Source organism: Glycine max, chromosome 19 (genome assembly GCF_000004515.6).
Source record: "Glycine max cultivar Williams 82 chromosome 19, Glycine_max_v4.0, whole genome shotgun sequence".
In the NCBI taxonomy this organism is placed as follows: domain Eukaryota; kingdom Viridiplantae; phylum Streptophyta; class Magnoliopsida; order Fabales; family Fabaceae; genus Glycine; species Glycine max.
Genome location: NC_038255.2, coordinates 30,282,888 through 30,341,266, shown reverse-complemented (window position 1 = coordinate 30,341,266; position 58,379 = coordinate 30,282,888). Strand labels below are relative to the sequence as shown.

The window sequence follows — 58,379 nt, the reverse complement described above, 5'->3', positions numbered from 1 at the left end:
GGGGCTAAAAAGCCAAAGGAAAAGAACTACATCGAGATCAAATAAGGAGTAGCAACTCCCACCGGATCAACCTAGAGCAAAGTGTCCAAAACATTAGGACTATGCTCAAAAATTACAAAATTTTCCCCCATGTCACAAGCCATGCTAGCCAAAGCATCAACATAACAATTGGCTTCCCTATAAATACCAACAATATGAGCTTGCCAATCCATATTAATAAGAGAACGAATGGAAGGAACGGAACTTGAACCAGAGGCACATCCCTCTATAGAAGAAGATATACTTTTGCAAACTGCATGTGAATCAACCTGAACTTCCACAACCCATAAACCACTTTGCCTCGCCAACCTCAGCCCCCAAAACAACCCCCATAACTCAGTTATGAAAGATGGACACTTACCAAGCTTCTTCACATAACTAACAATCTAGTTACCATCTTGAGTCCCAAGAAGACCACCACACCCCCCAAGCTTATCCAACCCTCTAACTAAACCATCAGTGTTCAACATGAGACAACTTTTATCTGAAGGAATACAACGAATAAGCACTTCATTTTTCCTTCTAATATAGCAATCGGAACATGACCTTCATGAGATTAGTATTCCTTGATGTCATTACAAATATATATATATATATATATATATTATTGTCTTGGCACAAAAATATGCTTTTGGTCTTTGAAATTTGGGTTTCTTTTGATTTTGGTCATTCAAATTTAAATTTATTTCTTTAAGTCTTCAATTATCAAAAATACTCCTTTTAATCCCTCATATAGTCAAAAATCACCACAAACTATGCATCTAAACCACAAAACATAAGTCAAAACGGACTAAAAAGAGTATTTTTAAAATAGAGGGACTAAAAAAATTAAATTTAAAGGACCAAAATCAAAAGTGACTCAAATTTGAGGAACCAAAAATATATTTAAGCTTATTTTATTGACAATCTATTGGAATAAATTTTTGGATAAATGATCATTTTGGTCCCTGAATGTATAAGTCAATGACAATTTAGTCCTTGAAAAGAACGAAAATTCTAATTTGAGATCATTTTATCATTAAGTTGTAATGTTGAATAAGTAATTTGTCATTGAGATAAAATGTTCAAAGATCAATTTGACATTAAATTGTACACATGACATAATTGTCATACTTTTTACATATTCATGGATTATATTAGATTTTTATTTTTTATTTTTCAAGGATTAAATTTTCGTTGGTATACACTTTCAGGAACCAAAATGCTTATTTATCCTAAAATTTTATTGTTGAAGAAAATAAGAAGATTAAATGCATTTAATTTTCATATAAGTTAAAATTGATTTTTGTACCTTAGTTTTGAAGTAGTTTATGTCAAAAAAAAATGTTGGAGTATTTAATTAAATAAAAAACATATAAAATCCAAATGCATAAATTAATTTTAGGTTAATTATGAGAAATTTAATTTATTTTACCTTCTCTTAAAATACTAATGAAAATATTTATACAAATAGGATCATTATCCTAGCCCCACTAAACACAGTGTGGCACATGCATTGTCCAACACAACATTCACAATATCACCTCATCCAGCTTAGCAAATTCACATTATTATTTCTTGTTTACAACTACCTTTAAAATTTCATTTATATGATTTTGTTGTTGTAGATAACTATTGAACTGGGTTTGGCAACAAGGCAGGGGCGGTTTTTCCTTTCTTACCCATGACTCCATTAGTTATCACCGAGACACTAACTTTGACCCCCATCCTCGTCGACATTAGAAAATGGATACGCAACCCTTGCCTTGGTGGAGGTCGAGTTTCCTCACCCTATCTATATCCTTATCCCTATTCTCATCCTTAACCCTATGTTTTATACAGTATGTTTTTCCAATCACAAATGCACACGACTTGCTCAGAAAATTAAAGAAGTGAAGACATGAATTAAAAGTTTGGACATAAAATCAAAGTATAAATGAGAAGATGATTAGGATGAATGTCACAATATACAACCAAACACGACAAAATGCTTATTATATAGGGTTAGTTTGTTTAAATTTTTTTAAAAAGTAATTTTAAAATAAGTGTTTTAAAAAAAAAACACTTTTTAAATAAGCAGATAGGATTTGCTTTTCAAAATAACTAGAAAATAATTTTTTTTAAGTAGAAATAATTTAGACAAACACACTAAAAAAACAAAAAATTTCTTATTTTTTATTTAAATAAGTATTTTTTTTTTCAAAAAATAAGTTTAACAATCTCACCTATAATTAGACACAATACAATGCTTATTATATTACTTGTTTATGGTGTAAATTCGTTTGGATGTTCGACTTGAAATTTTATTAATTTTCTATTCTTGATTTTAATCAAATACACACAACTTATTTTATTTAGTGAGACATAATCACAATTATGATTTTTTTGTTAATTTAACAGTGTAACAACTTTTAATTAGAATAATATGAGATTAATTCAATAATATCTTATTCTAATTAGAATACAGTTTTGTGCCATTGAGTTACTTAGAAGAGTTATTTGAATAAAAATTAATTTTCTATTTAATCAATAAGTATAAAAACTTACATTTACATCATTGAACATCAATTCGAGACAAAATTTACTTGAACAAATAATCAATCCATTTAGAATGCTATGCATAAAATCAAATATCTTCTAAGATATAGATATGGTCAATTATAAGTTCGAAAAAGAAAACCTTTGAATGTAATCACAATTAGAAGACTATGTGATGTTCTTTAGAAGCAAAAATGCAATCAAGTGTTCAATAAAAAAACCAAGTAGGAAAATAAAACGAAATGCATAGTTAAAATGAAATGAAATGTAAATGAAATGCAAAATAAACAAAATATAAAATGCGAAAAAATCAAACAGTAAGGATTCAAAGAAGAAACAAGGATTGGAAAAAGTTGAGTTTGGAGAAGGTAGAAGAAGAGAATTGCAGTAAAGTAAATTGATCAATGAAGAAAATGAAAAAATATAAATTGCATTAAACATGGGTTTGAACATACACATTGTCCTTAGTTATTTCCTAGTACAACATGTTGGTGTATACAGACTTAGCAATCTTCATAACCAAGAAAAAATTACCAGTGTTGTGCCTATTTATAGGTTTATCGATGTAACAAACAATTTACAAGAAAATACACATGTAGAACTTTTCGAATAAACTATATAGGATGTTGCCATTTGTCTTGTTCGTCACTTTTGTCAGAAAATCGTTGATAACTTTCTTTAAATGCATGTTTGGAAGCCACATGTCCTCATAATGAGTTCACTATCACCTTTAAACACTTTATATCTTCAAAGAATGTTCCTCACAAGTCAAATCCATCTTCAAACAACAATACTTACAAATTCTTTTAAGTTCTTTATCTCCAAATCTCTTATTCAATTTTGACACTTCGACTATGCATTTGAAGAGAATAATACACTTCTAATAAACTTATTTCTTGTGTGAATTAATTCCTCATTCGAACATGCTTTCGAGTGACTTCCAAATCCCTCCAAACAACATTCACACTTGATCTTAACATCAATATTCAATCACCCAATCATAGTATAAATAATCACTTTCAATTTAATTATAATCACATCTCTCATAAAACCACTAATTGAAAAGCCATTTTTCATTCTTATGAATTATGCCTCACAGATTGAATGATATTTGAAGTCATAATCATAAGCATTTCTAGACTCAAAAAGATTTACTCACACCCTTAACATTATCTACTTCCCTTTTGTCAACGCTTTCACCAATACACAACAAGATAAGAGGTTAAATATATTATTAGACACAACCAAACAAAAGTCTCCCACAAAAGCAAACAAATGATAAATGAGAAGGTGATTGAAACGATGAGAAGTAAAAAGCGCTGCCTTGCATTCATAGTACCAAAAGTCAGAATATTAAAGCAAATGCAAGGGATGAGGGAAAGAAAGAGGAATCATTATGAAGGGAGATGTGAATTCATTGATTTGTCAGAAAATGGAAGGTAGAGAGGTGCGTGATTCACTAATTTGTGAAAGTGAAGTAAAATTCATACACATGTTGGGTAGGGCTTATTCAAATATCATAACATTTTTTTAATTATTGTGAGAGTAGTTTTGTAATTTTCTAGTTGGCAAGGTGAGTTTTGGGAGTTTTGGGTGGATATCAACATGCCTTATCCCTTCTTTGACCTTGAGAGTTAACGAAAACCTGACCTTAATCCTAACCCTAGTCAAAGTGATCATTTTTCATCAAAGTCAATATGGATTCAGGCAAATATCCACAAGTACAAGTTTGCTTGTCGTGCCTATATTGGACCCACTACATGATCAAAGTATCAAAAGAGTAAGTATCAATAAGCCATTATTTGTATAAAAAATGAAACTATTTAATATATTATAGTTCTTGAAGTTTAATAAATGATGCTTTGGTTTTAACCAATAACCTATTGAATCCAAACCTTTGTTTTTAATAATGACAAACCTTTAGGAAACAAATTCAAGTCTATTATTAGGTGCACATTAGAAAGGCGCACACCATTAGAAGGGTGTACATCATTAGAAAGTACACATTAGGAGACTACATTAGACATAGACCACAATAAGAGATATGTCATCTAATATTTAGTTTTAGAAGAATATCTTGTTGAAGACATTAGAAAGGGTCCATCAAACGATGATCAACATGGTTCACATGAACAACATAATTGCCATAACTAGTTGTCCTTATCAGTAACCCCACAAGACCTAATTGCAAACAATGGGCCCCATTTACAACATCTATATTTACTTTATTCAAGAAATGAAGTAGTCTTAATTGTGCAAGAAGCCAAGCAAAGAGAAAACTACAAGAAGTTGTCCAATGAAAGAATCTCACTATTTTTCCTGAAAGTCTAAGCAAAAATCTAAGAAGAGAGTGTGATTTTTGCATAACTCAAAGCTCTCTATATGAGTATCCACTTCCATTCATGTAAAGGAAAATATCACAAGAAGAGGGGGTTGAATTGTAATTTTAAGAATTTTCTAAACCTTTTTTGTAAACACAAAGTTATTTTCTGAAAATGACTTTGAAAATAGATAACAAAATTTTGTAATAACAGACTTAAACGATAGAAACATATTTTGTAAAACATATCGTATTTTTCATTAAAAACCAAATTCAAAACCCTAGATTAGTTTAAAACATAAAGAGAACAAAAGAACCAACAAACATGGAGATTTGTATTGGTTTGCCTCAACTACCGAAACTACGTCTAGTTCTTGGTAAACCACCAAGTTTCACTAACTTTACAAAGTTAAAAGTATTTGTCACTATCACTTCTAGCTCTACAAACCAAGCTTTACACCAAGCTTTCAGAAACCCTTAGTATTCTATGTCCTACCAAGTCATTGTTGGCTCTAACACAAATCAAAAGATTTGTAGTTAATGGGCACACTGACTAGTTCTTAATTGTCTTACAGTCGGATTTACAAGCTAAGCGTTTAGTCTTTTCTCTCAGGATACTCAAAGTGTTAAGAGCTTTTAAAATTTACAAGAATATACAAAAAAAAAAAACTTTTTACAGAAAGAATTTGAGTGATAGTGCGTAGGTTTGTATCTTGGTTCTTCAAAACTTATGGTATTTATAGGCCTTCTTCAACATGTGTCCATTGTCTCTAAATGGATAGATTTCTTCGCTTGAGCATGTGTTTGAAGATTGTGGTCGTTGGAGTATTTAATGTTTGCATTAAATGCATGTCCTTCTTCATGCTAGAAAACCACTCTTGTTGGCTTTCATGTAGAACACTTTAGCAGGAAACCACTTCCTTTGCACTAGAGGAGGTCTGTCCTAGCAAAGTGCATCTTTTGATGCTTTTGATAAGTCCAAGAAGTTTGGACTTCATTTATTCTTCATGGGATTCGATAGAGATAGATCCTAGGAGAATTTGTTATAAGACAGTTTTTGCAAAAACAAATCTCAAACACAAAACATTAAATGAATTCTCAAATGCATTCGTTAATGTTGTATCAAATCATGAGATACATTTGTTTTTGTTTGAAACCTTAGAAGCAGAGTATGATTCATAGTTTGATATTGCATAAGTTGTAGCTTTTAACCTTTGTATTTATTTGCATCCTATCAAAATAATTAAGGGTCTTGATTCGTCTTAAGACACAAATGTCTTTTGACTTAACAATTCATATATCAAGAGTGCTTGGGAAAGTTAAACATGTGTCCTTACTATGTAGAAACCCATCTCTAGTGAGTTTGTAAGGAAACAATGATTTGTGTTGTGTTCACAAATATTTCTTTTTATTTTGTATTTTGTGAAACCTCTTAAGCCCAAGTGGCTAATGCTTGATTAAGGTAACACTCTTTTGTGTATTTTATCTCTAGTTTATTCTGTTCAAGAGTTGTGTTAACTGTTTTACTGAGGTTAGTTTTAAGTAGATATCTTTTAATTTGACTCTTGTAAAGAAAATAATACTATGGAAGATAAAGTATGCTAATAATCATTAAATATAAAATCAATAGTTGACATGGAAATTAATTTAAAGTTTTTATTATATAGAGAAAGAAGTACTAGCAACACATTTTTTAAGCATAGTCTTTTATTGAAAATCACAAATGTTATGGGTCTCACTTCTTATTTAATGAGTTTTATTTGTGATTTTTTAGGTCCCTCAAAAACCACCACAAATAAAGAAGGGAAAAAAATACAAATGATTATACAAAACAACTATTCAAAAGTTATATCAAAATGCTAAGGAAAATATTATTTTCAAAAAATTTAAAATAATTTTTAATTTGTTGTATCCATAGACCCAAACCAATCTAACTTGTTATTGATTGAGTTGGTTTGATTCAAATTTTATACAAAAATTATACAAATTCAACTCAATCCTACCCAAAATACTTTGATTAGTTAGGGTTACGGGTTTGATGAAACTTAATAAGCATTAAGAGATTCATATTTCTCATTGCTTGGATGAATATACTCTCCTAATAACAATTTCATTTATGCATGCAAATAAATGTCATTTAGGTTCTTGAAAGTGTAATTTGTTTTTCACTTTAGTTCTTTCATTAAAAAACTTTAGTTAAAGTTAATGCTTGTGGCTATGTGACACACTATTTATCTATGTGACAGTTGATGATACACCTTGATGATATATTGTAATTCGATGCACAACTATCTTTTAGGATAAATACTATAAAAGTCAATAACTTAATTTATTATACATGATAACTTATATATGAATAATAGTAAAGTTTATAACTTCTTTTCTCTTATCCATGAAATTGTAAATATTTAATACATGATAAAAAAAAAAGAGGACACCTTGTAGTAGGAAAATATTAAATACTTTTAAATTTTTAAAATATCAATAAGTTAAGAGTAAATTACACTCACATCCGTTTATTTTTCTCAAATTGCACTTGATATTCCTCCTTTTTTTTTTTACATTACTTTTACCCTCCTTCTCTTAACGTGGTTAACTAACATCAATTGAAATATGTAAGCAAACAAAATTGCCCTAACATCTTTGTTACACTCGCGCACCTCTTGTGTTTTTCTCAAATTGCACCTGATACCTCTCCCTTTTTTTACATTACTTTTACCCCCCCCCCCTTTTGTTAATGTCGTTAACTAAAATCAATTAAAATATGTCAGCAGACGAAATTGCTTTAACATCTTTGTTAAATACTCAACAATAAATTAACAATTGACCCTATGAATGAACATTTCTTAAGGCAATAACAATTTTTCCTTAAATATTTGACTCTTACTTCATTGTTGCTAACAATTGAAGAAAATGCAACTCTTGATTGAGATATTATACCAAACACCTAGTCATCAAAAGTAAATATTTCAAAAAAAAGGAATTAAAAACACAAATACAGAAGCAAAACACTAAAATTTGAAGCAAATGATCATATTCAATCAATAGGCATTGCTAGAAACATGTCCAACAAAAATGTAACAACCAAATGACCCAACACGCACAAAAAAGTTGAACTAAAAAAAAAGAAGGAATGATGATTATACATGCGTACCAATAAGGTGGGTTCACGTTCAATTAGAGAATAAAGAAAAAGAAAGAAAAATGTTAAAATATTTTAAGGCTGAAAATTTTGTCATGTTTTTTATGGAGTTAAGAGGAAGAAGAGAATAATATTTTATATATAAATTTTCATTAAAAATCATGTGACCATGATGTATTTATTTTAGTTAAATTATCAAATAATATTTAGGAGGGAAAGAATCTGAATGCAATATGAACTAAATAATTAAAGAATTTTTTATAGGGTAAAAAAAGGTGAAGTATTACATACAATTTGAAAAAAAGATAGGAAGTAGAAGTCTGATTTACTCATAATTTTAAAAAAAAACTAATACATCAATACGCATCAAACAAAAGTAACACCACAACCAATCTTTTTCAATGAACAGACTGCCAATATATCAACCAAAGACTTTTGGAAGAGATATTGTATGTATATATCGAATACTATAAGATAGTCACTGTTCATGATTGTTGTTTTGTGAGATCCAATGAGAACATGTGAAGCGCATGGCTGCAAAATGACGAAATTTATAGAATGGTACCGCACCAATGAGTTAATTAATTGGCAGCCCTGGGTAGGTGGGAAGCTACGGGACCAACTGGTCTCATGATTGCTACCACCGGTGGCTTTCAGAGTTGGTGAATTCAGTTCTTCAGATTTCACACAAAGGTCCTACGAGAGTACATATTCGTCTATTTTATGGTAAATAACTAATGGTTATGCTGTTTATGGTTTTTTTTAATTCTTTTATAATTTTTATAATAAATAATTATTTTTTTAATTAATGTCATAAGGATACTAATCAACCAGACTTTTATTTTATTATTATAATTTGTTATTTTTTTAAAAAACTAAATAAATGCATTATTTTTTATTTTTTATTTAAATGAATTACAAAAATTTGTCTTTATTTTATTATTATAGTCTGTTCTCTTATTATTTATTTTATTATTATGATTATTATTAAATATGGGTTATATAACTACATATAGTCAAAATTAAAATTTATTTAGTAATTATATGATTACTTAAAAATTATAAATATTTTTATTTTAATTTTCATCATTCAAATAACATTTATTTTAATTAGTAATCCCTTCAGGTGTGTACAAAATCCAGTGTTAATTCTCCCACGACAACTTCCAACCTCGCCAAATTAATTTTTTAAGTAGCCACCTGTATTCTTCTTTTGATGTTTGACTCCTATTGTTTATTTTGATCGATTTGAAAAGTTTTTATTTATAAGGTGAAAACTTTCTTCTTCGTCGTCTAGATATGAAAACTTTATATTGGTACATTTAAATTAAAAAATTAATTTGAATTATATTTAATGAGGGTATTTATTAATTCAATTACTTTTTAAATAGTTTTTAAGGTATAACCACAAATTAAAGATAGTCAAGGATCGGAGTTTACTTAATCAACAAACAAAAGGGGAAAAAAAATCTGAATTAATGACTTCGACCATTAGTTTTGTGAATTCAAAAATATCCATTTGGGTACAGAGTATGGATATGAAACCTAAAAAGTAAAAACACTCTACTTAAACTGAACTTTTATTTTTATAACTCTTTATTGTGGTTGTCTTGAATAATTTTAGATAGTAATTTTTGTTTTGTAATTTTATTATTTTAACTTTTGAAATAATTATTGCAACACTTTATTTTATATAGTTTCCTATTTTTTTATTTTCTTCCATTTTTTATTATTTTCATTTATGGTTTCCTATTTTTTTCTATTTGTTTTTTACACTGGCCCCACAGTGCCACAAATGCCCGACCTTACACACTCATTCTCCCACCTGCACGTATTAAGGAATTAATAATATAATTTTTGTATTAAAAATTATGTAACTAATCCATTGAAAATTAAGATGAAAGTGTATTGGTAACAATTTTTTCAATAATTTTGTTTATTTTTAATTCTTTAATCAGTGACTTTTAGCCTTTGCTAGAAGAGAAATTGAGAAGCAAAAAATATGGATAACGAAGCATTTTGTTTGATCAGAGAGAAAGTGAAAGAAAAAAAAAATAGAAAAAAATTGACTTATAAAAATAAGTTTAATTTTTTCTTCCTTCTATTTTTTTTTCAATTCAAATTTTAAACTTTTCTTTCTGCTCTTATTTTCATTTCTTCCAACCAAACAGACCATTAACCTTTATTAGATAAAGAAGATATTAAATAATTTTTAGATGTTTAAAACATTAAATATTTTATTCTAACTTATCCATGGCATCTTGTGAAACATATTTCTAAATTCTCTTAATTTTTTTTATTCATTAGAAACAAAAACAAATATCAAGTAATCTACAGTAACGCATACATTCTGCTCAACTAACTAAGATATACCATTTGTTATCAAATCCTTTTGATTTATATAGTAAGTATATATTATTTTTTTATGTTTGTAAAATATTAAATACAGTTATTTTTTTTCATTTAAAACTTTCTTTTATAAAATATTAAGATGCATGTGTAGAGAATTTTTAGAAGGATATAATGTTACTCTCTTAGAAATCCTTCGACTTATGACACACGAAGAAAGAATTGAATCATTTTATCTTTTTAAGATACTAAATACATTTACTTAATATTTTAAATTGTAAATCAAACTTAAACATTTAAATAATTTTTAACATTTTTTAGTTGTAATTTTGAAATTTACTTTAACAATAATTACTTGTATTAATTAATGTATATTCATTCTATATTTGTGATGACTCATAGGATTCAAACAATAATATAAGATCCAGTTATGTTCACATGTAAAGTAATGATTTATTTAACGGCAGAATTCATCTTCGATGTTTTTTAATATGCAAAATTTCATTAAGGTAGCACCAACCATGTATTGCAAGCAGATTATTAGTCTCTGACCAAGTAGTGAGACACTCATTATCTTTAAAAAAAATTCTCTATTTGTAATAAATATATATAATAAAATATACTTTTAATTAAAATGATGTACTTTTAATTTCTATTTATTTTATAATTTAAAAAATACAAAACAAATCAAAATGTTAAAAGTATAAAATAATGTGTTGACCATGACTTGAAGACTTGAATAATTGTTTATTGGTTTTGATGATGTATTTGTATTGTGAAAAACCTTGTATAGTGAGAACAATAGTCATAGGTTGCTTGATTTTCCATCTTTTGCATGATTATGTGTGGTGGATGCATATTAGGTAGAATGCCTTACTTAAATAACTCACTTAAGAATCATTTGGCAGATTGGCAGAACTGAAGCAGTAATTAACTTGGGTTTAAAACTGGACGAAAATATGTTTGAAAAATCTTAAACTTTTCAAACAAAAATAAATAATTGATTACTAGATCAGATTAATCGATTATCTGGTCATTCTATTTTTCAAAATTTGTGAAGGTTCACAAATAATCGATTTGGTCAACGATAAAACTCCTATTTTTGCTGATAATCAATTATCTTTTTCTTACTTGTGCCAAGATGATACAATAATCAAAATAATCGATTATCATTAAAATAATCAATTATCTTTGTTTCAACTCTATAAAAACAAAGTTGCAAAGGTGTTTTCTTAAGACTTATATTTCAAAATTTCTAAGAGTTTTTTGGAGAGTGTTTTGAGTTGTTTTCATTGATCAACATGAAGATCCATTCTGAGCAACAAGATTTAAAAAACTTGAAGAAATTAATGAATCTTGCAATGGTACATGAGGAGTCTTCAATATACAAATAGGATAAGAGCTTAAAATTTCATATTTATCACTCTCAGGTTACTTGTTTTCTTATCTTTTTCATTTTTTGGTGTGTACCTTTGAGAGGGTGTCTTAGAGCATTAGATGTAGTAGGGTTCTACATAGTGTAAATTCTTGTATGTTTCAAGAATTGTAAGAATGTGTGTTTGCATTTTGCTTGTAAAGTTTATTTGTAACCATTGGTTTATGATTGACATAAATCTAAACTCAAGTTGTTTGGATAGATTGGATGTAAATCATAGGTTGTGATTGAACTAATATAAAATCACTTAGAGTGTGTTTGGATGAAGGAATTAAAATGGGAAAAGTAATTATCTAGAGGATTTAAAATTCCCCTCGCCTAAATAATCTATTTGGATGCTCATTTAGAAGAAATTTAAAAATTTGACATTTTAAAATGGAATTTGTTTTACCTATAAACTTAGAATTTTAAATTCTTTCAAAAACGAAGGAATTCTAAAATTCCTAGTGGCTTTCACAAAGGCAGACGCTTGCTCGCTTGTTCTCAGAGTCGCATTGTTCGCACACTCTCACATGCCCTCAATGTTGCATAGTTTCCTTGCTCTCATTGATCCTCGCTCTCTGCCTCTCCTCCATTACCGCGGTAGATCTATTCGATGATTGTGACTTCTCAAATCTAATCAACATCATCGTGATTGCTGGGCAATGTTGTCTTTGTTGTCGATCAAGCAATGACGGTGACTTCTCATATCTATTCTCTCTACGACAACACAGGCGTCATTGTTGTTAATTGCTACTACTGTTTGTTACGTGGGGGCTTGGCTAGGCTAAGACGTGGAGGGTGTGAGAGCAATCTGGTTTGTAAGATTTGGTTCGTTGGTTTCTGAAGTCCAACGACAGGGCAATGGGCTGGTGGTGGAGACGATGGCCCAAGGAATAGAGGAATAATTTGGGAAGTAAAGATAAAGATAAAGAAAAGAAAAAAATATATAAAAATTTCCAACCATTCATTTTTTAATAAGCTCATCTAATTGTTTACAAAATCATCTTGTTATCCAAACAATAAATTTTAAAATAAAAGAATTTTAAATGAAGTAATTAAAATTTCTAGAATTTAAAATTCTCTAAAATTTCAAAATCTAACTCTTATGTAATTTTTTCCCATATCTTGTCTTGCTATTTTCTTTTATAGGTTCTTCCTATATCTTTAATAGAATTACCTAGAAGAAATCTAAAATTGAATTAAGGGATAGAAAGCCAATTAGAAAGAAGAGCATCTCATAACAATTCACTTGATCGCTAATTGTGTTAATTTGGATGTTTTTTTAAAAGAAGTTTTTAAAAGAAAAAAAAAGTTTTCAAGAACAAGAGGTTTTATTAAAAAGTATTGTGATTCCAATCCACCCCTCTCATGAAACTAAGCCATTGTATTCAACAATGAGTATTTGTTAAAATGTATTATTAATTAGGTGAGCAAAAGTTTAATTCAATAAATAATTTTCATTAACACTTGTAATAATAATAATAATAATAATAATAATAATAATAATAATAATAATAATAATAATAATAATAAGAGGACAAGTAACAAAAATATAAATTATTTAAAATAATAATTACTTATATGTTGATGTATATTTTTATTATTTTATTTACGATAAATATAAGAATCAAAATATATTTTATCTTAGTTTATTAAGAATTAAAAAATTTAATTGTTATTTTTTATTCAAATTTAGAAGAAAAATATAAAAGTAAATTTATAAAAGTCAAAAGAATAAATAATAATAATATTTTCTATATTTAGTATTAATACGTGTAATAAAATATCTATTCATTTTCCAATTTACTAAAATTAATATATTTTTAATGCTATTTTTTTAAAAAATATTTCACATAATTATACAAATTAGTCTTTTAGTTTGTGCACTGCACATACAAAATGTTAATTTTATATAATTTAAAATAATCACAAATATTTTTAATATATAAACTATATTTTGAATTTACGATGAATAGTTTCAACTGTCAAAGTTATTTTTAACTATTAATAGTTTTTTAAAAAAAGTTATTAAAATTTTATTAAGGAAAAAAATAGAGGTAAAAGATGGTAGATTGAAAAAGATAAATGATTGAATATAGATAAAAATAAATTAAAGATTGAAAATTTGAAGTGGTTGAGATAAAAAAAAAAAAAAATTAGATGACTATGGAGATGATGTTGAAATACATATTCGAATGATAAAAAAATATTGAAAATATCTAATTGAAATAGTGAAGAGAATGGCATAAAAATTTCACTCTTCTAGTTGTATATTTTAATTTAAATTATGAAAATAAATTTGAAAGATCAAGATAACAATAATTCATAAAAATAAAAGATATTAATATAGACAATAAAATTAAAACATATTAAGTAATTAATTAAAATTAGAATTTATAAAATCATGTGAGACCTGTAAAAAAGAAGTTTAATATTTATAAAAATACTGTTATATTTTTCCTTTCTTCATAGTTAAAACTTAAAAAGCTAAGATAATTCGACCGCTAAAACAAATTAAAGAATTGTAACTTAAATTAAAATTAGAACACTAAAATACTACTACTTTTCTTTATACTCCATAAAAGAAGTGTTTGAACCGTTCATGCGTCGCTTAATCTACTGAAAAATTCACTTCACTTTAGTTTACCGTTGGTACTTAGTCTTAACTCTTAACTGTCAAAAAGATGCATTAGTTTCAGACTTTCAGTGAGAAAAATAACACTGCAAAAGTCAAAAGCAGAAGTTTAACTTCTTTCTGCAATCCATTCGTAAGACACTTTTTAATGTCTTTATCCGCACAATCCAAATTTGGGCCCTGAACAGAAATAACATAAAGCAGAGGGGGGAAAGCAGAAATAAGCAAAGGACTGAATGTGCGTCAGCAATGAGGGCCATCTGACCTATGCGCTTACATTGACAACAAATGACTAAGGAGGTAGTGCGTGAAGAAAACACCAACTGTTTTGAGTTTTCCAACCTTAAAAAGACTCTCTCTTCTCTCTCTCTCTTTCTCTCCCTGAAGCAAAACAACATTAGCATCAAAACCAGGTACAGTTTCAGCTAACTCTGCTTCACTTGGTAATTGGTACTACTCTTCATCTTGATCCTTGCATGTGTTGTGAAACACCCTTTTGTTTCGTGATTGTTATTTTTTATCCATGTGCATGCAAATTCTCTTTTTGACCCTTCACTCTCTCTCTCTCTCTCTCTCTCTCTCTCTTTTTGCTTTCTAGGTTGATTCTAAATTCTAATACTCCACTTTCACTTTGGCAAACTTGTGAAAGAATTTTTTTTTTTTTTTAATTCTTCTGGGAACTAGTTGTTGTTTTTTTCCCTACTGGGTGAATTTCAGAAAAAGATAGTTTCATGGGGCTGTTTCTTTTGTTTTGGTTTGTAATTGTCTAATTGAGATTTGGACTGTGCACACAATTCCAAAAGGGTACTTATTTGGAAAGTTTTGATGTGTTACTGTAAGGATTGATGATTGTTTGTCTGATTGCTCAATTGGGTGTTTCTGTGTTGTGGTAAATCAGTGTCATCCCTGTTGCTTTCTAATTCTTGGCACTTGTCATCGTTCTATTTACTTTTATCAATTGAATCATTTTTGGATATTAGCTTATAATTTGATACTAGATAAAATGTAGATCATACCAATTAACAATATATTGCAGAGTGGTTCTAGTAATCCGGTGCTGCTAGAGGATGGGAACTAGTGAATGGCATATCGAGCGAAGATCTAGCTTCGGCACTGAATCCCCCTTAGCAAGAGAGGCAGGAAATGTGCCTGAAACTGGGTCACTCTCTATTGTTGTGCTTGGCGCTTCTGGGGATCTTGCTAAGAAGAAGACATTTCCTGCACTTTTCCATCTATACCGGCAGGTAAAGAAGAATCTTGGTGGATCATGTTGATTAGTGTGTAATGTAGAACTGTTGTAAAAGTGAGAAATATTAATGCAGAATTGCTGATGATCATGCAACTAACGATGGACTACGGGACCCATAATTTTTCTTTGATCAAGCACTAGTTCAATTTGCTTTCTTTTTTATGAAAAAATTCTATTGATTTGTTCTACATGCTAATTTGATATCTAATGTCTATTCCTCTTTTTTGTTTTTTGTGGAAATTTACTGGATTTTCTAGTAGTTGTTCGTTTCCCTTAAAGCAACATTTTCCAACATTTGGCATCTCTATTTTCAGGGATTCTTACCAGCAGATGAAGTTCACATTTTTGGCTATGCAAGGACAAAAATATCTGATGATGAATTGAGAAACCGGTTGCGTGGGTGAGACTTTTTGTCATAAACTAAAATCTATATCTTTTTTCTCAAGATTTCTGAAATAAGTAAATAAATTTTACAAATATCACTTACAGCCTGTTACTGCAAAATTGTTGATCTTGGTTTGATGTTAACTGGATTGTGTTTGCAATTACAGTTGTGTTCTCTAAATAGTAAATTATATGAATAACTAATGTGGCATATTTGATGGTTCTTTATTTTCTTTCAGCCAAAGAATATTATTGTGATTTTTTTTTTCGTGAACAGCATGTCATGAATTTTAGTCATCTGCTTCTTTCACAAAATTGTTTTATTGTATACTTCATCCTAACGTATAAGTTCATCTGTTTTATTGATACATGTTTGAACAGTTTGTAAACCTAACATATATGAGCTGATGTGCAGCTATCTTGTTCCAAACAAAGGTGCTTCTCCCCAACTGTTGGAGGATGTAGAGAAGTTTTTACAGCTGGTTAGCACTGGATTTCTTGCACTGTTTTGTCAATACTCTGTAATGGTCTCACTACATAATACTCTGTTGGTTGATCTAAAATGATCATTCTTTGTTTCCCTTTTTCTTCCTTTTAGATCAAATATGTAAGTGGCTCTTATGATTCTGAGGATGGATTTCGCTTGTTGGATAAAGAGATTTCAGAGCATGAATATTTGAAAAAGAGTGTTGAGGGTTTATCTCGGAGGCTTTTCTATCTTGCTCTTCCACCTTCAGTATATCCATCTGTTTGCAAGATGATCAAGACTTGTTGCATGAATAAATGTAAGATGCTATAATATATGGTTTTGATATTTACCTTTTTGATTGCAAATGTTTTAAAAGGACCAGTAGCTTTTTGTTGAGGGAGGGTGGGGGATACAAACAGCAATTCACTGAACCAGCTCAACAATTGTTGAGAGTAATGCTTTGTAAGACATTAGTCTAGGCTGCACGACAGAATCCACTTTAAGCTCTTCTTTTTAACTTTTATTTAAATGTAGGTTACTTGTTTACTTTCTGATAATACTGGTGCTAAATTGAGGTTATTGCTTAGACATATAGCTGCTTCCAGTTGTTGGTATGGGATTTTGGCTTCACAAAGATAGTTACAGGTGGCTGTTATATCTATGGTGTTTAAAATAAGAAGTTAAATAATTATGAAATAAACTTGAACTTTCTGTTCGGCTAGCATTTGCAAAGCAGATCTCTGGCTTCATGTCTCTCTGCCATCTCATTTCTTTTGTGACAAGAACAGTTGTCTTTACATTTTCTTTTACATTTTATGGTTCCTGTTTATTATCCAGAAATCTAGTACTGATTGTATTGATATGACTGCATCTGCTTCCTTTTCTTAGCTGATCTTGGTGGATGGACACGTGTTGTTGTCGAGAAGCCTTTTGGTAAGGATCTAGAATCTGCAGAGGAACTCAGTACTGAGATTGGAAAGTTGTTTGAGGAACCACAGATTTATCGTATTGATCACTACTTGGGAAAGGAACTAGTGCAGAACTTGGTAATAAATGATTATACAATGGCTTCTTGTTTGTTTCATGAATTTTGCCTAATGATTAATCCCTTTACATTTAACTTATATTGGCAGTTGGTACTTCGCTTTGCAAATCGGTTTTTCTTGCCACTTTGGAACCGCGACAACATTGACAATGTACAGGTGAGAATTTTTAATTGTCAAAGTTAAAACTTTGGGTTAAGAGTTACTTAAACTTCATTTATTTAAATGAAGTAAGGGAAGGCACTGTTGGTTGAGCTTTGGCAAAATTCATAGTTTGTCCTATCATATCTATCAACTCGTTTTTTTTTCATTCTTTATTTTTACAAGCATCTCAATTTTTTTCTTAACAATATTTTGTTGCCTTATCTAATTCAACTACTGCATTACCGTATTTGATATGGCACACTTTTAAACTTGAGTTTTGCTGTCAATTCTCTGACAGATAGTTTTCAGAGAGGATTTTGGAACTGATGGCCGTGGTGGATATTTTGACCAATATGGGTATGTGTAGAAATTTGTTTTAGCGAAGTTCTCAGATGATTAGTGATTGCCAATAGTAGGTTCTAAAATGAAATGATGTTGAGAAAAACAAGTTTTTGAACACCAATTTTACGGTTGTTACTGATATTGAAAAGAAACTTCTAACTTTGTTCCCAAGTATCTTTCGTCATTGAAAAATTAGTGTTTTTTAATAATTCTTTTTAATAGAAGTAATCATCATCTATTGCAACAAAGACACCTAAATCATTAATTTACTTTTTTTCTTTATTTTGCAGAATTATTCGAGATATTATTCAAAACCATTTGCTGCAGGTAGGCCCTGATTTTCTGATGAAATAATTTCATATACTGACATTGTAATTATTTTGTTTTGTGAAGTAGGAACTTCTGTGAAACAATGAGATGCAACAATACTTGAATTCACGTTTCTCAATATTTGAAATCTTATTAAGGGTGTGCATAATAGAACTAAAAAATTTAGCATAGAAGCTTCTGTGCTAAAATGTTGAAATTAAGCATTGTAATAGCAATATCTTTAAATAAAACATTAACTGTTGAAGGGGCATTAGAGGAAACTATTAGAATTTCAAAAATAAATAAGGATAAACTAAAGGAAATTATTCAAACTAGTAATTCAATGATTTGAGTTTGGAAAGCTTTTTTGCTGAATGCATTCCATGTGCTGAATAATGAATATTTTAGAACTTTATGAATTAAAACTTTTTTTTATTATGTATTAAACAAACACCAAATGCTTAATGTTATCCATTAAATGGTTCATTAGACATTATCAGCCTAATATATGTCAAATTTGTTAATTATTTTTCTACCAACTCAGGTTCTTTGCTTGGTTGCTATGGAAAAACCAGTTTCTCTCAGGCCTGAGCACATTCGGGATGAGAAAGTGAAGGTGTGCCTCTTTCCATTCAATTTTCATTGGAATTATTACTCTCTTCTTTCATTTTATTCTGCCTACTTTTTTCTGACACAAACTAATCAATATCAGTACCAATTCCTTGCTGTCTTTTTTAACTTAATTATGAAAATTTCACATTTATGGTTACCTAGTTTTTGAGATGAGTCACAGCATGCCTCTATATATCATATGATAACACTTTATGGTTGCTATATGAAAAATGCAGGTTCTTGAATCAGTGCTCCCTATTAGAGATGATGAGGTTGTTCTTGGACAATACGAAGGCTATAAAGATGACCCAACAGTACCTGACAAGTCAAACACCCCAACATTTGCAACTGTTATTCTGCGAATACACAATGAAAGATGGGAAGGTCAGATGAAATGTTAAGCATTTCCTTCCTAAAAGAAATGAATACTGGAGCTTCCTTTAATTTCTTTGGTGCAAAAAATTAGGAAAATAAAGTAGTTCATATTCATTCTGGTGCCTAATAGAATTTTTTTTTTGGTATCAGGTGTTCCGTTCATACTAAAAGCAGGGAAGGCACTAAATTCTAGAAAGGCAGAGATCAGGGTTCAATTCAAGGATGTCCCTGGTGATATTTTCAAGTGTATGTCATTGTAACTTTTGATATACTGGTGTTCTCTCTTTAACATGCTTTTGTTTGTCATGCATCTCTTGTTGTCTGATGTCTATATCAATCTTGAAAGTGAAAGTGGAGTCAGATATAGTAAAGAATAGAATTACTTTGAAAGGTAAAATGATAGGTACTCTTCTATAACTAGAGTCTATGTGATGAGAAATAAAGGGAAAGGTTGTGGATATGTGAACAAAGTGGTGTGGTAAAAGACAGTATGCATAGGAGATTTTCTTGTCACTCCCTAGACAAAAATTAGCAGGGTAGAGGAAGTGAGGATGGCATTTTGTTAGAGTAAAAAGGGGATAGGAAAATGCTAGCCAGTGCCCTTAGGATACTTGTTAAGGAATCAAAAGTGGGAAGTTTTTTTATTGGAGAGCACTCTCCTGCAATTTTCAATGCAACTTTAACGTAATCTTAAATAAGCTTTCTATTTATTGATTCCTTATTCCAATGGGATAAATGTGAGGAGAAAGTAGGGGAGAGGGATAAGCATGAACTATGAATTGAGTAAGGTTTTGTGGCCTTTGGGGTGAGAGTCATTCACACCCTCAAAACCTGCTCTATCATTTTCACTTGTTTTAATTCTACTTTGAGGAAGGAAGAGGTAAAGGATACAGTCGTAGACACAAGAGTCTTCTAGAATTGATACCATTTTATCAGTAAGAGAATAATCTCTAGAGTTTTTCAATAAAATACCGTCTGCGTTTGTTGGCTCCTATCCTAAGATTTTATTGTGATATGGCCTAGGGGGATATGTTTTGCATTTTGGTGTCTTGTCTATTGTCTTGATTAAAAAATATTATTTCATGTTTCTTCTGTTTGAAGAACATAGCAAACATTTGCTGTTGATTAGTATTGCAATTTGCAAGAGTTACTTCATCTCTATGTATTCCACAATCACAAACTGTGACACCTATTCTTTATTTATTGGTGCAGTATGAATACCAACAATTAACATCAATATTAGCTATAGCCTTTTTTCTTTGTTGTCATCAAAATATCAGTTTAGCATAAAAGTAACTCTTAATTTTAACATTTTTAGGTAAAAAGCAGGGGAGAAATGAGTTTGTTATCCGCCTACAACCTTTAGAAGCTATGTACATGAAGCTTACGGTGAGGCAATCATTCTAATGTCCTATAATAAGATTTATTATGCCACTTGTTTGACCTGATTACATCTTACAGTTCTCTTTTATCTGTTACATTCATTTATTGAGTATCTGAAGTAGCAATGCAAGGACATTGCTGTTTGCATACTGAATTTATATTTCCCAATACAGTTTCATTTTCCTGAAATGTAAATGGAAAATTTGCTAGTTCATTTGGGGTTAACATCTGAAAACATTTAACCTCTATCTTAAGCTTGCTCGTAGTGATGATTAAACAAAATCTATTTGCAAAACTACTGAGGAAGTTCAACCATATACTAATCTTCTGTCAAACAATATGTGAAAGAAATACTTGATCATGATCGTTATAAATACGAACTGTTTGTTCTATTAATTAATAATTTATTTTTAAATGGGTTTGAAAATGGTTATATATTAGATTTTACATATGGTACTTTAGACTTGAATTTCTGTAAATTATGTGCGACAGGTTTACAGGTGTTCATAGGTCTAGGTCTACCCGTGACCCAACCTGACCCAAACCAACCCAATTATATTAGGTTGAGTTTTTAAATTGTTTGGGTCGAACCCAACCCAACCCAATTAAAATTCAATCATAAATTGGTTGGATAACAGGTTCTATTTTTTTAACTCGACCCAACCCAACCCATATCATATAATTAAATTTATTATTATATAAATTAATTATTAAATACAAAACACATTAATTTTTAACTCACATATTTTATTAAATTATTAAAGTAAACCATCCATGATTTTTTCTTCTTTAAGTTGTTCTTTTAATCTTTGATTTTGTTTATATTTTCTCATGCTAATATTTATTTCTATCCAAAATAAAAACATTGTATTGGCATTAAAATCATTAATTCTATTAGTCAAATATTGTGACAATTTGGTCTCTTTTGAGTACATTTAATTATTATATACTTATAAAACTTTAGAAAAACAAATTATTGTTATAAAAATATTTATTTTTTACAAAAAATAAAAAACATTTTTCAAATATTCATACTTGATTAACCCAACCTGACCTAATTCGTTTATGACTAGGTTGATTTGGGTTGGTCTGTTAAAAAAATTGCACAAACCCGATCCAATCCAACCCGTAAAATTTTAATTTGGTTGGGTAACGAGTATAGCCAAACCCAACACAACCCGACCCATGAACACCCCTATACAGGTTTGTATAAAGTATGGCTAGTCAAAGCTATCTGCATAAAATGCTAAAATGAATTCAGTGATATTTCTAAGAGTTGACTGACAAGTTCAATGCCTTATCATGCAGGTCAAGCAACCTGGACTGGAGATGTCAACAGTTCAAAGTGAGCTAGACTTGTCATATGGACAACGGTATCAAGGAGTAACCATTCCTGAGGCTTATGAACGCCTAATTCTTGACACGTATGTTCCCTTTTCGTAGTTCATAGATATGGCTTGTCAATGGTTTCTAGGGTTAATACAGATGTATAAGAATTGTTTACAAAGGACCTGTATTCATGATTGACTCTATAAGTGGCATGCTCTAGACTAAATTATATAATACTTGCATATTTATAGTTTTGAATTACTACATGTCATGTATAGGGTCATCAGTTCATAGAAACATAAATTGATATGCTAGCACAAGCTGAAGTACATAGAAGAATTGGAATTACATGCATTACTTAGCATTATCCATCAGTTCTGTTGTCAGACAAATTGATTTGCATGAAATAACAATGGATATTGGAATTGTTTTGCAGAATTAAAGGTGATCAGCAGCATTTTGTTCGCAGAGATGAGTTGAAGGTAAGATCATTACATGCTTGATAGAGTATTGCAAGAGCGTGTCACTTCACAAACTTAATGACTCCATTTTTTGTTTCTTATCAGGCATCCTGGCAGATCTTCACCCCACTTTTGCACAGAATTGATGAAGGGGAATTCAAGCCACTCCCCTACAAACCAGGAAGCAGAGGTCCTGCAGAAGCAGATCAGTTACTTGAAAAAGCAGGCTATGTTCAAACACACGGCTACATATGGATCCCTCCTACCTTGTAGAGTAATCTAATGTAATAACATGAGGAATCTTTAGTTGCTAATGAATACACAATAAGCTTGAGAGGCTTCCCTTGGAACCACTCCTCATGAATGTGTAATCAAGCATTTGAACTATGAGAGTGTTTGACACGGTTTGTGTAACTGATTTGCCTTTAAATGCAAAATAAATGGAAAATGAAGTCTATTTACCGGCATCTGTTTTGCATCATTTGTTAATTTGACTCTGATGTGTCCATGACAAACTGGACCAATATTATGCTAGTTTAATGACCAGGCAAAAGAATTAGCAACTAACGTAATTGTCTTCTTAATTACTGAAGCATAAAATACTTACATTTTGATAACACACTCCAATTAAGTTCATATCCTAAGCGCTCTTGGAGTATAACTTTCATAGGAAGCCCACCATTCAGCTCCATAGTTAATTTTTTATTATCATCAAATGAAAGTCACAAGCAATCATATAATTCCTTAAAATATCATATTAGAAATAAAGATAGTTTATGTACATAGAACTCTTGTATTTCTTGTTCTAATTGGTAATGGAACACCTAACAGTCAACTTTTTTTTACAAAGGAAAAATCATGCATGAACTTTTCTTGCACATCATTATAGCATCCTACTAATGCAACTAATGAGTCCTATATATTGTCATTATTTTTAATCAAACTCCATGTCTGGATTATCATAGAAAAATTATTTTTAATTGCCTCCTTATTAGTTCTGTCGATAGCTCCATAGATGTATCTCAAATCTGTTTTTTCTTATTATCCACGAGGCCAAGCCCCGAACAAATGGCTCTAGTGACATAAGAACCATAACCACTACACTACTTTTTTCCTCATTTGCTTGAAACTAAATTTGCTGATAAGAGAATAGGCCATAGTGGATTTTTTTTTTTTTTTGTAAATGGATTTCAGGTTACATATAAGGTGTATAATCAAATTTTCAGCATGTGTGATTGTTTGAGTAAGCTTATAAAGAAGTATTTCTAGCAAAATAAAATAAGGAAAAAAATGAAATGAACTTATCAATAAGCTCAAATTATTATATGCATAGGTTAATTTATAGAAGTTCTCTCATCTTTTAGAGAAACTATAAGAGAAAACTTCTAAAAATTAGCTTATGCATGAGCTAATTTTAGCTTATGGAGAAACTTATTTCATTTTTTCTTCTCTTAGAAGAGCTTATGTAGATGAAGTGATTTTGAAAGGAGAGAGATTTTGATGAAGAGAAGAATTTCTAGGGGAGGAGAATCAAACATATTATCATTATATATTTAAAAGGATTTACTATCTTTTTAGTCCTTAAGTTTTTTAAATTTTATGTTTTTAATTCCTGAATTTTTTATCGACTTTTGATCCTTTAAATTTTATTTCGTTCTAACTTTTAGTTCCTTAACTTTTTTTTCCATCCTTATTTTTAGTCCTTAAAAGGATTAAAAGTAAGGATGAAAAAAAATTAAAAGACTAAAAGTAAGAATGGAAAAAAGTCAAGGGACTAAAAACAAGCTTAAAAAGTTTAGAGAATAAAAATAGAAATTTTAAAAAGTTTAGGGACTAAAAAAATAGTTTACCTTATTTAAAATGTAAAATAAAAACGGTTCAATTATTAGAAGAGTCAAAATTTAGTCTAGATAGATTAGCTCGTTCCTCTTCATCCAAAATTAGCTTAGTGTTTCATGCCTTACACCGGCATTGAATTCATATTTTATAATTTATAAGAGTAATTTTTTATATTATTTTTAATTTTTAATATATTAGTAATTATTTAATTTAAATTTTAATAAATTTATGTTAATAAATATGTCAATAAGTATTTGAATATATTTTATATACATGTTCCAGAAAAATACTATTATGGAGGTGTTGTTCTAGGTAGGATCTTCCTTCGCTTTGGTGATGTCCTACATGTTTTCTTTTGACTTTCTTTTAATAAAAGTTGATCTAGTTGTTTAATTACAATAGAATTATTCATTCTATTTAATTTACCCTTTTAAACTTTAAAGGAAATCTAAAAATATTTTAACTGTAAAAAAATGTTATTAAAAACATCATCTAATTTTAGTTGGAATTGAAGGAAAAAATAAATTATATTATGTTAATTATTTGAATTGCTAGTTGATGATTTGATTAGCTACATATTAAATTATTTTCAAATTTTAATTCCAAAGAAATTTGCATTATGACATCTTTCCTTATTTCCAAAAATATATTAAGTCATTTACCTACATACACTTCGTTCTAGTGAGATGTATTATATTAGAATTTTAAAAAATTATTTTAGCATTAAAAAGCCTTGTGTATTTCAAAGATTTTAAAGATTATGTAGGAATATTAAGGCTGATCAGATTTTTTTACAAGACTTTTATGATAGTTTAGATTTTAGTGGATTTATATCATAAGAATTTAAAAGATTTGAAAGGATTTTATAGATTTATTAGATTGGAAAGGATTCTATGAATTTTTAAAAACACATTTAAAATCACAAGAGTTAGTGAAAAAAAATAAGAAATGATGAAATTTGGATAAAAAAGTAAAACCAAAATAATTTTTTTAATCTTTTAATAGTTATATTGATTATAATTTATGTCTTCATATACTAATATTTCTTGCAGTAGCATCTTCTTATTCTCACTTTGAAATTTGAACAATAGATTTAAAATTATAGGTTGGTTTTTTGATTTTTTTAATTACTAGAACTATTTCATGATAAATCTAATGACATGTTTAAATGGGATGCAATAGTAGGTATATACTACAAGGGAGTAGTGAAGGTGAAAAATTAATAAGAGGGTTAGTGAGTTATGTGAAAGATGAAATTAAGGACGACAACCACGAAAACATTGCATCGAACATGTGATGAGCATAGTCAATATAAGGAAAGTATGATTAGTCTTATCTCATAAAATAAGCATTAATTTAATTTAGAAAACAAAATAAAAAATACAAAGGAGGGGAGTATATTTGACATTTTGTTATTCTGAAAGAATAAGAGAAATATATATGATACATAGATCTTGAAGAATATTAAAGAGAGAAAAGGATAAGTGTGATGAGAAAAAAGAAAGTTTGGTAACCAATAGAAAAAGAAAGAAAAAAGTCTAGTAAAATCTCAAGAGTTTGGATGAGATTGTTTGATAGATGTTTTATACTAAAAAGTATGATGGAATTCATCAAAATCTTTCTTAAAAAATAATTCATCAAAATTTGTATATTTTTAAATATCAAAAGACTTTTTATAAGTTATAAAATATTCTAATTGAATATCATTGAGTTTTGTTACCTTTCTTAAAAAATCTTAAAAGTCTTAATTGAATCTTACAAAAGTTATTTATATTATTTAAGAAATCCTGATTGAATACCATAAGACTTTCTTATATAAAAAAAAAACTTTTAAAATCCTAATCCAATACTGTAACACCTTATTTTTCGTAAAATAAATTAAAAAGAATTTTATTTAAAAATAAATAGAATTTTAAGGAAATAATTAGGTTTTTATAATTAAATAAATAAGAATAAATATTATTATTAATTAAAATAATGGTTTTAAGGTAAATAAAATAAATATATGTTCTTAGAAAATAAAAAAATATTTTATTTATTCATTTGATAGGGAGTAAAATAAAGTTCATTTTCATAAAATAATAAAATAAAGAAAAATAGAGTAAATAAATAGGCTGAGAGTATCCTAATTATAAATAGAAATATATTAGATTAGTTTTTACGGTCTCTCGTTCTCTCAGTTCCCTTATTCCTCTCTCAAAATCCCTTTTTTTCTTTCATACACTAAAATCTATTTCGGTAAAATTATGATTTTAGACTCGTTAACCGTTGGATCATTATGAAATTTAAATACCAGGTTTAGAACTCATTTTTGCACAACCTCACCGTTGGAATTTGCAAAATAATGTCTATGGAGAGAGAAATGTTCCTCACACACAGATAGTGAAATTGAGGCTCCAATCCCTTTTTCTTCTCTCTAATGCTTGGAAACCCTAACAAAGCAATCAGAGGAAAAAGTTGAGAAATCTTAGGGAACCGCTAGAGACATCACTATCAATGTCGAACTACACACGTGAGCCCACTTAGAAGTATGGGATGAGTTTACCGCAATTGAGGTTAAAATGAACAAGTACAGGGATCCTTAGAGAATCAAATTGAGGTTTATTTTGGGATGTTTACTGTATTGTAATTCTTCCTTTACGATTATAATTATGATATTATTGTGCTTGACAGACCATTAATGCCCTGATGCTAATTGGTTGATAAAATTAACTGTTCTTGGTGTTTTTTGTATTTTTGAACCTACGATTTTGATTCTTTTAATTTTGATATGATTATGTGAAATTGTTTAAGGGCTTTTACTCCCCATGTTGTGAGAAGCATTTTTGTATAATTCGTTTGTGTTTTGGACAAGATTTACTAGATTAGCATGATAAATTGTTATATTGGGATAATGAAATTGTGATTGAGATTAAGTGTATGTGATAAATTGAGTATGTGTTGAATTGTAAGATATATGTGCATTGAGATGTTGTATGCATTGAGTTATGAGCTATGAACCATACAATCACACAACTGTAAGACCATTTAAGGACAACAACTTAATGCACGATGAGTATTGTGATGGGATCCACTGTGGGAACCTAATGAGTTTAATCACTTTGAGGCGTAACAATTAAAATTATTTTGAGAATAATTGAGAAATTGTGTGTTTTGTATAGTTCATAGATGGAGTTTGTGTGCTAAAATGTTTTCTGGGTTGGACCTGAATCAGGAGGGAGAGACCTTGACGGACTCTTTGGAGTCTAGGCCTTGGGGGTAAATATACCCAATTTGAGTGCTCCTTTAAGTTTGTGCCGATCCCACATGGTTGGAGCATTATCGCAAAACAGCGTGACTCTAGCTGGTCTCCCTATGATTTTACCTAGTGAGAGTGACCTGACTTACCAGTGTGTGGTCTGTCTTGTCATGTACTTTTGGGCGCCCGACGAAATTTTTTACTAACATGGTACCACATTGCATATATGATTGAGTCTTAGTATATTTGTTGCATAACGCTTGTGTATTGATCGATATTGATTGGTTGAGTGATATTGTGTTTTGATCCTTGAGTATGTGAATGATGTGAAAATGTGTGAGACATGTAGTGTTGAGAATTGGTGTTACGCAATAAGTGATGGAATGACGTGAGCTGTGTTGAAGTAAGCTGTATTTAATTTATATGATATGTATATCCATGTTGTCTTGTTTCTCTCTATTAGTTAGGAATGTGATAACTCACTCCTTGTGTGCTGGTTGCGTTTGGATCTTGTGATGATCTCACATTTTGTGTTCGTTCGAGCAAATTGCTAAATGGATGACTATGGAGAACCTCATGCTAAAGGATGCTGGAACACAATGCTATGATAGGATGTGACATTGAGGCATGAATTTTTGTATTAATTGCATGAAATCCTGGACATGTAGTTTTTATCATTTTATTTCACATGTTAAGTCTTTAGTTCATTCTGTAGAGTTTTGGACGATCTTGTTTTGAGTCGGAAATGTTTTCATACCCTTAATTGATAAGTTTTTAATTTGGTGATAAATGGGAGTGTGAACATTTTACCCACATGAGCTTATTTATGTTTATTATAAAAAATCATTTTATATAATTTTATATTTCCATATTTTTATTATATAAACATGTATATCAGGATAGAGGATGTCACAAATACAATTTCCCTTAATTTTATTATGGTTAATTAATCTATTTTAAATTAATTTAGTTCCAAAAATAATTTTTTTATTAAATATTTTTTATGAATAAATGTCATAAGAAGTGAACCTTTATTAAAATAAATAAATAAATATTATTTTTGTGATTAAATTTCAATCAAATATTCACAAAGAAATATATTTTCATTAATGATAAAATTGTATAATTTTTATTTACAAGGTCTAAATTTTAGTATGATAAAAAAATGATATTAAATAATTTTGTATAATTATTTTATAATTATCATTACGAAGGATACAATAATTTTTCATATTATTATCGCGCTAAAATATACACCAAATAAAACTTATATATCCATGTCTCTTAAAAAATCTTATATTAGAAACATGCATACATTTTTCTCGATCACAGCAGAAAATTGGATTTGATTTGTTCTGATTGAGAGCAATTAATTGAGAACAAAACTTAAGATTTAATTGCTATTCGTCGTCTAGCATTAGAATTTTATCCAAGAATTTTAATGCTCTTTTTAAAAAAATAAAAAACTCAAAGTATTCTTTAGTTGAGTGTTGATAAATAATACCTTAAAGTATTAACGTTTATTTAAGAGACTAATCTCATTTAACATATTTGTTCATATACACATATTTGATAATTAAACCTTGTGTAACTTTATGTTAGCCGAGATCCGTCTCTTAAAAAACACTTCAATGCAAAACTTTAATGCTTTTTTAATAGGCTTACAAAAGCATCACAATAGAGAAAATAATTCCAACTATATTGACATCATTGACTTATCATTTGCTTGCAGCACACCATAATTTTTTTTATAAAAAAAAAACAATACAAGTCTTGGGGATATTTATCTAAACATGGGCAAATCATAAAAGCAAAAAGTGAACCAAATTAGAAATAGGAATCCCCCTACTCACAACATGCTCTCTAAAACTTGACTCCAAACGGGAAATAAAAACAAAACGAGTATTTCTATCATCATCAAGAAAGATCCCAACATCCTTACACTCCACCTCACACGACTCACACACCGTAGGGCAATACACAATCTTATACGCACTCTCAAACCTCTCTATCTTAAACCAGTTGTCAATAGTTCCAGCACCCGGGTTCCCTTGAACCCCACCAGTGGTCACAAACCTCTGTCCCGTGGCAGCATCAACTTGACCAAACCTCCACATAGTCACAGAAGAACAACAATTCGTTGGGAAAGTGTGAATCTGTTAGAACAAAGGAGAAAATGGATGAAAGTTCGAAAAAAAAGACTTTAAGTCCCACATCGCTCAGGATAAACACTTGAATAGTGTTTCACTCCCTATATATAGAGAACTCATTTCTTCATTTTTTTTTCTTGTCCTAATTGAGAAGCATTTCCTCAACTTTTCTTTCTCCCTTCAACATTTCAGTCGATGCATTTCCGGCAAACTTCTTCCTCTTTCTTTCTGTCGCTCTAATATTTCGGTTGGTTATAATAGTGACTTTTCAAGTCATATTTTCGGTTGGCTATAATAGTGACTTTTTAAGTCATATTTTCGGTTGGCTATAAGAGTGACTTTTCATGTCATATTTTCGGTTGGCTATATTAGAGTGACTTTTCAAGTCATTTTTTGGTTGGCTGTTAGAATGACTTTTCAAGTCATATTTTCGGATAACTTTAGAGTGACTTTTCAAGTCATACAAGAGGGTGTAATTCTATAAAGGTTCCCTCAGTGCAATGGGAATCTTATATAGTGATCTGGGTTGTTTTATCTTGGGGACTTCGTGATTGATAGTCTACTTGCACAATTTTTGGCAGTGCTACGAAACGTCTTAAAGAAAGCGACATTGTCCGCGACTCAGCTAGTAATTTTCTCGGTTTGCCATAAATTATTGCTACAACAATTTTAAGACGATTTTGGTTCTGCTATGGCTACCGTAGATATTACTGGCTCGAACAACAATGACCTCAACAAGCATTTTAGGTTTGAAGGGTATCATTTCAAACATTGGCAACAAAAGATGATGTTTTCTTTAACTATGAGAAAAGTTGTCTATGTTTTGAACACTGATATTCCAGTGATACCTGAAGATGCTGAGAAGGAAGTGAAAGATAAAATGACTATGGAATTAGCTCTCTGGAATGAAAATGATTACCTATGCAAGATTTTCATTTTGAATAGGTTAGCTGATGATCTCTATGATTATTATAGCCCATATAAGTCTGCCAAATTAGTTTGGCTGGCTCTGGAAAAGAAGTATGATACTGAGGAAGTTGGGACTAAAAAGTATGATGTTAGCCGCTACCTCAAGTATCAAATGAATGATGATAAATCAGTAGAGTCTCAATCCCATGAGATACAGAAAATTGCTCGAGAGTCATACATAGCTGTGATAACTGAGATCAATATGATTGGAGGATCAGATGGATGGTGGGTAGACACTGGCGCCTCCCGCCATGTCTGCTATGATCGTGCTATGTTTAAAACATACACGAATGTTGAAAATAAGAAAGTGTTGTTGGGTGATTCCCACACCACTACTGTTGCTGGAACTGGAGATGTTGAATTGAAGCTTACCTCTGGAAAGACTTTGATCCTCAAAGATGTGATGCATACTCCAGAGATGAGAAAGAATTTGGTTTCTGGTTTTCTTTTAAACAAGGCTGGGTTTACTCAGATCATAGGTGTAGATTTATTTACTTTGACCAAGAATGATGGCATGTTTAAATTGAATCTTGATATTAATAAAGTTTCCCCTTCTGCTTACATGTTGTGTGGTTTTAATATCTGGCATTCTAGACTTTGTCATATAAATAGTCGTTGCAATCTAACATGAGTAACTTAGGTTTTATTCCAAAGCTATCTTCAAATCACTTTGAAAAATGTGTTTTTTGCAGTCAATCTAAAATAACTAAGAAATCACATAAATCAGTAGTTAAAGAATCTGAGCCATTGGATTTAATACATTCTTATATATGTGAATTTGATGGAACGTTGACCAGAAATGGAAAACGATATTTTATCACTTTTATTGATGACTGCTCTGATTATACATATGTATATCTTATGAAAAATAAAAGTAAAGCGCTTGACATGTTTAAGTTATATGTAACAGAAATTGAAAATCAATTCAATAAGAAAATTAAGAAACTTCGAAGTGATAGAGGCACATAGTATGATTCCAGTTTGTTTAATGAGTTTTATAATTTGCATGGAATCATACATGAGATAACTGCTCCATATTCACCTGAAATGAATGGTAAAGCTGAAAGAAAGAACAGAACTTTTACAGAATTAGTTGTAGCTACTATGTTGAGTTCTAGTGCAACATCTTTTTGGTGGGGCGAAGTTTTATTAATTGTTTGTTATGTGCTAAATAGAATCCCCAAATCAAAAAGCAAGACATCTCCCTATGAGATATTAAAGAAAAGACAACCTAATTTGTCCTATTTGAGAACTTGGGGATGTTTGGCCTATGTAAGGATCCCAGACCCCAAGAGGGTTAAACTTGCAAGTAGAGCCTATGAATGTGTGTTCATTGGTTATGCTATTAATAACAAAGCGTATAAGTTTTATGACCTAAACACAAAAGTGATCATAGAGTCAAATGATGCTAATTTTTATGAAAATAAATTTCCTTTTAAATTAAGGAATAGTGGGGGTACTTCATCTAGTCATCTTCGTGCTATTAGTAGTGAAAATCTTGCACAACCAGAACCAGATATAGAGCCTCGAAGAGGTAAGAGAGGAAGAATAGCTAAAGATTATGGGCCCGATTATATGGCCTATACATTAGAGGAGGATCCATCAAACCTCTAAGAAGCTTTGTCTTCTTTGGATGCTGACTTGTGGCAAGAAGCCATTAATGATGAGATGGATTCTTTAGAATCTAACAAGACCTGGCATTTAGTAGACTTGCCTCCTGGTTGCAAACCAATTGGTTGTAAATGGATCTTGAAAAAAAAAACTAAAACCTGATGGTACTGTGGATAAATACAAGGCTCACCTTGTAGCCAAGGGTTTTAGGCAAAGAGAGAATGTGGATTTCTTCGACACCTTTTCACCAGTCACTAGAATAACATCTATTTGGGTGCTAATATCTCTTGCTGCTATTCACATTCTAGTGGTACACCAAATGGATGTTAAAACTGCTTTTATAAATGGTGAATTGGAAGAGGAAATCTATATGGAGCAACCTGAAGGGTTTGTGATTCATGGACAAAAAGATAAAGTCTGCAAGTTAGATAAATCTTTGTATGGTCTAAAACAAGCAACTAAGCAGTGGCATGAAAAGTTTGATAACTTAATAGTGTCGAATGGGTTTAAGGTGAATGAAAGTGACAAATGCATTTACTACAAATCTGTAAATAATATTTGCACTATCATATGTGTATATGTCGATGACCTTCTCATATTTGGTTCAAATATTCATGTAGTGAACGATGTGAAATCATTGTTGTGTAATAACTTTGATATGAAAGACCTCGGAGAAGCAAGTGTAATCCTTGGTATTAAGATTACTAGGTCAAAAGAGGGAATTTCTCTGGATCAATCTCACTACATTGAGAAGATCTTAAAGAAATATGACTACTTTGACTGTAAACCTGCTAGTACACCATATGATCCAAGTGTAAAACTGTTTAAGAACACTGGTGAAGGTATATGACAAATTGAGTACGCAAGTATCATTGGCAGCCTTAGGTATGCCACTGATTGTACTAGACCCGACATAGCCTATGTTGTGGGATTATTATGCAGGTTTACCAGTAAACCTAGTATGGAGCACTGGCACGCTATTGAAAGAGTAATGAGGTACCTTAAAAGAACCATAAACCTTGGATTACATTATAAAAGGTTTTCCGCTGTACTTGAAGGATACATCGATGCAGATTGAAATACTCTTTCAGATGATTCTAAAGCAACCAACGACTATATATTTAGCATAACTGGTGGGGTTGTTTCTTGGAAGTCAAAGAAACAGACTATCTTAGCTCAGTCCACTATGGAATCTGAGATGATAGCACTAGCAACTGCTAGTGAGTAAGCAAGTTGGCTGAGAAGCTTACTTGCAGAGATTCCTTTATGGGAAAGACCGATACCAACTGTGTTGATCCATTGCGATAGTACCGCGACTATTGCAAAAATTGAGAACCGTTATTACAATGGTAAGAAACGATAGATACGTCGTAAGTACAACACTGTTAGAGAATTACTCAACAAGAGCTATTAGAGTGGATCACGTACGCACTGATGATAATTTAGCAGATCCTTTGACGAAAGGATTAGCTAGAGAGAAAGTCCATAACACTTCTAAAAGAATGGGACTATTGCCCTTACTGCGATGATCATTCATGATGGTAACCCGACCTAAATGACTGGAGATCCCAAGAACTAGGTTCAATGGGTAATAACAAGTTATGAAGTGATATGAGACGAACATGCTGTTATAAGTGAAAGCAGCATGATTCCTGAAGTAACAAGAGGATGAGTTATGGAAAAAATTCGTAATTCTTAATGAGATCTATACTCTATGTTGAGTGGAGTACCTAGGCTACAGGAGTACTCTTGATAGACTCACCTATGTGAGTGTTGAAGTGAGGGCCGCTTCATATGAAATTTTGGGCAAAAATTTCTAGAGCGTTCACTATACCGGGATAGACGTGCATGGCCTTTAACGCACGGGCTTTATAGAATACACCTATGAAAAGGTTGTGTGTGATTTGATGTCGAAGATGGAGTTCAAGACTTCGGGTCACTCTAGTAAAATCTGAATCTTACTCACTATGCAAAGGTTCAAGTTGTATGACACCTTTGTTTATGCACAATTTTATGAAATCCTCGAAAATCTTCTTTTCAAATTTCAAGTGGGGGATTGTTAGAACAAAGGAGAAAATAGATGAAAGTTTGAAAAAAAAAGGCTTCAAGTCCCACATCGCTCAGGATAAACACTTGAATAGTGTTTCACTCCCTATATATAGAGAGCCCCTTTCTTCATTTTTTCTTGTCCCAGTTGAGAAGCATTTCCTCAACTTTTCTTTCTCCCTCCCATATTTCAGCCGATGCATTTCCGGCAAACTTCTCCCTCTTTCTTTCTGTCGCTCTAATATTTCGGTTGATTATAATAGTGACTTTTCAAGTCATATTTTTGGTTGGTTATAATAGTGACTTTTTAAGTCATATTTTCGGTTGGCTATAAGAGTGACTTTTCAAGTCATATGTTCGGTTGGCTATATTAGAGTGACTTTTCAAGTCATATTTTTCGGTTGGCTGTTAGAGTGACTTTTCAAGTCATATTTTCAGATGGCTTTAGAGTGACTTTTCAAGTCATACAAGAGGGTGTAATTCTAGAAAGGTTCCCTCAATGTAGTGGGAATCTTATACAGTGATCTGGGCTGTTTTATCCTAGGGGTTGATAGTCTACTTGCACAATTTTTGGCAGTGCCACGAAACGTCTTAAAGAAAGCAACATTGTCCACGACTCAGCCAATAATTTTTTCGGTTTGCCATAAATTATTGTTACAACAGAATCACGTTCAGGTCAGTGGAGACTCTAATGACACCCTTTTTCGTGTTTGCCAGCACAAACGCGAACTTCATGGCCTCGTCTTCCTCCACTATTTCAAGAGGACAAGTCTTGTTTTCTGTCATGCTAACACGATAATAAAACAACTAAAGCACGATCATATTTATCATTAGTTTCCAAAAAATCAAATAAAAAAATCACATATATTAGGTCCCTCAATAAAAAAATATTTATCAATAGTTTTTAAGAAACAAATAAAAAATCACATATATTACCATATATGTTGACAAAAAGGTTGATGTATAGTTTTTTTTATTTGAAATAGAAAAACTTCTTTCAAAATTTACTTTAGATTTCACTGGTGTCTATTACCTGTACTCAGAAGCGCGATCCCACATCGGGTGCCGCATTAGATGGATGATGGGAGAATGAAGTAGCTCGGACCGTTGTGAACCAAGTTGTTCGATGTGTCACGCACCTCTTCTGGTTGCTCTGCAGCGTGAAGAGGTTTTGTGGGGAAAGTGACCAGAAGGAAGAGGAGTGTACGTGCAAGCAGTTTCAATTTATAATTAGATAAGTGCCATTTTTTTGTGCATGTATAAATTGATGATAATTAATACGTAAAAGAATAAAAATTTTAATTTAATCTCTTGATGCGTAAAAAATCGTGACATTTATAATCTATTGTTGAGGATCAAAAGAAGATTTCTTCCTATCAATTTCTTTTATGCTCTTGTGGGAGACTTAATTCAGGATTTTTTTATTATTAAAAATTTAGATGTCATGTGTTGATACGTTGGTGCGTAAGTGGATGTACGCATTTTTTTTTTGGTTATTTTTCTTGTACTATTTAAATTTCTTCTACATCTATTATTAAAGTGAAAATTTAAAATTGTCCTTTAAGTTAAAACTCAAATACACCCATCCCTCCACACACCATTCACTGTTGGCCTCCTTTCCCTCCCTTCAATGTTGTGTTGTGAGTCTCTCTCCTTTGTTGATAGATCTTCACCATTCTGTGGTTTCTCAATTCATAGTTCATCGCAACAAATCATCTTCTTTCCCATCTCGCTTCCTGTTGTCACCATGAGTACATTGTCTCCTGTGTTTGTCTTTGTTTTTGTTTTACTGCATTAAACATATACATATTGACAATCCGATCCGTATGGTACATGCGAAATGGGAATCCATATGACCATACAGATTGACAATCCGTGTGACCCACACACATTGTCAATCCATATAGTACATAAGAATTGTCAATTCGTATATTTGTTAATTTTAAATATTTTATTTATTTAATAAATTTAATAATTTTTTTTGTTTAAAATTCAATGTATAAATTTTATTTTTATTTAACTATTTTATAAATAACTATTTTAATACTTTTGTATATTTAAAATAGTTATTTATAAAATAATTAAATAGTCATTTATTAAAAATTAAAAATAAAATTGTACTTTGATTTTGATCATATATTTTAGTTTGTTAGAAATAGTGATTTGAAGTATAAAAATTTTAAAAATGAATTTCTACATTGATTTATGAATATATATATATATATATATATATATATATAAAAGTATCAAAATAGTTATTTATAAAATAATTAAATACTTATTTATGAATTATTAAATAGAAATTTATAAAATATTGAAAATCAAATTGTAGTTTGATTTTGATGATATATTTTAGTTTGCTAGATTGGTCATTTAAAGTTAATTTTAATTTTATTTATTACATTTGTTAAAACATACTACATTTAATAATACAACAGGGTTTTAGAAGATTTATTCGTTACTTTTTTAGTTAGTTTTTGAGTAATAGAATGAAAACATTTTTGTTATGAAATATGAAACTCAACTATTATTTGAATGACATGAATTGTTATTACTGTTTAAATTTGTAGATTATGATTAGAACTAGAGGATTGCGTCGAGTTTTAGGTAAAGTTATAAGAAGAGTCTTAGGTAGACAAGTTAGTGGTAATGAGGGAGAAACCCTTCAACGTCGACGACCGACAACATCAACACGTAGATAACGAGTAGTTGTAGCTGTTGCAAAACATGTTGAGAATGTGGATAATGCTGCTGACGAGCCTCATGAGGAGCCTCATGATCCAATTACGGAGGATGTAGAGTGGTGATTCACAGGGTTTTCTAGGCAGGCCCTAAATCAGTGTTGACTGATTATGCTTATCACATGGCATCCAAAGTGTGGGCAGGAGAGGTAGTTATTTGTTTAATTAAAGCCTTCCATAGCTTTGATGCTGATGTAGAGCAGGTTGTTGACTTATTAGTTGAGTTGCTTGAAGTTAGTAGGCAAGACGCAAAAGATGAGACTGAGCAATGTAGAGGGCCATATGTTTGCCTAGCCTGGTTGCAAGACATTTATCGTAGCAAATGTGACACAAGACAATGGATAATAGTAGCTCAAGCATATGTGCTGCATCTTGTAGGTTGCACACTATTTGCTAACAAGAGTGCCACACATATCAGTGTGGTATTCTGGGACGCATTTTGTGACCTTAATCAATCTGAAGGGTTTTCATGGGGAGCGATTGCACTAGTCCATATGTATGACAATCTAATGTTGTGTCCAAGCATGCCACAAAACATCTTGCAGGATATATCACTCTCTTGCAGGTAATTATATTGATTTTTATCATTGTTATTTGTTTTAAACTTTATATGTACTATTGATTAGAATTGTTATTGGTATTTTTTAATGTGTGTAGTCTTGGATCTACGGGTATTTCCCTATAGTTGCAAATATTATTGCTAATGAGGATTACCATGAGAGGAAATCACGTGCTTGTCGCTGGAAGTGTGGGAAGGCATTACCAGTGATGACCAATCGTAAGCACTTGGATAGGCTGACGCCAGATGCTTTTTGCTGGATACCTTATGTTGATCACCATGCTTTCAAAGAATTTGAGCTCATTTCACTATTTTCTGGACATATCAAATGGGGTTCATCTATTGTTTGACACCAACCAGAGAGGGTATTACGATAGTTTGGTTATGTTCAATCCATTCCTGCACTCCATACTGCTCCATCTCTATCCACAGAGGAGATTGACGATAGATGACTTCAGTTTTCTCAATACCTTGCACCGATTGGAGAGTTTTGTAGTTTTCCTGGTCAGTGTGCAGCATGCTACATTGAGTGGTTTTATAGGATGTCTCACCCATTCATGAGTCTGCCACAACTTGGGGAGCCTCCTAGACATCCACCCATGGTGCATGATAATATATATATTATACCAAATCCACTTGTGTTGCCCGTTCAAACAACAGCTATGCCACAACTGCCTGCACCTACAGCTGTTGATGCAAACATGCCTCGACATGCAGTGGTATAATATATTTACAATTCAACTAATATATTTTTTTCTTACATGCTTCCAATATTTATTATTGACGTTGTTGTCAATGTCGTAGGTTGCTTACCAAAAGATAGTAGAAAGCTTGGAATACATGATAAATATGAGGATGGTCACTACTGAAACTGATGCATACACTCTGACTAAGCACTGTTTAAGATTAGCCACAAGTGTCACTGAGCAAGGAAATGTTTATGTTCACTCAAGACGAAGGAGGGATACACAGGACAAAGATGGTGGTGGACGATGATGATGATAGTTGGGATTGACTGAATATTGTTTAATATTTGTATGTAATATGACTGAGCACTATTTAATATTTGTATTATTTGATTGACTATGTATATGTCTATGGTTAACATTTGCATTTATTTTGTATTTGACTATTATGTTCGATGGAAAACAAACACTGTGTTCATTACACAAATATGATTAGAAAGTGTTACATGCATTATCCATGTTGTTACAACTATGTAAGTTACAAACATCGTCCAAACAATAACAAAATGTTCAATATTCTCCTAAATTAACATGATGTGTGGTCAACCTTATGTAATTAGTATACTAGTGCATTCGTCTAATATAAGGAGTAGGCCATTGTTTTGCTTGATAATAATAATGTGTTGACCATAACAAAGTTGTTGACGGCATGGGGCAACCATCTCTTAGAAATACCTGTTACAAAGATAAATACACATCCAAATGTTCATAATACATGTTAGAATACAAAAATTAACGAAGATGATGGTCATTTCTATACCTGTACAAAATGATTGTCATACACATGACCAATACATATAATGCGATGAACATAATTATCTCTCGATGGTTGACTTCTAAGAGAGAAAAAACGTCATGCTTTGTTGGAGAGAAAGAGAAACAAGGATGATGTTATACCTTCATGCAATCACATAACCCATTTCGGTAATATTCATCTACTTATCCATGGTTATCTACACGTAACAATTTTAATCAGTATTATTAAAAAAATATTTATCCATGAATACGTAACAAAAAACTTATATACCAAGGATAATTCATCAACAAGTAGTGATCGCTTTAATGCTCATATTTGTCTATGCCACCTAGCAGGTCTATATACTCATCAAACCATTGTACAACTTCTTTCAGCAAATGATTACGAACCAAAGACCATGAATCTTCACCCATACCTAATAAGGCAACAATTACACAATATCCACAATTACCATCAGCTTTGACATCAACAATCTTTTCAATAAAATTCTGAATGCATGGATGAAATTGATCCAACATTGACATCTTTCTCCAATTTTGTTTGTTCAGATGATGATGCGGAACGTTTCAGTGTGGATGAACTATTTTGCACTGAATGTAATGCATCCACATACTTCTAGTAAGATGAATCACACTTCGTTGATTTTTCTTGTTTAGTTATTTGTTTCTTTTGAGCACCTTTTGTTTTGACCTTTTCAGGAGAAGCACACATCGAATTTAGATCAAGGTAGAGTATTTCCCAAAGTTTACTCTTCAATGTCACTTTGCCACATACATGAAGCTCTTCAAACCGCTTGGATATGGCTTTCATCTCTTCGGTTATGCAAACTTTGGACTCAGATAAACCTTGGTTTGAAAAACGTAGCCTCCGCCAAAACATATGGACTGTATCAAGTGGTATGCTACCAACAACATATCTAGATAACTCATATGCACATGGAAGACCATGATTAGTTCTCATAATATATCCACAACAAGAATTGGCAATGCCAGTATAATTCACTTGCTCAAACTCAGCAACAATATGGTTTAACGCATACCTTGATACCATGCTAATTAGTCTCTTGTATAAGGTAACTTTAAAAACATGTTCGACCACATGTGTGTTTGTTTCAAAACATGCCTTAATTTTAGTGTGTTGTAGAGTGATCATGTTGTTCATGGCTTCCCAAACACTACATAGGTCTCCAAGGCTATTTTTCAAATGTATATTGGTTTTAATAAGAACACAAACAATTATTTTTATCCATTAATGTGTTCTTATTAAAACCAATATACATTTACAATTTTCATACCTGTTAGTTGTTGTACATGTGTTTCCTAGATGCATCACCTTATTCGTCTATGCTTTAACAAATCTTTGTCTGTGGGGAATCAACCATGTTTGTTTCGCATAGTCAACAAACATTGGTCATGGTGAGCAAGCAATTTCAAACTTCATAAGATAGTCATCATACTCTATCTTAGTAGGAAAATCCACAAGACTCCCCCATGCTTCCATCACATAGTCTCATGTGTTCTTTTGACCCACAAGGGTTTTACATTTTGTCTTCACATTCTTATCAATGTGAAAGCAACACAACAAGTTAGGTGTCTCAAGGAACATAGTTTTCACTGCATTCATCAATGTTGAATCTCTGTCAGTAACAATAACTTGAGGGATTGCATCAAGTCTCATAAAAATACCTCTAAATCATTCAAGAGCCCAGACAACATTGTTTATACGTTCTCTTTCTAAATAGGCAAATGCAACTGAAAATGTCATCCAGTAGGTGTCACACCAGCAATGTCAAGTAAAGGAAATTTGTATCTGCTTGTTTTTTATGTATTATCTATGAGAAATACCAAATTACAAGCATTGTTTAATTTCACTACATCTGGATGTGTCCAAAATATATCACGTACAACATCTTCATCCTTTAGTCTATGCCAATGAATATATTGATTGCATTCAAGTAGCTTCATTAGTTGTTGCATTTCACTATTACTACCTCTCATAGAAGAATGGTATGCATATCTTGCATTGTAGACTTACTTCATTGTTGTACAATTGTTGACATTGTGCTCCTTCAAAGTGAGAAGAATATTCATTGGTTTGACCATTGACTTTGTCATATCACCAATAATAATATTTTCATTCTCAGTTAGTCGACCAACATATGGATGTCCAGTGAATGACTTAGCCAATGCATGATTATGAGTCCCACATATTAAGTTCACCATCCACCCTTCACCTTCCAACACTAGTTTCGCTCTGAACTTAAAGGGACAACCACATTTTCTAGTGCTAGTCTTCGTTCGTACTAAATCTTTCTTGTATACTCTATATTTTCCACTCCTCTCACAACCAATTAAAACAAATTAGGTTCTTCCTCTCTTTCTAATTGATGTGTCTGACCTCATTATCATAACCACAAAACCAATATCATACACAATAGTATGAGCCCATTGCAATACGTCCTCACGGGTAACAAACACTTACAAAAGGGATAATACATGTTTAGTCTTCTTAGGACATTCATTTACATACTTTAACAAAATACAAAATCATATCAATATCTGAGAAGTATTGAATGCATCAGAATAATCAATATTTTCAAACACATCAGGTTTCTCTCCATTGTCTTCATTCATATTAATTTCTTTAGACATTATGCTCTCATATATATTCATTGATCTTCGTCCATCTTAACAAAACATTAAACAAATATCAATGACAAAATAACAACAACTAATGAAATTCCATACGTATAGCCTATACGAATTGACATATAATAGTTCATACCTCCATATACATATAATAATAATTTATCTCTTAATCAAATATATGAATTGTTATCACTTTTAATTAATTCTAATTATTTATAAATAAATCTATTTATTTTAAAAAACTTCAATGTTGAAATTTATCTTAAAATCTTCTACATTAGACAATGTAGATATATCAATAAATATGTTTTTTAACATATACTATGACACAATTTTATTATTTTTTACTGCATATACTAATATATTACATTTAAATTGATAAGCATATATATAATAATTTTTATCTAAATTTTCATATTTTATACACTTGAATAAACTATTTAATGTAAATATTTATACAAATATATTAAAAAATATAACTAAATTTATAAAAAATACATTAAAAATATATTTTTAAATTTTTTTAACTTATATGAATTGTCAATCCGTATGAACCGTATGTTTCTTATGGATTACCAATCCGTATGGCACAGATCGTTCGTAGATGTAAAAAATTAACCTCCTCCATCGTTGTATTGCAACACCCACCACGACGACAACCACAAACTCAATGCAGCAGATAACCAACCACCACAACAATGCACCTCTACGAAACCAACCACAATGCGGGGAGTTCAACCAACAACCAACGCAAGTGAATGGTGTAAGAAGAAAAGAAAAAAAAAAGGAAGGAACCAAGAAGAAGAAGAAGTAAAAAAGGGTAAAGTTGAAATTTTTTAAAATATGTTGGGTGTAGAAGAAATTTGAATGGTGGAGGAAGAATAACCCTTTGTTTTATTTTGACAAACTATTTTTGACCAGTGGCCAATAGTTTACTATACTCCACTAGTATTTTAAATGAGTCAATTTTATTCCGGCCTACTAATGGTGATAAACAAAATTCTTTAAATATTTAACATTATTTATAATAAAAATTTGAAATTACTAGTTAAATGGAAATAATTGTTGATGTACGTTCTTTGGTTAAACTGTCAACGGTGTGTTTATGTATGCATGATTTTTTAATTATAAGATGAGAGTAATTAATTTATTATATATTTCAGTATGTAGTCACACGTCGTTTAAGATAAAATCATGAGGGTCGATTGAGCACCTAAGTGAAAATTACCTTGGATATGGGAACCCTAATGATGTCTATGAACTTGAGGTCGAAAAATTATCACTAGCTAAAAGGAAGGCCTGGACCACTATTGTCTCTTAGTCTTGATTGGGGGCTTATTTCGATAGCCACAAAATCTCACATTGCTTAGGAGTCGAGGTCACATATCATTTATATACACCCTTTCTTCTCAACCCATCGAAGTGATAAAGGACTATCCAAGGAGGAAGAGTTTGGCTTGGGTGGGCTCAACATGGATGGACCAATAACTTGAGTAAAGAGTAAGAGGTTTCAAGAAAAGTTTGGCAAGAGACTAAATTCTTTCATGGAGGAAAGAGTAGAAGAAGCGAAGCTCATAAATTTTAGTCAACTTTTAGAATAGGATTTTATTTTCATTTTTAATTGTATTTTGAGCCTATTTTTGGACTTGTAAAGGGTTGTGACCTTTTAATGTTATTTTTAAGTATTTTAATTATTAGATTAGTTATCGGGCCTTGCCCTAATTTAGGGTTATTAGTAGGAGTTATAAATAGACTCTTTAAACACTTTGTCGACAGTTCTTTATGAGATTTCATATTAGACACAACTTTCTTTCTTGGTTCTTGAGTGAAACCTTAGGCTCTTATCAAAGAATTCTATTATTTGTGGTAAATCATCCTCAACTTATCAATCTTTCAAGATTATAACATTATTCTTTCCATCTCTTTTTCTTTTTTTTTCTCCCAATTTCAAAGAGTCCAAAATAGGTTCCCAGTCTGTTGATGCTAAAAATTGGATCCGCAAAACAGGTTTCATCATGAAATACTTTTTACAAGGACAAAACCTTGACGATTCACTGAGCACCTGAGTAAATAATATCTCAAATACATGAGACCTTAACGAAAGGTAATTACATTTATTATTTTAAAGAAAAGTTGACATAGGAGAATATGTAATTACATTTTGTCACTACTAATGAAAGGTAAAATGAGATGAAAAATATTTAATCTTAAAATTAATATCACTTTTATCTATAATATTGTTATAGATGTGAGGTAAAATGGTATAAAACTTTCTATGAGACTCGAATTTAAGATTATTTGTTAAACTAATTAGAATAATATTATGTTAATTGATTCTAGATAGAAAATAGTAGTGTTTATATAATAGATTCATATATTTTATGGAATTAATACCGAACAAAATCTGTTAAATAAAAAATGTTAATAAAATAATATTTAATCTTTATAATGTTACCTTATTGTTACAAATTATAACTTAAAAGATTGAGCATTTTGAATCAATATATTTTTCAGCTAGCTAGCTGGTAATTAGTATGCACACCGACCTCTATAATTTCTTTTGGCATTCAAACCCTGACGTAGTTATTAATCTATGGATTGGTTTATTAATACATGCTGAACGAAAATTGCGGCAAAGTTAACTGAATGCTGCCTCAGGTAATGCAATGTGCCGGCTAAATATATATTTTTATATGTAAGAATGATGAACTCATGCATTCTATTTAATTAATTAACTAAATCATTTATCACACTTAAGCTAATTTTCTATAATTTTTAATATGATAAAGAATGAAAAACCATTTCCTTGCAGAAATACCGTCTTCTCAAATGATTAATTTAATATTAGTCTTTATTTAGTTTTTTAAATTTTATTTATTATTTGTAACATTAAAGTAACATTATATGCATACATTTTAAAACTATTTTTAGATGATATGTTTAAAACTTTAGTTCTCGTAAATTTATTGATTTTAATCTTTATGATTTTTTTACAAAAATAAAACTTATTGATTTCAATCAATTATAATGTGACATATATTTAATTATATTATTTAAACAACATATTTAAGTGATAATAAATATATTTTTCAAAATTAAAAATTCACTAGAACTAAGCTCTCGCTCACATTTGTTTCTGAATAAATGGCTACCTTCTTGTTGATTTTTGTTGAATTCTAGAACTAAAATAAGGTTGTTTTACTAGCTTTGTTTGTGTTACCTACCTAAATATTTGGAGAGGGAAAAAGCAAGGAAGAGAATAAATCAACCGGCGCTAGGTGGCCTTGTAGTTTTAATCCATGAAATTGGTGTTATTCCTAATCTGAAAGAGCTTTGTCAGCTTTGTCAATGTAGAAATTGGAACAGCATTTTCATGGACCTTACTATTAAATCAAGGGTTGTTTGAACTTGTGCTTTTGTGATTACAACGAAGATATTGTTTGTTTTCAGAAATCAACATTTGTTGCTTTATACCATGTTGAATTAAAGAGGTAGAAATCTTGAAGACTGGTCTAAGATCTTTTGATTTTAATAATTTTATAATATGGAACAAGTTTGTAAAAAATTGACATTTGGATTGAATGTTTTTATATTAGGCATGTCGATGTTTTAGACCTAATCAGTTTTATTATCTATGCTTAATAGAAATCAAACATGGTGAGATAAACACTACAAGAAAATCGTTGACTTCCGACAGACAAAATTCGTCAGTAAATATGCATTTCCAACGGACAAAAATTCGTCGAAAATGTCAGCATCGAAAAAAACTTCAATCAAAATTTTCTCGGTAATTTTTTACGGATAATCCGTGGGTAAAGGTTATTCTTCTTTCCGACAGATTATTCGTCGGTAATGATTACGTTTGTTTCCCAAGGATATTCCATCAGTAATTGTAATTATAGTTTCCAATAGATAATCCATCAGTAATTGTAACTATATCTTCCGACAAATTATCCATCATTAGTTGTAACTATATATTCCGACGGACTATCCATGAGTAAAACTACCAATGGATAATCTGTCAATAATAATAACGAATGCTATCAGTATTTTATGTATTAACGATGAATTATCTGTCATTAGTAATATTCCATTGTTGATGTTTTTTAATATATTTAAAATATTATCTGGTTATTATATAAATTATATGATATTACAAAATAATATTCTACAATGACAACATATACAAAACAATAATAAATTTAAAAGATCATAATTTTATAATAATTTAGCTAAAAAGTTGTTGTCATACATATTAATTCTATATAATTGTCTTTAACAAGTCAAACTATTGATAAATTAAAAAATAAAATAGTTTTAAAACAATATTCATAAAAAGGACAAGTAACAATAAGTGTTTTAATGCAATCTAGTAATTATCATAATATGGAGAGTCTGGTTGTTGCTGGTTTTTCTATTGTTGCTCCTGTTGATCATTTTGTTGCTCTTGGTGGTTGTTTTGTTATTGGTTTTGTTCAAAGATATTGCGTGCGTTAGGTGATAAGAAATGCATGATAATTGATTGAAATTGCTGAAATTATTGCTAAAATTGATGACTCATCCACTCATTTTCCTCCCTCATTTGGCGAATCTCCTCCTCACTTTGTGAAAGTCGTTGTCTCAATTGGATAATCTCTTATGAATCATGTGAATAACTACTTGATGCTTTCCTTTTTTGCGTGAGACTACTATCTCCACCTTGATAATCATGAGCAAGGTCTCTAGTCCCATATAGTCATCCCTTGGTCTTTCCACCAACAGCTTCGACCCAACTCCTAGACCTAATACTTTCTCCTCTAAAACAGGGTCAAGAGGGCTAGTCTCTAATTCGCCAACAGATGATGCACCCTTAGACCTAGCTTGACAATATATTCTTTGAAATTTTTCTTGATATTTAAACAAAGACAACTTTCAATAACATAGTAATTTGAATAAAATGAAGAAAAAAATTAAAAAAAAACTAACATGTGTTCTCCTACATCTTTCATTGACAAATTCACCAACATCCTTTCTTATATGGATTTGTTGAAAGACTTCATCGATATGTATAGAACGACCAAATTCTACTGCTAGCAAAAAAAAAACATTAATGGTAAATAAATAAACATTTAATCTTAAAATTATTAAGTTTTAAAAAAATATCAAACAAGTTTAATGTGCACACCGTCCACATGGCGTGATCATGCATGCTAATGGAACCACTTGTATGAAGGATTCTACCCTTTCCCGATACTTGATTTATTGAGACTCGTGTAGACTTTATGTGGAAAGCATATGTATTCCAATGTGCTAACAAACGATTTCACATGTCATCTCCAAGCCATCTTGGCTTCTTAAGAGTCTTTTGAGCATCGTCAAACATATCAAGACAATCCTTGTGAGACTTTAGTATGAAAATTTCTTCTAATCCTATGTTGATGCTCAAATCTCTACATCACCAACCTTTATATGAAGAGAAAAAAATATTAGTATAAGAAACAGTGAATAATCACCACATTATGTTATTACATTATTAATTATAGCAAACACATATATAAAGCATGAAGTTATTTATCATGAATATCTTAGTTACACCGAGTATTAGATCAGATATTTAAAGTTGTGCAGAAAAAGCACCTAAAAGCTAGCTACATGAAAACTATTAGGAGTAAATGATATAGAACAATGATTAAACTATTAGCAATTCATCTATTGGAAATATAAGGTTCTGGTATGGAAGAAGAAAAAGATAGAAAGATAACTAATATACTGAAATTGACACATAGCTGTCGTACAATACCACAATCCAATACTTCTATTTATACTAGAAATTTTGTCTAGCACGGGTAAAACCATTACAAGCCCAAGGCAAATAACATTGAAATGAGGGAGTGAGGCAGTGAGCGAGGGACTTTTTTTTTTTATGAAAGACAATGAGGGAGTTTTCTTTTTAATCAACCTTATTTTTTAAAATTTTATATTTTTCATATATATTTTAATAAAAGTAATTTTTAAAATGGAATACTAAGATTATAATATACACATAATTGGTAATGTTAATAAAAAAAGGTTTTAAACAATTATAAAAAAATTATTAAAAAGGAACATATTTCTAAACACGTAATTAGAAAGGAATAAAGATTATTAGAAACTTGGAATAAATAGTAACAAAGTTTAAAAGGATTATTAAAAAAGATCATAGCATGCTTCGATTATAAAGGAATAGTTTTAAAGTTGTAAACTATATATTATATTAAATAATTTTCTTAAGTTATCATCTAATTAATTTGATCTTAAATTTAAATATGATCAAATCAAGTTTCAATTGTAGTTGAATCGTGGTTGAATAGGTTTTATATTTTTAATATTATATAATATTTTAAGTAATAAAATAATATATACTTGAAAAATTAGGATATAAAAAATATAAATTAGTATAGATGACAAAATTATATGTTTCATAAGATAAAAACTAATGATAGTTGAGAAAATACTTGGGTCTTATCGGGCCTAGATCAATCATCAATATTACACTTGGATCTTATTAGGCTTTGATCATTCATCAGTGTTAGTCTTATTAGATCTTAAACAATCATTAGTGTTATACTGATTGGGTCTTGCTCAATAATCAGTATTACACCTAGGCCTTATTGGGCCTTAGTCAACTATTAGTGTTATACCTAGGTCTTATTGGACCTTAGTTAATAATCAATATTGCACCTAGGCCTTACTAGGCCTTAGTCAATCATTAGTGTTACACTTGACCTTTATTAAACCTTGGTCAATCATTAGTGTTACACCTAGATCTTATTAAGCCTAAGTTAATAATCAATATGTACTACACTTAGTCCTTATTGAGAATTGGTGAATCATCAATCTTACACCTAGGTCTTATTGGGCCTTGGTTAATCATTAATATTATTCCTAGGCCTTATTGAGTCTTAGTCCATCATCAATATTGTATTTGGGCCTTATTGGAGCTTAGACAATCATAAGTTACACTTGGGCCTAGTTGGCATTGGTCAATTATATTTGGCCTTATTAAGTCTTAATCAATTATTAGTGTTATACTTGGACTTTATTAGGCCATAATCAATGATTAGTGTGTACACTTGAGCCTTATTGAGTCATAACCAATTATTAGTGTTACACTATATAGTAATTAGGCCTTAGGCTAACCATCTATCAAAGTCTTTTTCTTTAAGCTGACTTGGCTTGACCTTTTTTCGGCTTGACTTGGTCTAACCTACCTTTTTAAAATTAACCATGTTAATGTTTCCACACAGTTACATCTTTATGACCTATTAGGCTTAATAGACTTTTTTATAAGCCAAATGAACCTAGTTTATTAATTATCTAAATAGACTTTTTTAAAATGTTCAAGCTTAACATATTAATTAACTAAATATTCTTTTTTTACAAGTCCAAGTCTAATTTTTTAATTAAACATACCATGTTTTAAAGAGGCCAAATCATAGCCCCTGTAAGTAGCTTGACCTATTCGCATCCCTAAGCCTAGGAGTGATATAAGGTGAGTTTGGTTAAGCTTTTTTTTATATAGAAAAAATCACTTATTTTATATAAAAAAAACACTTGTTATAAAATTTTGGATGTATGTATAAACTTATTTAAAAAAGCGGAAGTTGAAAATAAGCTAAAAGCAGCTTATTGATAAGCTGCTCCAAATAAGCTGGTGCAGAAACAAGAATTGGAAAAAACACGGAGGTGGGTTAATGAAAATTTTGGATGGGACTACCCCTGCTTTTAAGAGACGAAGCTTTAGTTTACAGATGTGTATGGTGGCCATCCTCGTCCTTTCCCTCACCCTTTCCCTCGCCCTCGAGTGGAGGTGCTCCTACGAAGCTTCCATCACTGCTCCAATCTAGCATGGCAAGGCGGATCTGCACTGGTGGACATGCTGGCCAGTGGCTCTGGTTGTGGCAATGGCTGAGGGAAGTAGAGAAAATTTGAATTCAAATTTGTTCGCATTTTCCCCCAAATTTCGGAGATCGCAAATTGTCCTCGCCGTTGCAGAGCATGGAAAGCCCTCACTTATCGAAATCCCTCATTTCGTGACCTTCCTCCTTTGTCATCGTGAGCTAGCTCTAGGCTTCCCTCCACAAAAGTGTTGTTCTTTAGGTGATGTTGTATCAAGTGATGATAATTTCTCCTCTCCTTTCAATTTCAATTGTATGATTATGGGTCTTTGGGTTTATGTGTAAGGCTTTAATTGGAGACTGTTTTGGTTTTTAGTTAGAAGAAAGGTATTGAAGATTGAGACATTGTTATTTCTTACTTAATTGAATTGCTTTGTAAGATGTTGTTGGGTGGATTTTAATCAAATTGTTGTTAGTTTGTGCTTCCTTTTGTGCTTTTAGGTGTTTTGGGGGTAAGACACACCTTGTGCTTGATTCCTAACTACTGGTTTTTAATAAATTTCATTTTTGCTTCTCAAGTAAAAATTAAAAATCAAGATTCTGTGACGGAAATTGGAATTGAAAACAAAAAGGGATGGGTGCCTGATGTGAATTGTAGAACACCTCATCCAACCACCTACGTTGAGACAATCATATGTATCTTTTGTTGTGCTAATTTGATCTAATAGTGTTTTTGCTCTCAATGAAGTTTCGTTAAAGACTCAAAGATGAGGATGAATTCTTTGTAAGCTTTCCATTTGTTAGCCAAATTGAATTGTAAATGTGAATTCATTGCTCTGGCATTTTGTGTGAATATTGCAGAAGCAAAAAAGAGTCATGGTCTAAATGTGCTTTCCAGTATGTCATTTTGGAACTGATAATTTGCAAGTTTTCAATGAATGGAAACTAGGAGTTGAGAGTGCTGCACGTATATACTTCAAATACTTGCAGGAAGATTACAAAGTTCAATGCCAATTTTTTGTAGATAGTCAAGTAACTTTTACCAAAAGATCTGGGAAAATTGTAGTGGATTAGATAAGCATGCTTTTGTTTCCAAAGAAATATATTGGGCGAAAGATTATCCCATCAAATTGAATCTTCTAGTCTTTTGGATGTACAATGTATTGGATGCTTATAAGGTTTTTTTTATGTAAATTAAGCATAAGGTCTTTTATGTAAATTTGTGATTAAAAAATCACTTATACACACACAAACAAGTTAAAAATCACATTTAATTAAAAAAGCGTGTTTTATAATTCAACCAAACATGAAACAATTTCTGCTTGTATAAAAATCACTTAAAAATAAATAACTTTTCTTACAAGTACTTTTTTTAATCTTAAACAAACTGACCCATAATTCATGATGAATTCAGTGGCATGCAGATTAATTTTTTTTTCTTTCAAGTAGGAGCAGAAAAATTGCTTAATATTTCTCAGACGAAAATTAACATAAGCTTTATTAAGATGATATTTGCTTTGGAAACAATAAAAATAATAATTTATTTAAAATTATAGTTAACATTAAAAATCAACAATCAAATTCTTATACTTATTTATCAGTTTATCTGATTTTATATATTATATTAATATATATGTAAATTTTGAATTTTAAGTATATCTTAAAATTTTTTTAATCAATAATAAGAATAAAATAATATATGATTTAACAACATTTTAACAACATTAATCATTCAAATCTGCTTATGTGCTTAACAATTTAATGTGACATTTTTTATTAGGTTATGTGTTTAACAATATTTAATGGATCTTGTTTCTTTTTCCGATGAATTTTGTTCTTTTTTTCCAAAGGACAATATTACTGACAAAAAATTTGTGGATAATGCTAACTTTTCCGCCGCATATAAACGACAAATTTACTGTAGAGGATCACCTTTACAAACTATTTACGTAAAGTGGTCAATTTTCTAATATTTACGGAGGGGGTCTGTTTGACCATGGATGCCGTCAACAGTACTGGCGAGAAACGCGTGTCGCCATTGTCAATGGCGAGAAGCATGCTGACCTGGCTAAGAGAAGAGGGTGCCGCCATTGTGCTTGGCGAGACAGTTGACGTGGATGTTGTCTCGCTGCTCCCACTGGTGAGAAGCATGCTGTCTCGCTGCTCCCAATGGCGAGAAGCCTTCCACGTAAGCAATGCCGCCATTGCTTCCTGCGAGACACCTTCACGCCATGCATGCCACAGTTCTGAAGATGGCAGTGTAGGCTTGCAGTGTTTAGGGTTAGGGTTTGTAGTGTTCTGAAAAGGCTAGGATTTTGCAGGTGAACGTTAAGCTTTTGAACGTTACTTGTTTACGTTTTCACCTATAAAAAATGCTCATCAACGTAAATGGATGTACATTTCTCCTTCAAGTTGCTGAGCTCTCTTTCTCTTTCTTCTTGAGTATGAGTTTCTTGTGCTTACTGTGCTTCCTTCCTTCAAGTTTGGTGCTTGTTGTGCTTCTTTCCTTCAAGTTTGGTGTGTGTCCTTATCCTCCATAAATTTCTGGTAAGTGTTTTCAAAATAAATAAAATGTATATATTCTGTTAATAATATTATAAAAATAGTAGGTTAGGTAGTATTAATAGATATTCTAAGTTTAAGTTAGTTAGTATTAGTAGGTATTGTGTTGTTAAATTTATGTATTAATAGATATTCCAACATTAGGTTAGTTAGTATGAAAATATTATTTGGTTAGTTAGAATGAAAATTTTATTTAGTTGTTGTATATATTCTTAGATATTATATGTGTGATATATATATATATCAAAATAATATTTGGTTGAAAATATTATTTGGTTAGTTAGTATGAAAATATTATTTAGTTGTTGTATATATTCTTAAATTTTATATATGTGATATTAGCTTTTGTAGTATTATGTATATATTTACACGCATGATACTTTAGCCAATGCACACGTAATATTAGCTTCTGTAGTATTAGGCACAAGTTAATATTAGCTTTAGGTATATATTTTTAAATTTTAGGCACACGTAAATTTTTAATTTTTGTAATATTAAATACTTCACATATAAATAAATAATTGTAGTATTAGACACTTCACACACGTAAATTTATCTTTTTAGTATTATAATTTTGTATGTTATATATAGATAGTACAATTTTAAATAAATGAGTTGATAAGTTAATATAATTTGAGTCAAGTATTTTTAGTTAGAATGTTATATATATTATTTGTTAGTTTTAGTTTGTAGGTTAATATTATTTGTTTTAGAAAATTTACGTGATTAAATATATGATACATTGTACATTATTATTATTTTTGTATTACACGTTGTTTAAATAATTTTTTGCATTTGAATATTTGTTTGTATTTTAATTTATTTGGTAGTCCATATTTTATTTACTTATTTATTTGTTAATTGTAGAATATATTATATTATTTATTTAAATTTGTCTATGTGTATGTATTTGAAAGTATTTGTAGAATATATTTAAATTTTATTATTTGTATAATATATTTTGTTATCAAATAAATATATTTTGTTATTTATTTAAATTTGTCTTCGCATGTATTTTAATTTATCTATAGAATATATTCAAAATTGCCCAGTTTTATTTATTACAAATTTATTTATATATATTTAATAACGTTTTTATAAATGTGCGTAGTTTTATTTATATTATCTACAAATAATGTATAAATTGTTTTGTAAATTTATTGTATTATATTTTATGTTGCAGTATCAATGACATCTTCATCGTCATGTCCATCACATATTAAAATTAAGTCTGACCCGATCGATAGTGATGTATTATGGATGCAACCTAAGCATGTTTCAGAACATGTTTGGAATGGGGAAGAAAATTGGAAATTACATATCAGACGAGCTGTCCCCACGTATCAAGGGGAAGAAGAAATTCCAGAGCAAATTTTTCATTTTCTTCGCCAATCTGGTTTTTACTGGATTATGAAAATGAGATACTTAAAAATAAATGCCTCATTAATTAGTGCTTTGATAGAAAGATGAAGGCCGGAAACACATACCTTTCACATGAGATGCGGAGAGTGTACTATTACTCTCCAAGACGTCTCTGTATTGTTAGGTCTACGTGTGGATGGTTTACCATTAATCGGTCCAACAAATCTTAATTGGGCTGATTTATGTGAGGAATTATTGGGAGTCAGACCACAAGAAGGTGAAATTAAAGGTAGTGTGGTTAAATTAAGTTGGTTGGCTCACCATTTTGCACAAATAAATAACCACGATGATGAAGAACAAGTACGAAGGTTTGCCCGTGCATGGATACTAAGATTCATTGGAGGTGTCTTGTTCGTTGACAAAAGCAGTAACAAAGTTTCGCTAATGTACCTTCAATTTTTACGTGACTTTGAAGACTGTAGCACATATGCATGGGGACCTACCGTACTTGCTTTTCTATACAGAGAGATGTGTAGTGCCACCGATTATAAAACTAAATCAATCGGAGGTATGTGTATCTTACTACAAATGTGGGCATGGGAACGATGTCCAACCTTGGCTCCAAAGAGGACTCCTTCCCAAGTAGAAAATAAATCACTAGGGCACAGGTTAGTCATTTTTAAAAGCGTCTTTCATTTCAAAAGAATAAATGGTTTTAGGGTATATTAAATTTTAATCTTTGTAGTTGGCTGCGACGTGGAAACCAATATATCGGCAATGATGATGTGAGAGTTTTTCGTCGCAAGTTGGATATTATGAAACGTCATGAGGTAAGAACATGGTATTGTATTTGTAAAATAAAAAACGATATGTGTTATTTTACTAAAATGCTAACAACTATGTTGTCATATGCAGTTTGTGTGGGAGCCTTACACAACAACTGTTATATCATTGTTGCCTCCTATTTGTGTAGTCAGAAGTGTCGCGTGGTGCGCGGTGGTGCCACTAATTTGTTTCCAAGTTATTGAGTGGCACCAACCGGATAGCGTATTGAGACAATTTGGAATGCAGCAACCAATTCCAGAGTCTCCTTCGCAACCCTTGAACATTCATGGCATAACACTAAAAGGGAAACATGACAAAAATTGGGGGCAATTGTTCGCCCCAATGATTGATCAGTGGAACAATCGCCATGCTTTTATGGTCGACGCTTATCCCCGACAAGAGGGCCTATTGAGCTTTAACTCGGACTACATGGTCTGGTATAGGCGAAAGACAAAGATGTTTGTTGACCCACAAAATGCAAGCACGACTACATTGGTATTTTTTAGTTTTTTTGAATATTTAACTTTAACATTTTTTTAATGGTGCCCATTAATTTTCTGACCCTAATAATTACAGGCTGAAGTTGTGGAGACATTACAATACATGGTGTCTCCTCAAGGGAGGAATACATGGACAGTTGATGATCTCGTGCCTTATGTGGAGAAAATTACAATTTTATCCGAAGAGCAAGAGAGAATCACTAAGCCTGTGTCACATGGTCCTGCATCAAAGCGTCAATTTCCAGCACAAGAGTTTCACATTCTTCAGTCAAGTGTTGAAACTTAGGGCATAGGCAGACGAAGGGAGGCTGTTGAAGCGGAAGAATATTCCCAACAAATGGTGGAGCGTGGCCATGGAATGTATTACACGCCACAAACATTTGCTCAGTATCCAACACAGATGTATCAGTATCATTTTCAGGGTCATCACACTGATACTTCTGCAAGCCAGCATTCGTTCGATGGTGTTGCGGAAACCCAACCTCATTTTTCATGGCCCACTATGACCCCTTCACAGCAATATTATGGCCCAATTCCAACACCTAATGCCCCATCAGGAACACAATGGAATGTACCGGGACCAATACCTAATATGAGTGACTTATTAGGTGTTGATTTGCGCCACGAATTTTCTGCTGAGGCTGACGAAGAAGAAGCGGGGAGGCATCGGGGCAGAAGAAATCCTGATTGCCAAGCACGAAGATGGGATCGACCATGTGGCACATCCTCACGACATCACGGACACCAAAATGAATGATTTGCATGTCTCCGTTTAAATATGTTGTTGTATATTTTTCATATGAATTTCACACGTAATGTATGGTATTCAGTTTATTAAGGCTTACTAATGGATACAATTTATGTCGCGTATCAAACTATAATAATAAATGAATTTAAAAAATAACTAAGGTAGAGAAAAGGAAATAACTAATGTTTCTAACTAGCGATGAACACAAATGTCACATGTGCACTAAGGTAGACAAAAGAAAATAACTAATGTCACTCAACCTGGCTTGATCCACTCCATTTATTTCAACTTCTAAATGTAATTTTATTTCATTAGATGCATTTGAGTCTGGAGTAATTTTATTTCAACCCTAAACCCTAAGGCTTAGACCCTAAACCATAAACCCTAAGACTTAGACACTAAACCCTAAACCCTAGACCCTAAATTCTAAACCATAAACCCTAAACCCTAAGGCTTAGACCCTAAACACTAAACCATAAGACTTAGACACTAAACCCTAAACCTTAAACCATAAACCCTTAACCCTAAATTCTAAACCATAAACCCTAAACCCTAAACCCTAAGGCTTAGACACTAAACACTAAACCCTAAGACTTAGACACTAAACCCTAAACCTTAAACCATAAACCCTAAGGCTTAGACCCTAAACCATAAACCATAAACCCTAAGGCTTAGACCCTACACACTAAACACTAAGACTTAGACACTAAACCCTAAACCCTTAACCCTAAATTCTAAACCATAAATACTAAACCCTAAGGCTTAGACACTAAACACTAAACCCTAAGACTTAGACACTAAACCCTAAACCTTAAACCATAAACCCTAAGGCTTAGACCCTAAACACTAAACCCTAAGACTTAAAAACTAAACCATAAACACTTAACCCTAAATTCTAAACCATAAACCCTAAGGCTTAGACCTTAAACACAAAACCCTAAGACTTAGACACTAAACCCTAAACCTTAAACCATAAACCCTTAACCCTAAATTCTAAACACTAAACCCTAAACACTAAGGCTTAGACACTAAAACCTAAATCTTAAACCCTAATCCCTTAACCCAAAATTTTAAACCCTAACCCCTAAGACTTAATCCCAAAACCGTAAAACCTAAGGCTTAGACCCTAAACCCTAATCCTTAAACCCTAAGGCTTAGGTGTTACTCTGTTGTGTTATTTTGTAGTGTTTAGGGTTTATTATGTAATGTTTATTCTGTTGGGTTTAGTCCTTGTTCCAGATAGTCCATAATGACTAAGTCCATAGTTTGTCATTGTAGATAGTTAAAAAAAACTAAGGTAAAGAAAAGAAAATAACTAATGTTTCTAACTAACGATGAACACCAATGTCACTCAACCTGGATTGATCCACTCCATTTATTTCAACTTCTAAATGTAATTTTGTTTCATTAGATGCATATGAGTCTAGAGTTTTTCCACCTTTCTGTTTGCTCAGGGGTTACGGATTAGGGCTTATGGGTTATTGGTTAGGGCTTAGGGCGTTAAGTACAACATTCTACATAGTTCTCCTTTAGTATCAATTTCGAAAATAAGTAATGTATAAATTTGTTGACAAAAGTACACATTAAAAAATAAGTAACTGACGATTTCATTGAATACCACAAAGTAAATACATTGAACAAAACCTAAAGCAATACAAGTCACTCATCTAACATACATTAATCAATTAAATGAATTACTCCCACGGTCAGATTGCATTGGACATCGGCGCCTATTGTGCCCTTCTGCTCCACATCTACTACATTTTTGTCGGTGGTCAGATGGTTCGAGCCAATCCATCTCATTCCTTATCCTTGTTGATTTTGGCTAACCTTTTGCACGAATTGTAGTTGGGTCAGAGATTAGTGTCCATGCCTCATCAGTAGGAGGAATTGCCGCTTCATTTCCAAGAGGCCACCAGTGTGCGGAGTATGCTTTTAAGATGTGCTCATTCGTGTAAACAACATCTATATATTGGTAGTAGTTCATGCTCACGTAACCACAAGCTGCAATAATGTGTGAACATGGATAGTGAAGTGCAGAATACCTTCCGCATTGACAATAATGGCCATTCAAGTTAACTGCCCACTTTTGTCCGCCACGTTGCGTTATAGGGTTGAAGGTCTCCTCTACTTCAAACCTTGTGGAGTGGATATCATACACGCGAACGATGTGCGAACAAGCTTGTTCTTGATTTTTTCTAAGTTCTTTAACAAGCTTAGAACAATATACTTGTCCTTCATTTAATTGTCTTTGGGCTTGGCGACCACGATCAACAAAGTACTTTCGGCACCTGCTATATGTTGACTTGACCAACGTTGTTATGGGTATGCTGCGACAATCCTTCAACACCTTATTCACACATTCTGAGAGGTTGGTTGTCATGTGACCATATCTTTGTTTAGATGTATCGTAAGCCATGCTCCATTTTTCCTTTCAAATGAGATCAATCCATGTTGCTATGGCTGGACTCAATTGACGAAATTTTTCTAAGTTTTGATCAAACACATGCTTGCAAGGAGTGTACGCTGCATCAAGTTTGTTACCATCAAAAGTTGTAGGTACATATGAAACTAAAATTAACTTCATGTATAAAATAAACCTTACCCAATTTCTTGAACATCTCTTTTGTTTCGCGTTGTTGAATTTGCGATTGAAATTGATCGCTATGTGTCGGACGCAGTACCACATGATAACCGTGGGGA

At 31.1% G+C, this 58,379-nt stretch overlaps 3 protein-coding genes and 1 pseudogene across 7 annotated transcripts; 3 read left to right on the top strand and 1 right to left on the bottom strand.

Moving 5' to 3' along the window:
- Window positions 1-14,683: 14,683 nt before the first annotated feature.
- Window positions 14,684-22,997, top strand: G6PDH (glucose-6-phosphate dehydrogenase). 5 transcript variants are annotated; one of them, XM_014771368.3, is made up of 16 exons: window positions 14,716-14,832; window positions 15,467-15,663; window positions 15,983-16,068; window positions 16,468-16,534; window positions 16,651-16,837; window positions 17,410-17,567; window positions 17,655-17,723; window positions 18,007-18,065; window positions 18,341-18,377; window positions 18,904-18,975; window positions 19,208-19,355; window positions 19,497-19,592; window positions 20,665-20,735; window positions 22,038-22,153; window positions 22,495-22,540; window positions 22,625-22,986. In XM_014771368.3, the coding sequence occupies exons 2-16, from the start codon at window positions 15,487-15,489 to the stop codon at window positions 22,790-22,792; spliced, it is 1,557 nt and encodes a 518-aa protein (XP_014626854.1). In that variant the 5' UTR covers window positions 14,716-14,832; window positions 15,467-15,486; the 3' UTR covers window positions 22,793-22,986. The 5 variants fall into 5 exon arrangements, with proteins under 5 accessions (XP_040868352.1, XP_014626854.1, NP_001346940.1 ...); NM_001360011.1 differs by having other exon boundaries at window positions 14,731-14,832; window positions 15,456-15,663; window positions 22,625-22,997; XM_041012419.1 differs by having other exon boundaries at window positions 14,808-14,862; window positions 15,456-15,663.
- A 6,444-nt stretch (window positions 22,998-29,441) lies between these two features.
- LOC100811112 (miraculin-like) lies at window positions 29,442-35,589 on the bottom strand (annotated as a pseudogene).
- Window positions 35,590-37,235: 1,646 nt separating this feature from the next.
- Window positions 37,236-38,022, top strand: LOC106797357 (uncharacterized). The gene is made up of 2 exons (XM_014771632.1): window positions 37,236-37,535; window positions 37,771-38,022. Exons 1-2 carry the CDS (start codon window positions 37,236-37,238, stop codon window positions 38,020-38,022), a joined length of 552 nt encoding a protein of 183 aa, XP_014627118.1.
- Window positions 38,023-49,484: 11,462 nt separating this feature from the next.
- Window positions 49,485-50,164, top strand: LOC100527156 (uncharacterized). The gene is given in 1 exon segment (NM_001248774.2): window positions 49,485-50,164. A coding segment is annotated over 1 exon segment (489 nt). The 5' UTR covers window positions 49,485-49,535; the 3' UTR covers window positions 50,025-50,164.
- Window positions 50,165-58,379: the final 8,215 nt, after the last annotated feature.

Coding starts and splice junctions, on each gene's coding strand:
- G6PDH (XM_041012418.1), top strand. CDS start 15,487: ATGGGAACTAGTGAATGGCATATCGAGCGAAGATCTAGCTTCGGCACT. Junction 17,724..18,006: donor ACAACATTGACAATGTACAG/GTGAGAATTTTT, acceptor ATTCTCTGACAG/ATAGTTTTCAGAGAGGATTT. Junction 22,154..22,494: donor GAACGCCTAATTCTTGACAC/GTATGTTCCCTT, acceptor ATTGTTTTGCAG/AATTAAAGGTGATCAGCAGC.
- LOC106797357 (XM_014771632.1), top strand. CDS start 37,236: ATGGCATCCAAAGTGTGGGCAGGAGAGGTAGTTATTTGTTTAATTAAA. Junction 37,536..37,770: donor GTGCCACACATATCAGTGTG/GTATTCTGGGAC, acceptor TAATGTGTGTAG/TCTTGGATCTACGGGTATTT.